The sequence below is a fragment of the Schistocerca americana genome, chromosome 8 (genome assembly GCF_021461395.2).
Source record: "Schistocerca americana isolate TAMUIC-IGC-003095 chromosome 8, iqSchAmer2.1, whole genome shotgun sequence".
Taxonomy (NCBI): Eukaryota; Metazoa; Arthropoda; class Insecta; order Orthoptera; family Acrididae; genus Schistocerca; species Schistocerca americana.
In genome coordinates this window covers 74961519-75031398 of record NC_060126.1, presented here as the reverse complement: position 1 = coordinate 75031398, position 69880 = coordinate 74961519, and the positions used below count along the sequence as shown (strand labels likewise).

General features: G+C 57.1%; 1 protein-coding gene across 1 annotated transcript; it reads left to right on the top strand.

The window, feature by feature from the left end:
* Positions 1-36686: 36686 nt before the first annotated feature.
* Positions 36687-38168, top strand: LOC124545547 (activating signal cointegrator 1 complex subunit 2 homolog). The gene is made up of 2 exons (XM_047124493.1): positions 36687-37103; positions 37749-38168. The coding sequence occupies exons 1-2, from the start codon at positions 36687-36689 to the stop codon at positions 38166-38168; spliced, it is 837 nt and encodes a 278-aa protein (XP_046980449.1).
* Positions 38169-69880: the final 31712 nt, after the last annotated feature.

Sequence of the window (69880 nt, the reverse complement as noted above, 5' to 3'; positions counted from 1 at the left end):
TTGCCGCGCACTACAAGCTGGACGCGGAGAAGCTGGCGCCGTTTATCAAGAAGTACCTCAAGTCGGCCGTCGTGGCGGGCGAGCTGGTGCAGACGAAGGGGAAGGGCGCGTCCGGCTCGTTCAAGCTTGCCGGCGCCGGCGGCGGGGGGGCGGCCGAGGGCGGCAAGGCTCGTGCTGGCGGTGCCAAGAAGAAGCGCGCCGCTCCGGCCAGCAAGGAGAAGAAGGGCGCCCGTGCGGCCGGCGCAAAGAAGGCTGGTGGCGTGAAGGCGGCGACCGGTCGGAAGGCGGGCGCCGCCAAGAAGGCGTCTGCGGCGTCGGCCGCTCCCGCGGGTGCGAAGAAGGCGGCTGCGGCCAAGCCGGCCAAGGCCAAGTCGCCGTCGAAGGCGAAGAAGGCCGCCAAGGTTCCGACGAAGAAGCCGAAGGCGCCGCGCCCGAAGAAGGCGACGACGCCGTCTAAGGCGAAGGCTTCGCCCAAGAAGAAGAAGTAGAGTAGAGGAGAAAGAGATGGGAAAGGAAGGGTTTGGCGCTTGGCTCCGTCGTCCCCACCCCCCGTCGTCGTCTAGTGGCGCGCAAGAGACGCGCGGCCCAAAACGGCCCTTCTCAGGGCCATCAAAGCACGTCGGGGAAGGTTTTGATTGTCGTGTTGCGTTTGGTGTGGGTGTCTGTCTGTATGCCCGTGGGGATGCTGTTTGCGTGCCGTGGTGGTTGGATTGCGGGGGTCGGTGGCGGGTGTGGGCGGCGGTAGCGGTAGCGGTAGCGGTGGTGTTGTTGTCGTGGTTGAGTGTCGCCGTGCTTTTTGGCGGCGGCCGACGGTTGGTTTTCTGTCACGTTGTTTTTGAATACGTTGGTTGGCTTGCCTGCGTTCAGTTCTTCTCGGATGTCTTGTCTCGTCGTGTCCGGTCTTTGTTTGTTTCTTTGTGTGTGTTATGTTTTGCAACGGGGGGCACGTTGAGATGTGGAAGGAGTCGGCGGGGATTTCGGTGGCGTGTAGAGCGCGCGTGCCTGGCCGTTGGCCGTCGGTGCGGGTTTTGTTTTCGAAACGAAAGCGGCGGCCGGCCAGCCACCCGTGCGGTGTGACGTCGGCCGTTGGGTATTGTGCGCCTTGAGCGGCCGGGGAGGGATGATGTGCGATTGTTGCGCGCTGCTAGCAGGCAGGCAGAGTGAGCGGGTGTGGCGGACGGACGGGAAGTGGTGGTTTGTTTTTTGTTTGTTTGTGTGGTTGTGGGGCGAGAGGCAGGCGACCGACAAAGTTTGCTCGCGACGGAGAGATGTTAGTGGCCCTGAAAAGGGCCGTTTTTGTTTGTGCGGTGCGGTGCCGCGGCGCGGTTTAGGCGCGCTCGCCGCGGATGCGGCGCGCGAGCTGGATGTCCTTGGGCATGATGGTGACGCGCTTGGCGTGGATTGCGCACAGATTGGTGTCTTCGAAGAGGCCGACGAGGTAGGCCTCGCTGGCCTCCTGCAGGGCCATGACTGCGGAGCTCTGGAAGCGCAGGTCGGTCTTGAAGTCCTGGGCGATCTCGCGCACTAGGCGCTGGAATGGCAGCTTGCGGATGAGCAGCTCTGTGCTCTTCTGGTAGCGCCTGATTTCTCGCAGGGCGACGGTGCCCGGCCTGTAGCGGTGGGGCTTCTTGACGCCTCCGGTGGCGGGCGCGCTCTTCCTCGCCGCCTTGGTGGCGAGCTGTTTGCGCGGCGCCTTTCCGCCGGTGGACTTGCGGGCCGTTTGCTTTGTGCGGGCCATGGCGGTAGCGGTAGCGGAGCGGCGTGCGTGGAGGTTAGGTGCGGCGCGGCGTCCGGTGCTGCCTCCGTGCTGCGCTTATATGCCCTCGGTTGCGCGTGGTGGGGGGAGGGCGGGCCAGAGTCTATATAGGGGGGCGGCGGGCGCGCTGGGCGCAGACCGTAGCCGACTCGCCAGCCGCTGCAGCTGCTGTTTGTGCACGTTTTGCTTTGCCCGAGGAAGGAAGGATGACAGGCCGCGGCAAGGGAGGAAAGGGGCTCGGCAAGGGTGGCGCCAAGCGGCACCGCAAGGTGTTGCGCGACAACATCCAGGGCATCACGAAGCCCGCCATCCGCCGCCTGGCTCGCAGGGGCGGCGTGAAGCGCATCTCTGGTCTGATCTACGAGGAGACCCGCGGGGTGCTGAAGGTGTTCCTGGAGAACGTGATCCGCGACGCGGTGACGTACACTGAGCACGCCAAGCGCAAGACTGTGACGGCCATGGACGTGGTGTACGCCCTGAAGAGGCAGGGGCGCACCCTGTACGGTTTCGGCGGTTAGGCTGCGTCGCAGCGGGCGCTGGCCTTCCCGCGGCCGTGCTTGTGGGTGGGAGAGACTAGAAAACGGCCCTTTTCAGGGCCACCACACTGTTCGGAAGTTGAAAAGTGCGAAAGAGTCTGTGTTGTTGCTGCGTGTGTGCGCGCTGTGTTGTTTGTTTGTTTCTTTCTTTCCGTTTGAGCGACGTGATGTGACTGGGAGGGGAGAAGGAAAGGAAACGTGTCATGTGGCTGGCTGTGTGTGGAGCTGCTTCGTTTGTGTTTGTTATTGTGTGTCTTTGTATCGATCGCGATGGAGATGGCGGGCTGTGTGTTGTTGTGCGAGAGGCGGTGATTATTTGCTTGCGTGGTTTGGCTCTGTGTGTTTGCGGCGGCGTTGGGGTTTCCGAGGCAAGGCGTGTGGGCATAGGCGGCCGGATCAGCTGTTTGTTTCGTTCGTGTCGACGGCCGTTGCGCGCGGGAGTGGAGGGCGGTGTGTCGACACGCCTCCCTTTAACAATGGTCATTATTGCTGCCGTTGTCGTTTGGAAGGCGACTGCGACCGTGCAAAATGTGTGTGTGTGTGTGTGTGTGTGTGTGTGTGTGTGTGTGTGTGTTGGGCCACACGGGCTGTGTGGACGACAAGATGGCGGACGTGCGCCGGCGGCGGCTGTGCTGTGAAAGTGCAAAGTTAAAAAACAAAGCAAGGTGCGGCGAGGACGACTGAAATTTTGCTTTGGACGTAGGTTTGTGTGGTGGCCCTGAAAAGGGCCGATTGTTGTGGGCCGAGCCGGCAAAGCGCGTTGCGTGCAGGGGAGCACGCGGCGCTGCGACTGCCTGGCCTCCTTTAGGCCTTCTTCTCGGTCTTCTTTGGCAGCAGGACGGCCTGGATGTTGGGCAGGACACCACCCTGTGCGATGGTGACGCCCGACAGGAGCTTGTTGAGCTCCTCGTCGTTGCGGATGGCAAGCTGCAGGTGGCGCGGGATGATGCGCGTCTTCTTGTTGTCGCGGGCCGCGTTTCCGGCCAGCTCGAGCACCTCAGCCGCGAGGTACTCCATGACGGCGGCGAGGTAGACGGGCGCCGACGCGCTCTGCGTAGTTTCCCTTGCGCAGGAGGCGGTGGATTCTGCCGACCGGGAACTGGAGCCCAGCCCTGCTTGAGCGGGACTTTGACTTGCCCTTGACTTTGCCTCCCTTTCCGCGTCCGGACATGGCGATGGGCTAGCGACGGTGCACACGAAACGGAAACGAAAACGACCGGTGCGAGCGGCAGCGAGTCGAGCAGCGGACTGCGTGCCGGCGCGCGGCCTCCTTTCGTCTGGACTGGGTGTGGAACATCCCAGGCTATCGTGAACGTAGGGTTTACCTAGAGGCATTTCCTACCAAGGCTGCAGGGTGTGGTTGGCGGTGGTCAGCGCGTATGATATCTGGAAGTCGCTGAGAGGAAGAAGTGGTGGTGAGTCTTCTGGGCTGACCTGATTATTCGATCAGGGCAACGGGCCGCCTGTAGTGGTCGTGATGGTCATTATGCCGTCCTAACCTCCGGACGAGGGGATTGTCTGAAGTGCGGGTGGCATTATAAAACCGGCGCGCTGCGTCTTTAAATCTCTCCCGGACGAGGGGTTCCTCAGCCGCCTGATGGAGGGGGCGATGAGGGAAATCACGCGGCACATGGTAAACTCGGCGCAAGAGCTTGTTTTGTAGTTGCTGGAGCCTCTGAATATGGGAGGGGGCAGCATTGCCCCAGACTTCACAGGCATAGTCCATAACCGGACGAACGCACGTGCGATAGATATGCAGTCCGTTGGCGACAGGGAGCGAGGAAGTTTCGTTGAGCATGGGGTACAATGCCCCAGCCCTCTGAGATGTATTCCGGTGTACAGCGGTGACGTGAGGCTTCCATGTCAGGGTGCGATCGAGAATGACCCCGAGGTAGGTAGCAGTCGTGGTCCAGGTGATGGCCTGATTACAAAGCACCAGGGGCGGCACGTCAGGTGGGAGACGGCGAGTGAGGAGCATCGCCTGAGATTTGGTGGCGTTGAAGCCTATCCGCCAGTCGGCGGCCCAGCGCTCGAGGTCCTGCAGAGCAGCTTGCAGACGTCGGAGGACGGCGTCGATGTTGCGATGGCGCGAGAAAAGGGCCGTGTCATCAGCATAGATGGCACGACCAACCCTCGGGGAAATCGGCAGGTCAGAGGTGTAGACAGCATACAATATCGGGCCCAGAACACTCCCTTGTGGCACTCCAGCAAGTACCGGGCGAACAGAGGAAGTCGTGCTGCCAACTCGGACGACAAATGTACGGCCCTCAAGGTAGGTGCCAAGTAGGCGGACGAAGCACGAAGGGATGCCGAGATGGAACAACTTGAAGAGCAGGCCGTGGTGCCAGACGGTGTCGAAGGCCTTGGACACATCAAGCAAGACAAGGCCGCAAAACTCCCGATTGTTGAACGCCAGTGTCGCCTCCTCGACGACGCGGAGCAACTGTTGGGTGGTGGAGTGGTGCTGGCGGAAGCCAAACTGTTCCCGAGGAATGATGTTGTCCTGGTGAAGCAGCCGGCCGAACCTAGAGAGGAGGATCCTCTCGAAAACTTTACTCAGCGTCGGGAGGAGACTGATGGGGCGATAATGCTCCGGTACTGTCCTGTTTTTGCCCGGCTTCGGGACCGCCACGACGACAGCCTTCTTCCAAGCTTCTGGGTACTGCAGTTGGTGAAAGATGGCGTGAAAGAGAGCGACCACATACAGGATGGCAATCCTGGGCAGCATGCGGAGGACTCTCCCGTCAACGTTGTCGTGCCCCGGGGCCTTCGTCTGGGGAAGTCGGCGAAGATGGTCAGTGACCTCCCTTTCCGATGTTGGGACAATGGTGACGTCACCGTGATCGCCGTGGAGGAAGGCAGCAAGTCTGGTTTCAACTGTGCGGACGTTCTCGTTGTCGACCGGCGCAGCAAGGGGCCGGAAGTTGGCCTCAAAAGTCGTCGCCAGGGCCTCGGCTTTAGCGGCGGGCGTGTAAGCAGGTCCATCGGTAGTTGTGAGCGGCGGCATGTGTGGGCGGTGCCGTGTGAGGGAACGGACCAACTCCCACGTGTCGGCCCCAGGATCAACTGAGGCAAGCTTCTCCTCCCACCGGCGGATACGGTGAGCAGCAAGGGCAGCCTTGATGACGCGGCGGAGATGATTGATACGCCGCTTCAGCACGGGCTGGCGTGTTTCATGCCAAACTCTGTTGAGACGGTTTCGTTCTCGGATAAGGTCCCGTAAGTCTGCAGGGAGTGCTGGAGCTGCCACTGAAGAAACCCGTGGAGGCGTAGTGGAGTCAGCAACAGCCGTGGTGAGAGCCGCAGTCAGCGTGTTAAGAGCAGCATTGACATCCGTGTCCAGTGGAGGTGGCTCATCCGGGAGGCGTTGCAGAACAAGCTGCCTGAAGCGCGGCCAGTCGGTCTTCCGGGTGTCGAGCTTCGCCGCCGGTGGAAGCGGAGTGACATGTAGTCGAAAGAGCACCGGCAAGTGGTCGGAGCTCAAGGCGTGCAGAACGTCGGGGGTGACAAACCAGTCGACACCCTTGACGAGACAAATGTCCAAAACGTCGGGAGCAGAGCCGTTCGAAGGGTAGTGCGTCGGCTCAGCAGGTCCATACACAGAAGCTCGTGCCCTCTCAGCGGCGTGATAGAGCCGCCTCCCACTGACGTTCAGCGTCCGAGAATTCCAGAGCTGGTGCTTGGCATTCAGGTCTCCGGCAAGGAAGAGCTTGACCCCAGCACGAAGGAGAGTGTCAGCATCATGGACGGTGAGGTGGCCTCGTGGCGGCCGGTACACGGAGAGAAAGATGACCGTTCCAAGGGACGTCTCCACTGCAACGGCCGTGGCTTCACAGGAGTCCAACCTCGGCAGAGGGACACGATAGTGTCGGAGTGTCCGCTTGACATAGATGGCTGTCCCACCGCCAGCCGTCAGCCTGTCGTCGCGATAGCAGACGTAATTCGGTGCGTTCGCTCGAAGTCCAGGCTTGAGATGGGTCTCGGTGAGGAGACACACATCCACGCTGTAATCCTGGAGGAACTGCCGGAATTCGAGAAGCGCAGGAAAGAGGCCATTCGCGTTCCACGTTACAGCCGTGAAGGTCTGGTGGCGCCTAAGGTTGTGAGCCATGGCCAGCGGATGCGATCGCTGTGGCAGTGGGGAAACTTCGGAGGGCTGCATGGACTGCAGCAGTGATGGCGGTCGGCAGCTGGGCCAGAGCGGCAGAAACAGCCACGAGGGTGGCCTGGACTTCTTGCAAGACCGCGATGAAATCAGCAGCTGCAGCAGGTGGAGCAGGCCCGTCTTCAGAGCGTCGCAGAGGCTGGACAGCAGGGGCAGGAGGAGGCGTCGTCCGGCCCTGGAGGACGTCGGCGTAACCAAGGTCCGCCCGAGCAGCAAGCAGGCGCCGCTGGGCGGGTTGCCGCGGAGGAGTAGCAGGTGGAGCAGGCGGTGGCGCAGCTCGGCGCCGCTGCTGTTGGCCATCGGAGCGGGACGTCGGCCGCAAGGGAGGTAGTCCACGCTGGCGGCGGCTGGCTGCCTTGTGGACAGCGCAACCGCGGTAACTCGCAGGATGAGCCCGCTTGCACAGGGCACAGGTGGCTGGTTCGTCCCGGGACCGGGTACACTGCTGGCTGAGGTGACCCTCGCCACACTTGACACATCGGGGCCTCATGCGACAGAGGCGGGAAGTGTGGCCCGGCTCCTGGCAATTATAGCATTGGACGAGGCCCTTCCGTGCGCGTAACTTCTCGACAGTCACCGAGAGGTCATAAAACCAGGTGACTTGGTAGATTTGCCTGTTATCAGGCGTATCAAGCAACACGATCTCCATCAAAGGGATGGGGCGCTGGGTACCAGGCATCTTCATCCGGGTGACTGCAGTAGGCGCGAATCCCATGGTGATGAGGCCGTCTTTAAAGGCGTCCGCCTTCATCTTCAGCGGTATGCCTCGCATGGCAACCTTGAGAACTTTGGGTCGTACGGTGGGGAAGGTGTAGTTTGGGATCCCACGTGCACCAACCATATCCATAACAGCCACGTAATCTACAGTAGTGGCGACTGTCAGCTTCAGACGGTCTTCGCCGCAGTGTTTGGCGGTAAAAGCGTTCTTGAGGTTGGCTTGGAGCCAGTCCCGAAGCGTCAGATAATCGTCAGGGTAGTCGATAACAATCGGCGGCAGCTTAGGGCCGGAGCGATGCGTAGCATCGTCGGCGGTCGCCGGTGGAGGCTCGTCGGGATCTTCAGAGTCGGCGCCATCCTGTAGGGCGTCGTACTGATTGGCAGTAGGCACAGGGACAACGGGCGTGCGCTGTCGTGGAGCCGCCCTCTTCTTAGGTGGTGGTTTCTTGAATCCAGCGTCACTCGTACCAGAAGTGTGTGGGTCGTCACTGGCGGACGTGACAGCCGATCGCTTGCGCTGAAGCACCCTCTGCGGGGCGCCGGCAGCGCAGTCCTCACGGGGAGGGTCGGTAGAGTAGTCCATCTCATCGTCCTGGTCGCGCGTAGTCGTCATATACTCTTGGTCCTCCTGGGGTTGCCGGGTCGTCATAAGTGGAGCGTCCGATGGGGCCGCCGACGGCGCAGGCGCCGCCGGACGGCGATCAGACAGCTCCGGCGCGGCGGCGGCAGCTGCCGCGACCGCGCGCGCGTCACAAACGTCTTGCTCGCTCGCCATCTCGAACACGAGTCCTGCGGCGTGCGTGCGTGCGTGCGTGCCGGCGCAGCCGGGGTGGGGGTGCTTTATGGGCTCGGGTGCGGCGGCCGGTTGCGCGCGCGCCCCATTGGTCGGCGGCCGCAACAGGGCGAGCTGGTAAAGGTGCGGCGGCGGCTGGCGGCGGGTGCCACTGTGTGGGGAGACGCTGACTAGAGCGGAGCGCTTGCTACTGGTGTTGCTGCTGCCGTACGTTGGTTCGAGATGCCGCCCAAGACTAGCGGGAAGGCCGCCAAGAAGGCTGGCAAGGCGCAGAAGAACATTTCGAAGGGCGACAAGAAGAAGAAGCGCAAGAGGAAGGAGAGCTATGCCATCTACATCTACAAGGTGCTGAAGCAGGTGCACCCTGACACGGGCATCTCGTCGAAGGCGATGAGCATCATGAACAGCTTCGTGAACGACATTTTCGAGCGCATTGCGGCCGAGGCTTCTCGCCTGGCGCACTACAACAAGCGCTCGACCATCACGTCCCGCGAGATCCAGACCGCTGTGCGGCTGTTGCTGCCTGGCGAGCTGGCCAAGCACGCCGTGAGCGAGGGCACGAAGGCGGTGACCAAGTACACGAGCTCCAAGTAAGGAGGTGGCTCTGGAATGGAAGGAAGGATGGAGAAGGCTCCTCCGTTGCGAGAGCGGCAAAACGGCCCTTTTCAGGGCCACCAACTTGCCTTTTGCGGGAAGGGCGGAATTGTTGTTGTTGTTTTGTGGACGGCTGTGATGTGTGCGTTTTGATTGTGGGTGGGTGGGGGTCCGCGTCAAAGCGTTGTTGCGGGGTACGGCCACGAGGTTGGTCGCCGTGGCGTGGAATGGTGGCACGCCTCGTTGGCGTTGTGTGTCACCGTAACGACGGCCGTCTGCGGGTTTGGTTTGCACATCACACATGGCGAGGGTGAAATGTGCAATGTTTTGCCGCCCACTATTCCCATTGCAGTACGCCGAGTTGACAATGGTGCGACGTAACTGCAGCGTGGAGGTGTGTGGAGTGACGTTGAAATGAACGTGCCATTAAGAGACGCATTGTTGTTTTGTATTGTACTGTACGTGTACGGCGACACGCACGATGATGTACCATTCGACTCTGATTTTTGATAGCCGTGTCTGACTGATTGCGTAGGACGCACGCACACCGATGTCGTCATTCGAGATGCACGCGTGTCCAGTGCAGTACAGTAAGCGCGACGCTAGACGACGACGACGGCGGCGGCGGCGGCGGCGGCGGCGGCGGCGGCGGCGGTCGTTTTTGGCGAATGTCTGTACACGTGTTTGTCTGTGTCCATCCGGTATGTATTTGTTTGTTTGACATAGTTTTGTGTAACTGTCGATCGGCGCGATAGACCGGCGTCACGCAACTGAACCGAAGTCTTTGGGCACACCCGTCATACTGTTGTACACCGTCGCGCTGAGAACGGTAACGAAAGGTTGACTTTGATCGGTCGAATGTCTGGGCAGAACGTGAGGAATGAGGCAAGAGTGCAGGAGGAAAGGACAGCGGGGGGGGGGGGGGGGGGGGGCAAAAGAGAGAGGAAGGGAGAAACGCATTCGTAGAGCAACGGAACGTTCCCGTGTCGGAGGCGTATTGGAGCCGCACTGAAATGCGTTTAACGGCGGCGCGGCTGCAAGTGTCTGCCGTGGTGAACGTTACCTTACCTTTGACGGCTGCATTGGGCTTTGCCTTTGCTTGTGCTTTTTGCTTTCGCTTTCCCGGATGTACGTAACGTTTGTTGATATGGTTCTGAGGAAGAGTGTATGACAGTGCCGTGCCGTCCATGTTCGTGTGCCCTCCCATTGTTGTGTATGCTATTGTCTGTGTACTTGAATGATGTATGTAGGTGTTTAGTGGACATGTTTTACCAGTGGGGGGAAATGGATCGTCGATAGTTGGCGTCACTCTGTCACGGTCGAGATGACGCACCCTCCCTACAGAAAGGTGTCGAGAAAGTGTGTGTGTGTGTTTAGCGAATTGCGTCCGTGAATTGGCAGTGTTTGGAGGTGGGCGTGCCCTGCATGTGGCCCGGAAGGCTGTTCGTTTGGCGGTAGTGTTGTGTGGACAGGGGAGGGGCATGCGTAACGCTGCTGGCATGGCATTCGGGAGATGGGAGGGGGCAAACGAGGAGCGGCGGCCAGAGACGGGACGGGGAGGGGCGCGGTGTGGGTGGCTTGCGCCTGTGCTCGGCGTTGTGGTTTGTGCAAAAGAGGAGGAGAAAAACAATGAGGTGCCAGGGAGGGGAGCGTTGTTGTGTTGTGGTTGTCGTGGTGTAGCCGCAGACGCGGCTGTCAGTGAACGTGGCGAGACGGACGGATGCGCGGAGGGGCGGGGGCGGCGCATTTCGCCGGTGCCGTGCCATGCCTGAAAGCCGCGTGGTCGCTGTGTTGTTGGTGGCGTGGGGGCGAGGAGAGTACCGTACGGGTGTGCTTGTGCGCCGGAAATGGCACACTGCGCCTGCCCGTCTTGGAGGCTGATGGCTGTGGTGTGGAAATGGGGCGCGGTGATGGTGAAGCAGTTGAAGAACAGAAAAAGAAACCAAAAACGTAAGGGGGAGGCCATGGCGTGATGCGGCGGTGGTGGTGAGAGCGGGAAAAACAAAACAAAAAAAAACAACAAAAAAAAGAAGGGAAAACAACAAGAAACAAAAAAGAAAACAAAAAGTCTATCAAGATTAAAATGTAAATGGAAATGGACCCAGGTATAACCTCCCCGCACAAATAGCAGAGAGTCCGATGATAATAAAAATGTGCCAGAATGTTAACGTCCCTACAAAACAAACCCAACGATAAGTAACAGTGCAACAGACATAATGAAACCTGATACATTGTATGAGGGCAGCAGCGTTGACCTTTGGCCCTGTATTCAGAATAAAAAGAGCCAAAGATCGTTACCCCAATGAAAAAGAGACACACACACACACACACAAAAAAAAAACAAAAAAAAAAGTGCATTTATATCTGCTCCTCAATTGTAGATACCCCTTACACAGCTGTGTGCAATGAATGAGTGCTGGCTGGTAATTAATTTGCACTCCTTGGAGGGAAATGCCATAGGAAGTAGTCTTTAAAAAGTGAATGTTTTTCTTTAAAAAAAAAAAAGTTACTTTAGAAAAAAAGTAATATTGGGGCATTTGTTGTTGAACAAAATAAGTACAATTAACATACGTTATCAGATTTGCGCAATGCAGCTTCACACTACCTTGTTATTGTAACACAATATACTGTACATCGTCCCGAACCGTGACCAGAGTCGCGAGACGAGCAGAGCACGCCGCCGACGCCCGCTCAGTACAACCGTCCACCCGCTACGACTGTCGACTGTCGACTGACGACTACTACCTCTCCCGACTCGCGCTACAATATATATAACAACTGTTCCTGGCGACTCGCTGCGTGCCACTACTGTCGTCTGGCGCGGTCCAAGCGCCGACTAGCAACGATAAATAACTCTCTGGTCAGACAGAGATGCTGTCATGCCTCGCCATCGCTCTGGTAATGAGTACATACGTGTTGCAGCGTGCGTACCACCGGAACACGCAGTGGCGGAGCCAAAGACTGTGTTGTCGAGGTCGAGTGCGTGCGGGAAGAGAGGCAGCGTCGGCACGGAGATGCATGCGAGCGAGACGAACGGGGGCTGCGGCGTGGCGCGTTTGCGGTTGGCGCCTTTGGTGGCAACGGCCGGGACAAGCAGCGGTGTATGGTGTGGTGCGGGGCGGACAGGGGCGGCGGTGGACGGGGAGGAGGAGGCGGCGCGACGACGGCATGGGGGCGAAAACGGGACGGGGGACGGCGGATGTTGAGAGGCGTCACGCGCGGACAGGACACAGACACAGAGACACACAGATTGGAAAGGGAGGGTGCGCGGTAGTAGTTGGGAATGTGCGTGCGTACCGTGCGGGATGGGAGTGGGCGAGGAACACGGTCGTGGCCCCTGTTTTGGGTGCGTGTGATGACGTCGGTGTGTTGTGGGAAGGGAAGGTGCTGTGGCGGCGGCGCGTAATGGGCGTAGGCCGAAAAGAGAAAGGAACGTGGGCAGTGTGTTGTTGGCAAGCGTCGGTTCGACCGCGACGTTGATGGGCAGGGCAGGGCAGGGCAAGGTTAATGGTGGTAGGAGTAGGCGTGTGGGCGCAAAAAATCTGCCGCTGCAGGCGGTGCCGTAACCGCCATGGCGGGAAGGAGAGAGGGCCAAAGAAAGAAAGAAAGAAAGAAAGAAAGAAAGAAAGAAAGAAAGAAAGAAAGAAAGAAGAAGAAAAAAAAAGGAGGAGGGGGGGGGGCGGGCGAAAGTGGAGAGGCGGTGGTGTGAGAAGGGCGGGGGCGGAAGGAAGGCAGGAAGGACAAGAGGCGAGGCGACGGCTGGCTTTGTGTATCGGTCGGTCTCTGGCTATGCTTCGTTTTCTGCAGCAGGGTCGGTGCGCGGCGTGGCTCGCGGCAGTGGGAACGCCTGGCGGCTGGACGGCCAGCAATGCGGTTGGATGGGCGGCCACAGCACCGCACCTGTGCCCGAGGAGGAGACGCTGGCGGCGGGCCCTGAGGTGAGGCCGGCTCGGCTGGGGCTGGGGCTGTGGATGTGTAGGTGTGCGCCGCTGCTGCAACAACGAGTAAAACGCGAGAAGAAGGGATGGCGGCAGAGAGAGAGAAAAAAAAAAAGGGTCGTGTTGTGTTGATGCGCAGGCAGACGAGTACAGAGAGACGAGCCCGGTCTGCAGCAGGGTGTGGCCGTGCCGAGTGCAGAGCAGCGGCGGCGGCGGCGGCTCGGTTCGGTTCGGCCCGGCCCGGCGGGCCGCGCTGTTGTCGCGGACGTGAGCGCCCCCTGGCGGGTGGCCGGAGGCGGCGCGGCGTGTTGGACGTGTGGCTGGTGGCAGTGCACAATTTGCGAGTGGCTGGCGGTGTGGTGTGGCGGTTGGCGCGTCGGGCGGCGGAGAGAGAGAGAGGAGAGGTATGTGTTGCGGGCGCCCTTTGCTGCGCTGCGTCGTTGCGTGTGCCGTACAGGGCGGGCGCTTGTCGACTGTGTGGGCGGTGTGGTGAATTGGCGGCGTTGTGCCGCGTGTGCCCGGCCGAAGGCGTCGGGAAAAACAGAAGGAAAGGAGAGAGTGTGAGTGGGTCCGGTGTGCGTAGGCCCGTGATGTCGCGTCACGCCGTGTCATGTTTGTGAAACGGCTGCCGGGAGGTGTGGTAGCGAGCCGGTCGGTGTCAGTGCGAAGGGGAATGTGCGTGCGTTTGGCGGTTTCGGTGTGCTTTTTGCGGCGTGAGAGTGGGAATTAGTGGGGCCGGCTGTTGTGTTGGTTCCTTGTGTCTTGTGTCGTGTAGCTTGATGGCAACGTGGAAGGACGCCGGTTTCGTTTCGAGCCTTGCGTGTGGTTGTCGACGTTGACTGGTTGGCGTGTGCCGATGCACGTGCATGTGTGGGTCGCGAGTGCGTTTTTGGCTGGCTGTGTGTGTGTTGGGGGGGAAGGGGGAGGCGGTGGTGAAAGTGCAGTCGTTGCCACGGGCGTCGTCGGGTGGGGCTGGGGCTGTGCGTCGTGGTGGCGGAAAGGTGGTAGGTTGCGGGAAGCGAGCCCGTCGTTGACGGTGTCGCGTGAGTTGTGAATCGAGTGGGGCGCGGGGCGCGGGACAGGAGCAGCGTGCCGCTGCGTCGTGGTCGCCAGCAGAGGCTGTGCCTGTGCGTGTGCTTGTTCGTTTTGTGGGCGGCGGTTCGTGCGAGGCGTTTTTTGTTTTGATTTGTGTTGCCCTAGTTGTTAGTTTATTTTGTTTGTTTTTTGGTTTTTGTTTGTTATTTTGAGACGACGACTGGTTGGTGGCGTGCGCCTCCCGTGTCGTTTGTGTGTGTGTGTTTTTTTTTTTTTTTGTGTGTTTTTTTTGCACTGGGCCCTGGGGGTGGGTGGGTGCGTGTCGATTGCCGGCTGGCGAAAGGTGCGCCATCGGCGGGGTGGGTCGCCGGCACAAGTAGAGGCTGCGGCGGCGGCGGCGGCGGCGTTGTTGTTGTTGTTGTTGTTGTTGTGTGGTGTTTGTTTTGTTCGGCTGTGTCGGCGAGCTGTGTTGCGGTGCGTGTGAATGGTGGTGCAAAAGTGCTGGCGTTGGGGGTGCGACTGCGACGGCGGCGAGCCGCGGGCGCGCATGATAGTGATGTTGTGAACAGCGGCTGTGTACGGTAGTGGTGTAGTTGTAGCACGACGTGCATCCGGGCCGGCGCGGAAAGCGCAGTTGCGGGCGGTTGCCCTTCGGTGCCAGCCATGTCGCGTGAGCGGCGGGTTGCTCTGGTGTCGACACGTGGTGCTCTGGGTTGTTGTGTGGTGCCCTTTGGCCGGTGGGGGTGGTTCGCGTGTGTCTCGTTCGCGCTCGGTATCTGGTCGTGGTCGTGCTGCTCCCCGTCTGTCGGCGGTTTTTCGACGTCGTCTGTACGTTTTGTTTGTTTGTTTGTTTGCGGCGTGCCTGCCGACGTCGTCCCGTCGCGACCTTTCAACCGAAAGTGTGGCGCCCGAAGGTGAACGAACGTAGCCTGACCTCGGCGCTTTACGCTGAGCTGAGGTGAGCTGAGCGAACCGAACCGAACCTAACCTGTGGTGAGGTGAGCTCAGCCTGAGCCCCTAACGTCTACGTAAGGTAAGCTGTCCGGCTCACGCCTCACGTTTTTGAACGCTTTTTAACCTACGTTTGACGCTTCTTAACCTAGCACTGACCCCTTAACCTAACCTAACGTGTAACCTAACCTAACCTAACCTAACCTAACCTAACCTAACATAAGCTCTGACGCCTGACGTGTTTGAATGCTTAACCTAAGTTTGACGCTTAACCTAACCCAAGTCCCCTTAACGTAACCCACGTCCACCTAACCTAACCTAGACGTGTAAACGTAATGTGTAACGCGTAACGTGTAAGGTCGGCTGTCGTGTGTGCTGACGGCAGATTGGGTTGGTCTGTAGATTCGGATTGCGGTTTGCCTCGGTCGAGGGGTTGGGTCGGAAGCGGCGAGGGGCGGCGGCGCCTGTTGCGCAGGCGGCGTCCGTTTGCGGCGGGCAATTGTTGAGAAACGGCTGTGAATGTTGGCGGGCGAGAGGAGGAGGACGGCGCGCGATGTGGCCCGACGGCTGCGGGCCGATCGGGAAACGGCGGGAGGGCGACGGAAGGCGATGGGGCGGCGGAGGCGCGTTTGCACGGCCGTCATCGCCGCACGCCTCGGCTTGTGTGGCTGTGGCGCCGGCCGCGCTGGCCGGGCTGCCGCGGCGACGGTGTGGGAGTTTTGCCGAAGGTTTGGCCATTGTGGCGGGTCGTCGGCTGGGGCTGTGGGGGCGGCATTTGGGCGGGGGCGGCGATTCTCGGCGGGCCGACCCAGGCTGTAGCGCGCGGTAGCTGCAGTTTGGCCGTGGTTTGCGGCGCTGCCGTGGCGACTGGTTGGCGACTGTGGTGTGGCTGTGTGTAGCCCCATCCTCGGTGGTTTGAAAGGCGCGGGCGGTTGTGGCGCAGGTTTGGGGCTGCTCCGCACAGGCTGTCGGACGTTGGGCGGTAGCAAGCGCGGGAGGCGCGGCGCGGCGGCGCGCAGAGTGGCGGCCGCTCTCTCGGCCGTCCGCGCCCGCCCGCGACACTGGCTGGGCCCTTGTGATTCTCTGCTCATTCGGAGTTAGTCTTCCGACGAGAGCGGACGTGTCGCGCGAGAGCTCGTTATGTCTACGGACGCTACTCCGGCTGAGAATACTTCGTCGGCGGCCTCATCCGGCCCCCCACCTATGATGACCAGGCAACGCCTCCGTGAAAACGATCTGTTGACGACCTGTGCAAGGACTTTGGATCTCGGTATGGATTGCACTCATGACTCTTCGGGTGAAGATGACGACGGCCACCAGCAGCATAGTCGTAAGCGTACCGGCGACGCCGCCACCGGGGCAGATGACGGTTTCCGGAAGCCACCAAAGAAGAAGGTCTCGAAGCAGCCGCAGCGGCGGCCTGACACGGACGCGGTGCCAACGTCTAACCGCTACGACGTCATCCAAGACGGCGCGGACGACGTTCCACCGCCGCAGCAGCAACAGCAACAGCAGGGGGCGCAGCAGCAACCGTCCCAGCCTCAGCTGCAGCGGAAGGTGCCGCCCATTGTGTTGCAGTTTAAGAACTCCTACAAGCAACTGCACACGTGGTTAAAGGAACATTGTAAGCAGTCGTTTACTGCCAAGCAGACAGGGGGTGATACCCTCAAACTGAACCTCTCCTGTACTGAGGATTATGTGACTGTAATGGATATGGTTGGGCGAGAGGGTATCCCCATGTATACCTATCCAGCGGTCCGTCCGCCGACTCTGAAGGCGCTGTTGAAGCACATTCCGGCGTCTCTCACCCATGACGAACTGAAGGAAGAACTGGAGGACCTCGGCTTCGTCGCGACGGTGGTGGATTACCATCGTATGCCCGGGACCAATCAGCTTACTGGCCACCGCGTCGTCGTCCTGCAGGACACTCCTCGGCATCGGGAAATATTCCAGCTAACCAGGATTTACGACCTCTCCGTCACCGTGGAACGTCTGCGGAAGTCCCGTGGCCCGGTCCAATGCTTCCGGTGCCAAGGGTTCAACCACGTGGCCCGTCACTGCACTATGCCGCCTATGTGCGTCAAGTGTGGTGCTGGCCACGACAGCCGCCTTTGTCCACGAAGCAAGGATGAGCCGCCCGTCTGTGGCCTGTGTGGAGGCAGTCATCCTGCCAATTTTCGTTCCTGCGCGAAGCATAAGGAGGCTAGCCGTCGGCAGCGGGGTCTTCCTCCCGTCCCGCCTCCCCGACGTGCTGATACCCGCCGGAGGCGACAACCGCCGCCCACACGGCCGGCCAATGACAACCGTACGTGGCCCTCCCTCATGGAACGCCGGTCCGCGAGGATCCAGCCCGGTGTCACAGTGGCCGATGCACTGAAGGGCATCTCCCACCCACGGGCTACTGCAGCTGCCGAGGTGCCAAGCGTCCCGCCGCCTCTTCCGCGCCAGGACCGCCAGCCAGCTACTCCTTCACCCACTGCGGTGCCTACTGTTGGGCTCCACGACGTTTTCCAGCTGCTGCAGCATCTGACCACGATGGTGACCGAGTTGACCCACGCCATCGTCAACCTGCCTGCAACCATCGCCGCCACGGTGGAGGCGACGATCTCACGCAGCCTTCAGGCTCCTACTGCAGACACTTCAGTAGCCCAGCATGCCTAGACGCCGCCGCTTGGATGATTTCCGCATCGTGGCTTATAACGCCGCCAACCTCACCTACGACCTTGAGGAGCTCCGGCAGTTCTTGTTTGAACATGACGTGGACATATGCCTGGTGAATGAGACGTTTCTCAAACCAGGCATCCGCTCCAACATCGCAAATTACCGCTGCTTTCGGACTGACAGACCGACGCAAGGGGGTGGCACGGCGATCTTCATCCGCTCCTCCATCCCGCATTGTGAAATTCAACCGCCTGCCATCGGGTCTATAGAAGTCACTGCTGTCCAGGTTGAAACAGCCACTGGACCGGTCACGTTTATGGCTGTCTACCGGAGCCCTCGCCGCCAGCTCCTCATCGATGATGCCCGTCTCCTTCTACGGACTCCAGGCAAATATTTCATCGCAGGTGACCTTAATTGCAAACATGCGGCCTGGAATTCATTGGTCACCAATCGTAATGGGCGCCTTCTCCTCCAGGCCACTGAAGAGGTGAACGCGTATGTCTGCGGTCCCGTGGATCCAACGTGTTATCCAAGCAGAGGGAGGCCTGACGTACTTGACATCGCCATTACTCGGGGACTTAATCAGTTCCTGACTGCTGAAGTCCTTCACGAACTGAACTCCGACCATCTGCCCGTTCTCTTTCAACTGGACGTCGCCCCGGCGCAGAGTCCGGGCCACCTCAATTTCAACCACACGGATTGGCCCTGCTTCCAGCGACGAGTTACTGCCGCCCTGCAGCAACAAGTGGATGGCGTCGGCGTTCACGAGGCCTCTGTCGACCAGTTCGCTGATACTCTCACCGCCGCTCTGGAGGGAGCGACACCCCGCCCGCGCCCCAGCACATTCGCATCTTCCGCTCTCCCGGCGGAAATCCTCCAGGACATCCGTACTCGTAACCGCCTCTGCAAGGATTGGCGTGTGACCCGGGACCCACAGCTGAAGCGCCAAATCAACAGCCTGCGCCGTGACATCAAGGCGGCGATTGTCCAGCATAAGAATCGACGCTGGGCTGCGAAATTGCAGGCGTTCACCCCCGACCCCATGCACTGGAATGCGGTCCGATTTTTTACGAAACGCAGGACACGGATACCCCCTCTTGCAACACCGACTGGGACGGCCTATCTACATGCGGATAAGGCGAATCTCCTTGCGGACATCTTTCAGGAGAATTTTACCCCCCTTCAAGATGGTGTGGACCAGTTGCACGTCGCCCAGGTTGACGCCGAGGTGCAGACCATCCTCCATGGGGACGAGGAGGTGGACCACGACGACATCCCGCCTATTTCCGTGGATGAAGTCCGTGCGGGCATCAGGGCTCTCCCGGCGTCCAAGGCTCCAGGTGTTGATAACATTACTGGCCGGGTCCTTAAGAACCTGCCGCTCCTGGCAGTTGTTCGTCTCACTGCCATCTTCAATTGGGTTCTGCGGACTCGCACCTACCCTGCAGCGTGGAAGCACTCCATCGTTATTGCTGTTCCCAAGCCGGGCAAGGATCGGAAAGACCCAAAATCCTACCGGCCTATCAGTTTGCTTCCCCACATCAGCAAGTTGTTTGAGCGCCTACTTCTTCAGCGACTCCGGGCCATCCTGGATCTTCGGGAAATCCTCCCCCCGGAACAGTTCGGCTTCCGCCGCGGCCACTCCACGACCCAGCAGATTGTACGTGTTGTGGAGTACATCACTCGCGCCTTCAATAACCGGGAATACTGTGGAGCGGTTCTTCTTGATGTCACCAAGGCATTTGACAGTGTTTGGCACACTGGCCTTCTTTGGAAGATGGCCCACCTTGGGTTTCCCCGGGCATACGTGCGCCTCATTGCATCGTACCTGTGGCACCGTACTTTCGCTGTCCGCGTTGAAGCAGCCCTCTCCACTGCCAGGCCCATCGTCGCTGGGGTGCCGCAGGGCTCTGTCCTGGGCCCCGTCCTTTACACTATCTTTACATCGGACCTTCCGACGTCGCCCCGTGTGGAGAGAGCCGTCTATGCCGATGATACGATGCTCTACACCAGGAGCCGGTGGCATGCAGCCATGCATTCCCGGTTGCAGCGGGCGTGCGACGATCTGGAGATCTAGGCAGCTCGCTGGCGCATCCGGTTCAACCCCCTGAAGACACAGGCCATCGTCTTTACGAGGAAGACAACGATGCCGGCCCCGCCACTTCACCTTTACGGGACCGCTCTCCCCTGGCAGAAGACTGTCCGGTACCTGGGCGTCATCATGGACGATCGCCTACTCTGGAAGCCGCATATCGACGCCGTCCGTGCCAAAGTCCACCAGCGGATGGGCGCACTGTACCCGTTCCTTAATGAGGGGTCTGACCTCTCCATCCGGAATGGCCTCCTCATCTTCCGATTATTTATTCGGCCGATTGTTGACTATGCATGTGAGGCTTGGGGCAATGCAGCCCCCACGCATATCCAGCGTCTCCAGGCGCAACAGAATAAGATTCTTCGGCGGGTCTTCCATGTCCACCCGCAGTTCCCTCATCGCTACCTACACCAAGCAGCTGATGAATTGGACGTGATGCTCCGCATCCAGCAGACTGCCGACCGTTTTTACCGACGGTCGCATGCCTCTGCCAATCCCCTCATTCGAGACATTGGTGCTCCTCAAGATGTTCGCGACCGCTATCAGCGGCCTGTCGCACTCCTCGACAGATGAGAAACCGGGAGTGCACTAAGCGGACGCTGCTTGCAGCTCCGTCCCTATGATTCACTTTTTATAATCCCGCATACCCTGCTGCCATACCACAAATAAAGAAGTTCAACCCAATCTCTCTCCTCTGACGAATGCAGGCAATGCCGTCAGGTAAATCCTGTGTTATTCTCCTCTTCTTGGGACATACGACTGGCGGATGGGGATTCTCTGCTCTGCTGTGCTGTGCTTGCGTGCCTGCCGTCCCGCTCGCTCTCGCTCTCGCTCTCGCTGTGTGTTACGCGCGTCGTCGAAATGGCAGATCAGGCGGCTACGAACGAGACTGCTGCGGCACCCGCCGCCACCGGCACTACGAAGAAGGCCAAGTCTGCGTCGTCTGCGAAGAAGCCGCGCGCCAAGCCTGCGCACCCGCGCACCTCTGAGATGGTGACGGCGGCCATCAAGAGTCTGAAGGAGCGCGGCGGGTCGTCGCTGCAGGCGATCAAGAAGTACATTGCCGCGCACTACAAGCTGGACGCGGAGAAGCTGGCGCCGTTTATCAAGAAGTACCTCAAGTCGGCCGTCGTGGCGGGCGAGCTGGTGCAGACGAAGGGGAAGGGCGCGTCCGGCTCGTTCAAGCTTGCCGGCGCCGGCGGCGGGGGGGCGGCCGAGGGCGGCAAGGCTCGTGCTGGCGGTGCCAAGAAGAAGCGCGCCGCTCCGGCCAGCAAGGAGAAGAAGGGCGCCCGTGCGGCCGGCGCAAAGAAGGCTGGTGGCGTGAAGGCGGCGACCGGTCGGAAGGCGGGCGCCGCCAAGAAGGCGTCTGCGGCGTCGGCCGCTCCCGCGGGTGCGAAGAAGGCGGCTGCGGCCAAGCCGGCCAAGGCCAAGTCGCCGTCGAAGGCGAAGAAGGCCGCCAAGGTTCCGACGAAGAAGCCGAAGGCGCCGCGCCCGAAGAAGGCGACGACGCCGTCTAAGGCGAAGGCTTCGCCCAAGAAGAAGAAGTAGAGTAGAGGAGAAAGAGATGGGAAAGGAAGGGTTTGGCGCTTGGCTCCGTCGTCCCCACCCCCCGTCGTCGTCTAGTGGCGCGCAAGAGACGCGCGGCCCAAAACGGCCCTTCTCAGGGCCATCAAAGCACGTCGGGGAAGGTTTTGATTGTCGTGTTGCGTTTGGTGTGGGTGTCTGTCTGTATGCCCGTGGGGATGCTGTTTGCGTGCCGTGGTGGTTGGATTGCGGGGGTCGGTGGCGGGTGTGGGCGGCGGTAGCGGTAGCGGTAGCGGTGGTGTTGTTGTCGTGGTTGAGTGTCGCCGTGCTTTTTGGCGGCGGCCGACGGTTGGTTTTCTGTCACGTTGTTTTTGAATACGTTGGTTGGCTTGCCTGCGTTCAGTTCTTCTCGGATGTCTTGTCTCGTCGTGTCCGGTCTTTGTTTGTTTCTTTGTGTGTGTTATGTTTTGCAACGGGGGGCACGTTGAGATGTGGAAGGAGTCGGCGGGGATTTCGGTGGCGTGTAGAGCGCGCGTGCCTGGCCGTTGGCCGTCGGTGCGGGTTTTGTTTTCGAAACGAAAGCGGCGGCCGGCCAGCCACCCGTGCGGTGTGACGTCGGCCGTTGGGTATTGTGCGCCTTGAGCGGCCGGGGAGGGATGATGCGCGATTGTTGCGCGCTGCTAGCAGGCAGGCAGAGTGAGCGGGTGTGGCGGACGGACGGGAAGTGGTGGTTTGTTTTTTGTTTGTTTGTGTGGTTGTGGGGCGAGAGGCAGGCGACCGACAAAGTTTGCTCGCGACGGAGAGATGTTAGTGGCCCTGAAAAGGGCCGTTTTTGTTTGTGCGGTGCGGTGCCGCGGCGCGGTTTAGGCGCGCTCGCCGCGGATGCGGCGCGCGAGCTGGATGTCCTTGGGCATGATGGTGACGCGCTTGGCGTGGATTGCGCACAGGTTGGTGTCTTCGAAGAGGCCGACGAGGTAGGCCTCGCTGGCCTCCTGCAGGGCCATGACTGCGGAGCTCTGGAAGCGCAGGTCGGTCTTGAAGTCCTGGGCGATCTCGCGCACTAGGCGCTGGAATGGCAGCTTGCGGATGAGCAGCTCTGTGCTCTTCTGGTAGCGCCTGATTTCTCGCAGGGCGACGGTGCCCGGCCTGTAGCGGTGGGGCTTCTTGACGCCTCCGGTGGCGGGCGCGCTCTTCCTCGCCGCCTTGGTGGCGAGCTGTTTGCGCGGCGCCTTTCCGCCGGTGGACTTGCGGGCCGTTTGCTTTGTGCGGGCCATGGCGGTAGCGGTAGCGGAGCGGCGTGCGTGGAGGTTAGGTGCGGCGCGGCGTCCGGTGCTGCCTCCGTGCTGCGCTTATATGCCCTCGGTTGCGCGTGGTGGGGGGAGGGCGGGCCAGAGTCTATATAGGGGGGCGGCGGGCGCGCTGGGCGCAGACCGTAGCCGACTCGCCAGCCGCTGCAGCTGCTGTTTGTGCACGTTTTGCTTTGCCCGAGGAAGGAAGGATGACAGGCCGCGGCAAGGGAGGAAAGGGGCTCGGCAAGGGTGGCGCCAAGCGGCACCGCAAGGTGTTGCGCGACAACATCCAGGGCATCACGAAGCCCGCCATCCGCCGCCTGGCTCGCAGGGGCGGCGTGAAGCGCATCTCTGGTCTGATCTACGAGGAGACCCGCGGGGTGCTGAAGGTGTTCCTGGAGAACGTGATCCGCGACGCGGTGACGTACACTGAGCACGCCAAGCGCAAGACTGTGACGGCCATGGACGTGGTGTACGCCCTGAAGAGGCAGGGGCGCACCCTGTACGGTTTCGGCGGTTAGGCTGCGTCGCAGCGGGCGCTGGCCTTCCCGCGGCCGTGCTTGTGGGTGGGAGAGACTAGAAAACGGCCCTTTTCAGGGCCACCACACTGTTCGGAAGTTGAAAAGTGCGAAAGAGTCTGTGTTGTTGTTGCTGCGTGTGTGCGCTGTGTTGTTTGTTTCTTTCCGTTTGAGCGACGTGATGTGGCTGGGAGGGGAGAAGGAAAGGAAACGTGTCATGTGGCTGGCTGGCTGTGTGTGTGTGTGTGTGAGAGTGGAGCTGCTTCGTTTGTGTGTTTGTTATTGTGTGTCTTTGTATCGATCGCGATGGAGATGGCGGGCTGTGTGTTGTTGTGCGAGAGGCGGTGATTATTTGCTTGCGTGGTTTGGCTCTGTGTGTTAGGCGTGTGGGCATAGGCGGCCGGATCAGCTGTTTCGTTCGTGTCGACGGCCGTTGCGGCGCGCGGGAGTGGAGGGCGGTGTGTCGACACGCCTCCCTTTAACAATGGTCATTATTGCTGCCGTTGTCGTTTGGAAGGCGACTGCGACCGTGCAAAATGTGTGTGTGTGTGTGTGTGTGTGTGTGTGTGTTGGGCCACACGGGCTGTGTGGACGACAAGATGGCGGACGTGCGCCGGCGGCGGCTGTGCTGTGAAAGTGCAAAGTTAAAAACAAAACAAGGTGCGGCGAGGACGACTGAAATTTTGCTTTGGACGTAGGTTTGTGTGGTGGCCCTGAAAAGGGCCGATTGTTGTGGGCCGAGCCGAGCCGGCAAAGCGCGTTGCGTGCAGGGGAGCACGCGGCGCTGCGATTGCCTGGCCTCCTTTAGGCCTTCTTCTCGGTCTTCTTTGGCAGCAGGACGGCCTGGATGTTGGGCAGGACACCACCCTGTGCGATGGTGACGCCCGACAGGAGCTTGTTGAGCTCCTCGTCGTTGCGGATGGCAAGCTGCAGGTGGCGCGGGATGATGCGCGTCTTCTTGTTGTCGCGGGCCGCGTTTCCGGCCAGCTCGAGCACCTCAGCCGCGAGGTACTCCATGACGGCGGCGAGGTAGACGGGCGCCCCGGCGCCGACGCGCTCTGCGTAGTTTCCCTTGCGCAGGAGGCGGTGGATTCTGCCGACCGGGAACTGGAGCCCAGCCCTGCTTGAGCGGGACTTTGACTTGCCCTTGACTTTGCCTCCCTTTCCGCGTCCGGACATGGCGATTGGGCTAGCGACGGTGCACACGAAACGGAAACGAAAACGACCGGTGCGAGCGGCAGCGAGTCGAGCAGCGGAGTGCGTGCCGGCGCAGCACTCTCTCTCGCACCTTTTGTACCCTGGCCTTCAGGGTGACTAGTGGTGAAGTGTTTGTCTTTGGACATTTACTTCAATTGGGAATGTGTGGTTGTTGTGTTGTGTCTTTACTTTTGCGGTATGTCTTGTGTGTTTATGTGCGTTTTTGCTACTTAAACTTGTACTGCCTGATCTAAGGCGGTTTTAGGGTGATGATGTTGGCGAGTTGATGGGGGCTGAGAGAGGGTGATGTGATGGTGGGCGAGTGAGTGTTCAGTCAAAGAATATTGACCTGGGAGTTTTGTGACGCATGATGGTGGGGTCATATTGACCCAGTGAATTGATGAGGGGGTTTGTTGACCTGCTGGCTGTTTCGTAGAACGCTTTAGCCAGGTCAGCAAAGCGCTGTTGTAGTCGAATTACGTCCGCAGACGCGTGTAGGTCGTCTGTGGGGAATCGGGAGGGGAGGTGTAAGGCTCGTTTGAAGGCCCTATTTTGAACCCTTTGGAGTTTGAGTACGTGCGTCTTGGCCGCATAGCCCCATACTGGGCACGCGTATTCCATTATGGGGCGTATGAGGGTGCAGTAGACGCGTACTCCTAGGTCTGCTGTTAGCGCACTACTGGTATTAAGGACTGGGTATAGTACGCTCAAACGAGCGCTGGCTCGGCGGCGCAGGTCATCGATGTGCGCCTGCCATGTCAGCCTCTTATCTAAGGTCACCCCTAGATACTTTGCGGTGTTTCGCCAAGGGAGTTCTTGGCCGTTTAATCTTAGATTTAAGGGTGGTCGCCTGCGTGGTCCTCGCGGTCCTAATCGGCGCGTAATCACAATTGCCTGCGTTTTCCCGCTGTTAATTGTGATGCGCCACCTTTTGGACCATTCCTCTGTGGCGTTGAGGACTCTTTGGAGGCGTCTTGTGACCAGATCCCTGTTTGGGTTGCGGGTGAAAAATGCTGTATCATCTGCATATTGTGCAGTGTGCACCAGGGGTGAGGTGGGTGTGTCTGCCGTGTACAGGCTGTACAGGACAGGCCCTAGCACCGATCCCTGGGGCACCCCTGCACGTATGCGTCTTTTTGTTGACAGGGAGTTGTCAACCCTGACGGAAAATGTCCTATTCGAGAGATAGCTTTTCAGCAGCTTTACTATCGTCCCGGGGAAGCCTTGTGTGTATAGTTTGTACAATAACCCATTGTGCCATACGGAATCGAAGGCCTTGGCTACATCAAGTAGCACTATCCCACAGTAGCTTCTGCGGTTGAAGGCCTCGGTGGCTGCTTCAACAACTCTCATGATCTGTTGGGGGGCGGAGTGTTTCTGCCTGAATCCAAACTGGAAATCAGGCAGAACTTGCTCTCTGGAGATGTGTTGCTCAATAGGTGTGATTAGGAGGCGCTCGTAGATTTTACTGAGAGTGGGCAGAAGACTAATCGGTCTGTAGTGCTGTGGGAATAATGGGTCCTTACCGGGTTTAGCTATCGCGACCACCTCCGCGTGTTTCCAGCACGCTGGAAACTCGCGGGATCGAGTAATCTCGTTGAAGACGTTCGCGATGTGTGTGATTGCCAGTGGCGGGAGGTTCTTAACTAACTGGTTTGTGAGCCGGTCGTGGCCTGGGGCCTTTTTGTTGGGCAGGGACCTAATGACTTTTGCCACGTCTTCTGGGGCGAAAAGTGGAGTGTGTTCATTCTCGTCGTCTTCAGCTGCAAGGAATACTGCAAGCTGCTGACGGACTATGATTTCGTGGTCCTCGTCCTGCGCCTCTGCTGGTTGAAACTGTTGTTCGAACGAGTCGGCGAGCGCGTTGGCCTTGTCGACAGGGCTGAAGACAAGGCTTCCACGCTCGCCGTGCAGAGGTGGCATACGCGCGCGTGTACGTGTGAATTGCTTGGTAGCTTGCCATAGGCTGTTGTCGTCTACTTTGAGGGCTGATAGGCGGGCAGACCATTGCTGGTTGCGGTGCTCATTGAGTGCTACTTTCAACTCTCTCTGTAGACGGTTGAGCAGCCTCCTAGTTGCCGGATTTCTTGTTATTTTCCATTCTTTTGCGACCCTGTTTTTGTGCCTAATTTGCGCAAGCAGGTGCTCCGGGAGTTGTATTTGAGGAGGAGGGCCTTCCCGCTGCCGGGGTGTGGCCTCCTCAGCAGCCTGCAGGATCGTGTTGGTGAGGTCTTTAAGCGCCTGTTCTGCAGTATCTGCAGTTGGAGGCGGGGCGCGAGCTATTTCAGAAGCGACATTTACCTGAAAGTGCTCCCAGTTCGTGTGCTTATACGACACCTGGTGTTGTGGGAGAGCTACCCTTTCTCCCACGTCGACCTCGATTATAACTGGGTTGTGATCGGAGGACATTCTATTTATTGTTCTCGCAGTCACGAAGCCTGTTATTCTCCTTGTGAGAGCTATGTCAAGGACGTCTGGCCGGCCTCCGTTTTTAGGGAAGTGTGTCGGCTCTTCTGGGCCCCAGACGTCGAACTGGTGGTCTCGCGCGAGTCGCTGCAGTTGACGACCGGCTCTGGTCGTGAGTCTAGAATGCCAGTCTGCGTGTTTTGCATTGAGGTCTCCTCCTATTAGGAGCTTGCCTCTGATTTGTGCTAGTGCGGGAATGTCGTCCTCATCTAAGGTTGGGGTCGGTTGGCGGTAAGCTGCAACGACTGTGAGGGGGCCTGTAACTGTGGCTATTTCCACGGCTACCGTTTCTAACGAGCGGGTAGCTGGGGGGAATATCTGGTGATGGGGGATCCCTCTCTTTACGTATATGGCCACCCCGCCTCCTGCGGTTGGCCTGTCTCGTCTGTAACTGTTATAGTTTGGGACTGCCGCTTTTACTCCCGGTTTTAGGTGTGTTTCTGACATCATGCAAACGTCGATATTAAGCTCCTTCATGAGCTCTCGGAACTCCATGACTTGGTTGAAGATGCCGTCTGCGTTAAAGACGCACATTTTCAGACCTTGGATATGGGGGCGTCTATCCATGTTTGGCTGTTGTTGTTGCTTGGGAAGTCGCTGAGGGATGCGACTGCTTAACTGCTGCTTGTAGGGCGGCGAGGATCTGTGCATTTTGCTGCTGAATCTCCCGCATCATCTGCGCGAGAAGATTCAGAGTTTGGGACATGACTCCCAGCACAGGATCGTCTGTGGAGGGCGAGGGCGCAGCTTCGCTCAGACTTTGAGTGACAGGATGTCTGCCAGCGGTCTGACGGTCCGCGCCCCCTGCCCGCCGCAGACTGGTCTTTGGGGCAGGGGTTAGGACTTCCCTAGGGCATTCTCCGTCGTCAGGGATCTGGTCAAGGAGAGGAGTGTCCTGGGTTGTTTCCGGGGAACGTCGGCCGCAAGATTCCGGTCCCATCTCGGCCGGCAGAGGGGCGCTACTGCGCGCCTCAGTGTCGGCCGCGATGTTTGCGAACGTCGCGGCGGTCGTCACCTCCCGGGATTTGCCTCTGTAGGGCGGCCTATCTCGTCTTGTGGTTTCAGGTCGGTTTGGGGGTTTAGCTTGGGGTTTGTTTGGGGGTGCATTCGTGCCTCGATAGCGTTGGGCGTAGTTCTTATGAACCCTGCATCCCAGGTAGCTGGCGGTGTGCCCTTCGCCGCATAGCGCACACTTTATTCTTGGGTCTTCTATTTTAATTTGACAGGTCCTGGAGTCGTGTCCCTCCGCACACTTCCTGCATCGTACAGGCATGTCGCAGTGTGAGGCCACATGTCCCAGTCCCTGGCACCTAAAGCATTGTTGAGACCGATTTTTCTTTTTTAACAATTCGGTGGTTATGGGTATCTGCAGGACACTCCTCATAGGCTTTTTGTTTATCGGTATGTCTGGCATTACGGCGAGGTAGAGGGGCCACTTGTTATTTGAACCGGGTGGTTTCATTTGTGTGACTGTCTTAACATCGAAATTTTGGCGGATCAGGTCTTCCTTTATCGCTGAGGGCGATAGTTTGCGCGGTAGGTCGCGGATAACTATATTTAGGTTCCTGATCCTTTCGGTCGGGAAAGTGTAGTGCGGAACTTTCTTATCACTCAAAAGTTGTTTTACCGCCATGTATTCGTCCATGGAGTGGAGGGTGAGCTTTATTTTGTCACCCCCTGCCGGTTTGGCGCAGCAGGGGTGGGGGTGCTTTATGGGCTCGGGTGCGGCGGCCGGTTGCGCGCGCGCCCCATTGGTCGGCGGCCGCAACAGGGCGAGCTGGTAAAGGTGCGGCGGCGGCTGGCGGCGGGTGCCACTGTGTGGGGAGACGCTGACTAGAGCGGAGCGCTTGCTACTGGTGTTGCTGCTGCCGTACGTTCGTTCGAGATGCCGCCCAAGACTAGCGGGAAGGCCGCCAAGAAGGCTGGCAAGGCGCAGAAGAACATTTCGAAGGGCGACAAGAAGAAGAAGCGCAAGAGGAAGGAGAGCTATGCCATCTACATCTACAAGGTGCTGAAGCAGGTGCACCCTGACACGGGCATCTCGTCGAAGGCGATGAGCATCATGAACAGCTTCGTGAACGACATTTTCGAGCGCATTGCGGCCGAGGCTTCTCGCCTGGCGCACTACAACAAGCGCTCGACCATCACGTCCCGCGAGATCCAGACCGCTGTGCGGCTGTTGCTGCCTGGCGAGCTGGCCAAGCACGCCGTGAGCGAGGGCACGAAGGCGGTGACCAAGTACACGAGCTCCAAGTAAGGAGGTGGCTCTGGAATGGAAGGATGGAGAAGGCTCCTCCGTTGCGAGAGCGGCAAAACGGCCCTTTTCAGGGCCACCAACTTGCCTTTTGCGGGAAGGGCGGAATTGTTGTTGTTGTTTGTGTGGACGGCTGTGATGTATGTGTGCATTTTGATTGTGGGTGGGGGGGGGGGGGGGCGCGTCAAAGCGTGTTGCGGGGTACGGCCACGAGGTTGGTCGCCGTGGCGTGGAATGGTGGCACGCCTCGTTGGAGTGGTTTTTGACCCATTGGTGTTGGGGTGTGTGTGTGTGTTACCTGTCTGCGAGGGGGGACAGTGCGATCGGCGACTTTTGTGTCGCCGTAACGACGGCCGTTTGCGGGTTTGTTTTTTGCACATCATACATGGCGAGGGTGAAATGTGAAATGTTTTTGTTTGGTTGTTTTTGCCGCCCACTATTCCCTTTGCTGTACGCCGAGTTTGACAATGGTGCGACGCAACTGCAGCGTGGAGGTGTGTGAGTGACGTTGAAATGAACGTGCCATTAAGACGCATTGTTGTTGTATTGTACTGTACGTGTACGGCGACACGCACGATGATGTACCATTCGACTCTGATTTTTGATAGCCGTGTCTGACTGATTGCGTACGACGCACGCACACCGATGTCGTCATTCAAGATGCACGCGTGTCCAGTGCAGTACAGTAAGCGCGACGCTAGACGACGACGACGGCGGCGGCGGTCGTCGTTTGTTTGGCGAATGTCTGTACACGTGTTTGTCTGTGTCCATCCGGTATGTATGTATTTGTTTGTTTGAAAGTGTTTTGTGTGTCGGTGACGTGGTCCGATCCGTCGCCCCCTGAGTAACTGTCGATCGGCGCGATAGACCGGCGTCACGCAACTGAACCGAAGTCTTGGGCACACCCGTCATACTGTTGTACACCGTCGCGCTGAGAACGGTAACGAAAGGTTGACTTTGATCGGTCGAATGTCTGGGCAGAACGTGAGGAATGAGGCAAGAGTGCAAGGAGGAAAGGACAGAGGGGGGGCAAAAGAGAGAGGAAGGGAAAAAGGGGAGAAACGCATTCGTAGAGCAACGGAACGTTCCCGCGTCGGAGGCGTATTGGAGCCGCACTGAAATGCGTTTAACGGCGGCGCGGCTGCAAGTGTCTGCCGTGGTGAACGTTACCTTTGACGGCTGCATAGGGCTTTGCCTTTGCTTTCGCTTTCGCTTTCGCTTTCGCTTTCGCTTTCCCGGATGTACGTAACGTTTGTTGATATGGTTCTGAGGAAGAGTGTATGACAGTGCCGTGCCGTCCATGTTCGTGTGCCCTCCCATTGTGTGTATGCTATTGTCTGTGTACTTGAATGATGTATGTAGGTGTTGGTGGACATGTTGTACCAGTGGGGGGAAATGGATCGTCGATAGTTGCCGTCACTCTGTCACGGTCGAGATGACGCACCCTCCGTACAGAAAGGTGTCGAGAAAGTGTGTGTGTGTGTGTGTGTGTGCGTCCGTGAATTGGCAGTGTTTGGAGGTGGGCGTGCCCTGCATGTGGCCCGGAAGGCTGTTCGTTTGGCGGTAGTGTTGTGTGGACAGGGGAGGGGCATGCGTAACGCTGCTGGCATGGCATTTCGGGAGATGGGAGGGGGCAAACGAGGAAACGAGGAGCGGCGGCCAAAGACGGGACGGGGAGGGGCGCGGTGTGGGTGGCTTGCGCCTGTGCTCGGCGTTGTGGTTTGTGCAAAAGAGGAGGAGAAAAACAATGAGTTGCCAGGGAGGGGAGCGGTGTTGTGGTGTAGCCGCAGACGCGGCTGTCAGTGAACGTGGCGAGACGGACGGATATGCGCGGAGGGGCGGGGGCGGCGCATTTCGCCGGTGCCGTGCCGTGCCTGAAAGCCGCGTGGTCGCTGTGTTGTTGGTGGCGTGGGGGCGAGGAGAGTACCGTACGGGTGTGCTTGTGCGCCGGAAATGGCACACTGCGCCTGCCCGTCTTGGAGGCTGATGGCTGTGGTGTGGAAATGGGGCGCGGTGATGTTGAAGCAGTTGAAGAACAGAAAAGAAACCAAGAAAACGGAAGGCGTGATGCGGCGGTGGTGGTGAGAGCGGGAAAAACAAAACAAAAAAAAAAACAACAAAAAAAAAGAAGGAAAAACAACAAGAAACAAAAAAGAACACAAAACGTCTATCAATATTAAAATGTAAATGGAAATGGAAATGGACCCAGGTATAACCTCCCTGCACAAATAGCAGAGAGTCCGATTATAATAAAAATGTGCCAGAAGAATGTTAACGTCCCTACAAAACAAACCCAACGATAAGATTAATGAAAGAATGAACCGTATGTAACATTGCAACAGACATAATGAAACGTGATAAATTGTGTAAGGGCAGCAGCGTTGACCTTTGGCCCTGTATTCAGAATAAAAAGAGCCAAAGATCGTTACCCCAATGAAAAAGACACTGAAACACGTATGTAATGTAACATAGCAGCGATGGCGAGACATTGTAGCATCTGTGACCAGAGAGTTTGCGCTGGACCGCGCGAGTGTTGCGAGCGGTTCTCAGTCAGTCAGTCAGTCAGTCAGTCGTTGCGAGTCTGTAGCTCTGTCTAGTTGAGGGCTGTACTCTGTCAGTAGTCGTCGCGTGCAGTACGCTGATAGTCGTCATGCAGAGCGGTCGGTCAGTAGTAGCAGCCGAGTGCGGTTGTGTGATGTAGGCGGTCGGCAACACTGGTCAAGATGGTGAATAAGGTATACTGTTAATTAATATAATCATTAGATAATGAAGAATTTTATTTATTGTAATTATTCTCCAACAAGTTCCCCAATAATAATTTCTATTTCAAAAGCATTTTTCAAACATTTAATTTTTTTATTGAACTAAAGAGTTCGTTGCACTTCACATTTCATTCCACTTCTTTGAAGAAAAATTTCACTAGAATCACAAAAAAAAGAGAATATTATTATTTGCAATGCAGTTCCTCCAAGCGCTGCGCAACAACAAGAGCAGAAATGTGACATCCATTTATTCTGAGGTAAGACTTTAATTCTGATTGTTTTGCACAGGGCCAAAGACCGATATTTCGGTTTAATTGAAGTTTCCTGTCGCTGAACGGACTTTAAATGTTGTGAAGAATTTATATTTGAGTCAGATTGCGAATGTCACATTTTTGTTGCCATTTTCAATACCTCTCATTGTGGGCGAGGTTACAATTAGCGCAATGTCCATTAGCGTCCGTAAATAACATTGTCCATTAGTTTAAATTTTGCGGGGAGGTTACAACACACACAAAAAAAAAAAAAAAAAAAAAAAAAAAAAAAAAAATTGCATTTATATCCGCCCCTCAATTGTAGATACCCCTTACACAGCTGTGTGCAATGAATGAGTGCTGGCTGGTAATTAATTGCACTCCTTGGAGGGAAATGCCATAGGAAGTAGTCTTTAAAAAGTGAATGTTTTTCGTTAAAAGACAAGAGTTACTTTAGAAAAAAGTAATAGTGGGGCTTTTGTTGTTGAACAAAATAAGTACAATGAACATACGTTATCAGATTTGCGCAATGCAGCTTCACACTACCTTTTGATTATAACACAATATACTATACATCGTCCCGAACCGTGACCAGAGTCGCGAGACGAGCAGAGCACGCCGCCGACGCCCGCTCAGTACAACCGTCCACCCGCTACTACTGTCGACCGACTACTACCTCTCCCGACTCGCGCTACAATATATATAACAACTGTTCCTGGCGACCCGGTGCGTGCCACTACTGTCGTCTGGCGCGGTCCAAGCGCCGACTAGCAACGATAAATAACTCTCTGGTCAGACAGAGATGCTGTCATGCCTCGCCATCGCTCTGGTAATGAATACGTACGTGTTGCAGCGTGCGTACCACCGGAACACGCAGTGGCGGAGCCAAAGACTGTGTTGTCGAGGTCGAGTGCGAGCGGGAAGAGAGGCAGCGCCGGCACGGAGATGCAAGCGAGCGCGAGACGCACGGGGGCTGCGGCGTGGCGCGTTTGCGGTCAGCGCCTTTGGTGGCAACGGCCGGGACAAGCAGCGGTGTATGGTGTGGTGCGGGGCGGACAGGGGCGGCGGTGGACGGGGAGGAGGCGGCGCGACGACGGCATGGGGGCGAAAACGGGACGGGGGACGGCGGATGTTGAGAGGCGTCACGCGCGGACAGGACACAGAGACACACAGATTGGAAAGGGAGGGTGCGCGGTAGTAGTTGGGAATGTGCGTACCGTGCGGGATGGGAGTGGGCGAGGAACACGGTCGTGGCCCCTGTTTTGGGTGCGTGTGGTGACGTCGGTGTGTTGTGGGAAGGGAAGGTGCTGTGGCGGCGGCGCGTAATGGGCGTAGGCCGAAAAGAGAAAGGAACGTGGGCAGTGTGTTGGCAAGCGTCGGTTCGACTGCGACGTTGATGGGCAGGGCAGGGCAAGGTTAATGGTGGTAGGAGTAGGCTTGTGGGCGCAAAAAATCTGCCGCTGCAGGCGGTGCCGTAACCGCCATGGCGGGAAGGAGAGAGGGCCAAAGAAAGAAAGAAAGAAAGAAAGAAAGAAAGGAAGAAAGAAGAAAACAAAAAAAACAAAAAAAAGGAGGGGGGGGCGAAAGTGGAGAGGCGGTGGTGTGAGAAGGGCGGGGGCGGAAGGAAGGCAGGAAGGACAAGAGGCGAGGCGACGGCTTGCTTTGTGTACCGGTCGGTCTCTGGCTATGCTTCGTTTTCTGCAGCAGGGTCGGTGCGCGGCGTGGCTCGCGGCAGTGGGAACGCCTGGCGGCTGGACGGCCAGCAATGCGGTTGGATGGGCGGCCACAGCACCGCACCTGTGCCCGAGGAGGAGACGCTGGCGGCGGGCCCTGAGGTGAGGCCGGCTCGGCTGGGGCTGTGGATGTGTAGGTGTGCGCCGCTGCTGCAACAACGAGTAAAAACGCGAGAAGAAGGGGTGGCGGTAGAGAGGAAAAAAAAAAAAAAAGGTCGTGTTGTGTTGATGCGCAGGCAGACGCGTACAGAGAGACGAGCCCGGTCTGCAGCAGGGTGTGGCCGTGCCGAGTGCAGAGCAGCGGCGGCCCGGTTCGGTTCGGTTCGGCCCGGCCCGGCGGGCCGCGCTGTTGTCGCGGACGTGAGCGCCCCCTGGCGGGTGGCCGGAGGCGGCGCGGCGTGTTGGACGTGTGGCTGGTGGCAGTGCACAATTTGCGAGTGGCTGGCGGTGTGGTGTGGCGGTTGGCGCGTCGGGCGGCGGAGAGAGAGAGGGAGGAGAGGTATGTGTTGCGGGCGCCCTTTGCTGCGCTGCGTCGTTGCGTGTGCCGTACAGGGCGGGCGCTTGTCGACTGTGTGGGCGGTGTGGCGAATTGGCGTGAAACGGCTGCCGAGAGGTGTGTGGTAGCGAGCCGGTCGGTGTCAGTGCGAAGGGGAATGTGCGTGCGTTTGGCGGTTTCGGTGTGCTTTTTGCGGCGTGAGAGTGGGAATTAGTGGGGCCGGCTGTTGTGTTGGTTCCTTGTGTCTTGTGTCGCGTAGCTTGATGGCAACGTGGAAGGACGCCGGTTTCGTTTCGAGCCGTGCGTGTGGTTGTCGACGTTGACTGGTTGGCGTGTGCCGATGCACGTGCATGTGTGGGTCGCGAGTGCGTTTTTGGCTGGCTGTGTGTGTGTGTGTGTTTTGGGGGGGAAGGGGAAGGGGGAGGCGGTGGTGGAAGTGCAGTCGTTGCCACGGGCGTCGTCGGGTGGGGCTGGGGCTGTGCGTCGTGGCGGAAAGGTGGTAGGTTGCGGGAAGCGAGCCCGTCGTTGACGGTGTCGCGTGAGTTGTGAATCGAGTGGGGCGCGGGGCGCGGGACAGGAGCAGCGTGCCGCTGCGTCGTGGTCGTCAGCAGAGGCTGTGCGTGTGCTTGTCCTTTTTGTTCGCGGTTCGTGCGAGGCGTTTTTGTTTTGTGTTGCCCTAGTTGTTAGTTTATTTTGTTTGTGTTTGTTATTTTGAGACGACGACTGGTTGGTGGCGTGCGCGCGAAGTGGCGGTGTGCGCTTCCCGTGTCGTTTGTGTTGTTTTGTTTTTGTTGTGTTTTTTTGTTTTTGTGTGTTTTTTTTTTTTTTTTGCACTGGGCCCCGGGGGGGTGGGTGGGTGGGTGCGTGTGTGTCGATTGCCGGCTGGCGAAAGGTGCGCCATCGGCGGGGTGGGTCGCCGGCACAAGTAGAGGCGGCGGCGTTGTTGCTGTTGTTGTGTGGTGTTTGTTTTGTTCGGCTGTGTCGGCGAGCTGTGTTGCGGTGCGTGTGAATGGTGGTGCACAAGTGCTGGCGTTGGGGCTGCGGCTGCGACGGCGGCGAGCCGCGGGCGCGCATGATAGTGATGTTGTGAACAGCGGCTGTGTACGGTAGTGGTGTTGTTGTAGCACGACGTGCATCCGGGCCGGCGCGGAAAGCGCAGTTGCGGGCGGTTGCCCTTCGGTGCCAGCCATGTCGCGTGAGCGGCGGGTTGCTCTGGTGTCGACACGTGGTGCTCTGGGTTGTTGTGTGGTGCCCTTTGGCCGGTGGGGGTGGTTCGCGTGTGTCTCGTTCGCGCTCGGTATCTGGTCGTGGTCGTGGTCGTGCTGCTCCCCCGTCTGTCGGCGGTTTTCGACGTCGTCTGTACGTTTTTGTTCGTTTGCGGCGTGCCTGCCGACGTCGTCCCGTCGCGACCTTTCAACCGAAAGTGTGGCGCCCGAAGGTGAACGAACGTAACCCTGACCTCGGCGCTTTACGCTGAGCCGAGCGAACCGAACCTAACCCGTGGTGTGGCGAGGTGAGCTCAGCCTGTGAGCCCCTAACGTCTACGTAAGGTAAGCTGTCCGGCTCACGCCTCACGTTTGAACGCTTTTTTTTTTTTTTTTTTAACCTACGTTTGACGCTTCTTAACCTAGCACTGACCCCTTAACCCAACGTGTAACCTAACCTAACCTAACCTAACCTAACCTAACCTAACCTAACCTAACCTAGCCTGTGACGCCTGACGTGTTTGAATGCTTAACCTAAGTTTGACGCTTAACCTAACCCAAGTCCCCTTAACCTAACCCACGTCCACCTAACCTAACCTAACCTAACCTAACCTAACCTAACCTAGACGTGTAAACGTAATGTGTAACGCGTAACGTGTAAGGTCGGCTGTCGTGTGTGCTGACGGCAGATTGGGTTGGTCTGTAGATTCGGATTGCGGTTTGCCTCGGTCGAGGGGTTGGGTCGGAAGCGGCGAGGGGCGGCGGCGCCTGTTGCGCAGGCGGCGTCCGTTTGCGGCGGGCAATTGTTGAGAAACGGCTGTGAATGTTGGCGGGCGAGAGGAGGAGGACGGCGCGCGATGTGGCCCGACGGCTGCGGGCCGATCGGGAAACGGCGGGAGGGCGACGGAAGGCGATGGGGCGGCGGAGGCGCGTTTGCACGGCCGTCATCGCCGCACGCCTCGGCTTGTGTGGCTGTGGCGCCGGCCGCGCTGGCCGGGCTGCCGCGGCGACGGTGTGGGAGTTTTGCCGAAGGTTTGGCCATTGTGGCGGGTCGTCGGCTGGGGCTGTGGGGGCGGCATTTGGGCGGGGGCGGCGATTCTCGGCGGGCCGACCCAGGCTGTAGCGCGCGGTAGCTGCAGTTTGGCCGTGGTTTGCGGCGCTGCCGTGGCGACTGGTTGGCGACTGTGGTGTGGCTGTGTGTAGCCCCATCCTCGGTGGTTTGAAAGGCGCGGGCGGTTGTGGCGCAGGTTTGGGGCTGCTCCGCACAGGCTGTCGGACGTTGGGCGGTAGCAGGCGCGGGAGGCGCGGCGCGGCGGCGCGCAGAGTGGCGGCCGCTCTCTCGGCCGTCCGCGCCCGCCCGCGACACTGGCTGGGCCCTTGTGATTCTCTGCAAGAAAGGGTTGGAGTCCCTTAGCGATCGTAGTGCGTGTGGAAGCCTTGTGCGACTCGCCGCTATCGAGAGCTACAAAACTCTGCGATTCACTTGCTTCTTAGCGAGTACTAAGCAATTTGTCGTGTTATAGGACCGACATAGAGTGTAGGCAAGATAGTGCGGACTAGCCGCACTTGTAGGATGAATAGAGTAGGGGACGACGAGGAGCCAGGGCCCCACCCGCGGGTGGCAAGCCCGCGTTCCTCTAGGCCAGAACAGACACACAGGGCTGAGGTAGAACTCGCGAGCAGGACCACTCAGGGCGCTCGACCGCGACACCCCGCCCCACCGGCCCCCACGCCTGAAGACTTATGCACTGCGATGATTCAAGAGAAACTGGAACAACTCCGCCGCGACCGCGACGCACGAGCAAAGGAACTCGCAAGACGGCGGGAGCAGGACGGCCCAACCACCAGTGCCAACTCATCTTCTGACGACTGCCGAACGAAGAGTCACAATCCGACGGAACAACACAATGCCATGGACTATCAGGACGAATCCAGCGACTCTGATGCACCATTCCAGGAAGTCAGACGCCGCCGGAAAGGCACCAAACGCAGGAAAGCCGAAGAAAATACCCCCATGCAGACGGAACAACGAGCTGTACCCACCACCAACTACTACGCACCACTACAGCAACAGGACCCAGCAATGGAAGACCAACACCAGCCTCAGCCTAACGACACAAATACTCAGGACGCCACAGCTCCGCCGCCGCCGAAACCGAGAATACCACCTGTGACAATCAACTACACTGGAAAATACCTGGAACTAAACGCTCAATTAAAGCAGAAGATCAGCGGACCACTCAAGGCGATCTACAAAAATAATCAGATCAAATACCACTTTGAAACGCTGGCAGACCAACGAGCAGCACTGGACTACCTCCATTCCATCAACATGCCCTATTTCACCCACCAAGCAGCAGAAGACAGAGAACTCCAAGTGGTCCTCAAGAATATCCCAGAGGAAATTACCGAAGACGAACTCGCCGCCGAACTTCGCCACATGCAATTCACAGTCACGAACGTACACCAGTTCAAGAAACGAGACCTGACCTCCAAGAAACTGATTCCACAGTCGGCTTACTGTGTATCTCTGCCACATGGACAGAAAAGCCGCACCATCTACGACGTACAATACCTCTTCCATACCAGAATTAAGGTGGAAGACTACAAGCCACTTGATGGGCCTGCCCAGTGCAAGAAATGCCTCAAATTCAACCACACTGGCCGGTACTGTCAGATGCCGGTCAGGTGTGTACGCTGTGGCGGCCACCACCACGCAAAGGATTGTACCAAGCCACGAACAGAACCACCCATCTGCGCAAACTGTCGCCAAGAAGGCCACCCTGGGACTTGGCGTGGTTGCCCTGAATTTCAGAAGGCGATACACGCCTACCAACTGCGACCTCCACCATCCAAGGAGCCCCAACAACCACCACAGCCGTCGTTTGCGGCGACTCCGAAGGACTTCCCATCTCTCCGAACACCCTGGACGGCTGCATCGTCGTTATTTCAAACACCAACCCAGCAACAACCAACTCGACCGAAAAACACGGCGCGCCAACGACTGCACGATCTTCGCCAGCAACAACAGCAGCAACGATCCACGGACAACGCCCTCGGACTGTCCGATATCATCGCCGCGCTATCTAACATGGGCTCCATCATCAACTTACTAAAAACGAAGAACGTCTTTGCCATCTTAGCAGATACAGCTCGCAAATTCAACGACGCACCGGATCTGTTATCCAAACTACTCACTCTACTGGAAGGAATCATGGCCTTTTTCACCGACTAACATGGATCAAGAGAGGCATCACCACAGAAACCTTACATTCTGCTTTTTTAACGCCAACGGCGTCGCTCCCAAGAAAGTAGAACTCACCGACTTCGTCGAACACCACAAAATTGATGTGCTACTATTGTCCGAAACGCATCTGCGACCCACCCAAACCTTCAACATTCGCAACATGGTGGGATACCGCACTGACCGCCACAATCGGCGCGGTGGAGGTACAGCAATCTACCTGCGATCTTCCCTCACTCACTCTCTCGAAACCTTGCCTGACATGACGAGTCTGGAAGCCACAGCAGTCACGATCGCCACCATACACGGGAAGCTCACGTTCGTCGCAGCCTACTTGAGCCCTGGCGCAGCCTTCACAGATGAAGACTTTATCTCCATCTTTGATCGATACGACAGAGTCCTCCTTTGTGGGGATCTTAATGCGAAGCATGTAGCATGGAACTCGCGGCAGACGAACGCCAAAGGCACCCGTCTCTACGAACTTGAAATTCGGCTCCAAGCATTCACACAAGGTCCTGAAGAACCGACTTACCTGCCTACTGTTGCACGCCATCAGCCGGATGTCCTAGATGTGGCCATAATCAAAAACATGAATCCTGATCTGTCACTCCAGACGATCAATGACTTGACTTCTGACCACCAACCTGTTCTCGGAACACTGTCTGGAGCTCTTCCAATATTGCCACCGAAAACGAAAGTCTCCACAGACTGGATATCCTACGCCAGGTGGCTAAACAACAATGTGCGCCCCACGGAGCCATTAGCAACACCGGAGCAACTCGACGACGCCATCACTCGTCTGACTTCGAAAATCAAGAAGGCCGCTCACCAGGCCTCCACGAAGTTACTCTTCTCGACACCATATCGCGACCCACTGCCGCCGGCACTGCAAGACTTGAAATATTTGAAGAATCGAGCCCGTAAAAAATGGCAACAAACTCGCAACCCAGCATATAGACGAGAAATGCACCAGCTCTCCAGAGAACTCACGTGGCGTTGCAAGGAATGGCGCGCCGAACTATGGGAGGACCGGATGGCACAAATCCAACACCTATCGCGCGATGAATGGGCACTCATCCGTAATATCAAGAAACCCAAGCCACCAAAAACGGCGCTCACGGATGGCACCAACCTAATCTTTGACAACCTCCAAAAGGCCGAACTTTTCGCGGAAACTTACGAAACGCAATCACGCCTGAATTTTGCAGACTTTGAGAACGATGAGGAAGAGGACGCGCGCACTCGGGCAGAGGCACACCACATAAGACAACACCCCAGCGGAGACCGGCCAGAACTGACGTCGCCAAGGGAAATTCGTCGCATTCTCAGGCACTTACACTCCACATCAGCTCCTGGGCCTGACGGAATATCGAACGACCACCTAAAACACCTCCCACGGAAACCGCTAGTGCTACTTACGAGAATATTCAACGAATGCCTGCTGAAGGAGCATTTCCCACCACAATGGAAACTGGCCAAGATTATACCCATCCCGAAACCGGGTAAGGACCTACTCCAGCCTGAGCACCACCGACCAATCAGTCTCCTCTCCACGATGGGCAAAACGTTTGAACGTGTCATCTTGGCCCGCATCAAGCCGCCCCTCTTGGAAAACGACGTCATTCGACCTGACCAATTTGCCTTTCAACCCAAACTTTCCGCTGAAATCCAGCTGCTCCGGATCTCGGAACACCTTACAAACCAAATCAACCTCAAACACTATACAGCAGCCATTTTCCTGGATGTCCAACAAGCTTTTGACAAGGTGTGGCGAGAGAAGCTCTTAAGTAAACTCCGGAACACCACCGACATCCCAAACTGCTACATCAAGATCATCGACAGCTTCCTGACCAACCGCCGTTTTTACGTCCAACAGGCCGAACAACACTCTGACACCAAACCTCTCTCAGACGGCATACCGCAAGGATCGGTACTCTCGCCCATCCTGTTCACCATTTACGTGAATGACATGCCCAAACTGCCGAACATCATGCTCGCACAATTCGCTGATGATACGGCTCTTCTTACCAGTAGCCGTTCATTAGATACAGCCATCACCCGCTTGCAGCACCAGATCGATATCCTCCTCTTGTGGGCAACTGACAACAAAATCACGATCAACGCACTCAAGACGAAGGCCATACTCTTCACTCGCCGGAGACCGATTCTTCACCGCCGCCTCCAGATCAATAACCACGCCATCGATTGGTCCACCACAATGAAGTATTTAGGGGTCACCCTGGACCATAAACTTACATTTTCAGCCCACGTTACCGACAAACGCCTCAAACTCATTCGCGCCATCCATGGACTCTACCCCTTCCTAGCAAGCACTGAGATGAACGTAGCAACGAAGCTCCGCATCTACCGCGCGACAATACTCCCGATGATGTTATATGGTTGCGCTACGTGGGGAATCACATCCACCACCAACATCCGCAAACTACAACGCTTACAAAACCGGTGTCTACGGATCATACTCAAAGCGCCCAGGTGGTCCCGAATTATTTCCTTACATGATGAACTGCAGGTCTCACCGATAGATCAAGTAATCCAACTACATGTCCAGCGACTCATCAACAAAATAGACGACTTAAGGTTATCGACAAGGCAACTCGAAGGAGTCGCAACCATCCAACCTGAACCCTGGCATAAAGTCAAGGTTCCTAGGGCCCTCACAACACAATAAAAAAGTGAAGCTAAGGCATGTAGGGCACAAAGGACCCCTGTGAGCCCAAAGTCCTACAAAAGATGACAATAAAGATATCCAAAACCTACCTTTCAAACCCGGAAGTCCAGCCGCCAAAGGCGGTAGCACTTCGGCAACGACACCACACAGGTAAAAAAAAAAAAAAAAAAATAAAAAAAAAAAAAAAAAAAAAAAAAAAAAAAAAAAAATGATTCTCTGCTCTGCTGCTGTGCTGTGCTTGCGTGCCTGCCTGCCGTCCCGCTCGCTCTCGCTCTCGCTGTGTGTTACGCGCGTCGTCGAAATGGCAGATCAGGCGGCTACGAACGAGACTGCTGCGGCACCCGCCGCCACCGGCACTACGAAGAAGGCCAAGTCTGCGTCGTCTGCGAAGAAGCCGCGCGCCAAGCCTGCGCACCCGCGCACCTCTGAGATGGTGACGGCCGCCATCAAGAGTCTGAAGGAGCGCGGCGGGTCGTCGCTGCAGGCGATCAAGAAGTACATAGCCGCGCACTACAAGCTGGACGCGGAGAAGCTGGCGCCGTTTATCAAGAAGTACCTCAAGTCGGCCGTCGTGGCGGGCGAGCTGGTGCAGACGAAGGGGAAGGGCGCGTCCGGCTCGTTCAAGCTTGCCGGCGCCGGCGGCGGGGGGGCGGCCGAGGGCGGCAAGGCTCGTGCTGGCGGTGCCAAGAAGAAGCGCGCCGCTCCGGCCAGCAAGGAGAAGAAGGGCGCCCGTGCGGCCGGCGCAAAGAAGGCTGGTGGCGTGAAGGCGGCGACCGGTCGGAAGGCGGGCGCCGCCAAGAAGGCGTCTGCGGCGTCGGCCGCTCCCGCGGGTGCGAAGAAGGCGGCTGCGGCCAAGCCGGCCAAGGCCAAGTCGCCGTCGAAGGCGAAGAAGGCCGCCAAGGTTCCGACGAAGAAGCCGAAGGCGCCGCGCCCGAAGAAGGCGACGACGCCGTCTAAGGCGAAGGCTTCGCCCAAGAAGAAGAAGTAGAGTAGAGGAGAAAGTGATGGGAGAAAGGAAGGGTTTGGCGCTTGACTCCGTCGTCCCCACCCCCCGTCGTCGTCTAGTGGCGCGCAAGAGACGCGCGGCCCAAAACGGCCCTTCTCAGGGCCATCAAAGCACGTCGGGGAAGGTTTTGATTGTCGTGTTGCGTCTGGTGTGGGTGTCTGTCTGTCTGGCGTTTCTGTATGCCCGTGGGGATGCTGTTTGCGTGCCGTGGTGGTTGGATTGCGGGGGTCGGTGGCGGGTGTGGGCGGCGGTAGCGGTAAGCGGTGTTGTTGTTGTTGTTGTCGTGGTTGATTGTCGCCGTGTTTGTGGCGGCGGCCGACGGTTGGTTTTCTGTCACGTTGTTTTGTTTGAATACGTTGGTTGGCTTGCCTGCGTTCGTTCTTCTCGGATGTCTGTCTTGTCGAGTCGTGTCTGGTCTTTGTTTTGTTTCTTTGTGTGTGTGTGTGTGTGTTATGTTTTGCAACGGGGGGCACGTTGAGATGTGGAAGGAGTCGGCGGGGGATTTCGGTGGCGTGTAGAGCGAGCGAGCGCGCCTGCCTGGCCGTTGGCCGTCGGAGTTGGAGTGCGGGTTTTTTTGTTTTCGAAACGAAAGCGGCGGCCGGCCAGCCACCCACCCGTGCGGTGTGACGTCGGCCGTTGGGTATTGTGCGCTTTGAGCGCCGGGGAGGGATGATGTGTGATTGTTGCGCGCTGCTAGCAGGCAGGCAGAGTGAGCGGGTGTGGCGGACGGACGGGAAGTGGTGGTTTTTGTTTTTGGGTTGCGGGGCGAGAGGCAGGCGACCGACAAAGTTTGCTCGCGACGGAGAGATGTTAGTGGCCCTGAAAAGGGCCGTTTTTGTTTGTGCGGTGCGGTGCCGCGGCGCGGTTTAGGCGCGCTCGCCGCGGATGCGGCGCGCGAGCTGGATGTCCTTGGGCATGATGGTGACGCGCTTGGCGTGGATTGCGCACAGGTTGGTGTCTTCGAAGAGGCCGACGAGGTAGGCCTCGCTGGCCTCCTGCAGGGCCATGACTGCGGAGCTCTGGAAGCGCAGGTCGGTCTTGAAGTCCTGGGCGATCTCGCGCACTAGGCGCTGGAATGGCAGCTTGCGGATGAGCAGCTCTGTGCTCTTCTGGTAGCGCCTGATTTCTCGCAGGGCGACGGTGCCCGGCCTGTAGCGGTGGGGCTTCTTGACGCCTCCGGTGGCGGGCGCGCTCTTCCTCGCCGCCTTGGTGGCGAGCTGTTTGCGTGGCGCCTTTCCGCCGGTGGACTTGCGGGCCGTTTGCTTTGTGCGGGCCATAGCGGTAGCGGTAGCGGAGCGGCGTGCGTGGAGGTTAGGTGCGGCGCGGCGTCCGGTGCTGCCTTGACAACGGGCCCGCGCGCCTCCGTGCTGCGCTTATATGCCCTCGGTTGCGCGTGGTGGGGGGAGGGCGGGCCAGAGTCTATATAGGGGGGCGGCGGGCGCGCTGGGCGCAGACCGTAGCCGACTCGCCAGCCGCTGCAGCTGCTGTTTGTGCACGTTTTGCTTTGCCCGAGGAAGGAAGGATGACAGGCCGCGGCAAGGGAGGAAAGGGGCTCGGCAAGGGTGGCGCCAAGCGGCACCGCAAGGTGTTGCGCGACAACATCCAGGGCATCACGAAGCCCGCCATCCGCCGCCTGGCTCGCAGGGGCGGCGTGAAGCGCATCTCTGGTCTGATCTACGAGGAGACCCGCGGGGTGCTGAAGGTGTTCCTGGAGAACGTGATCCGCGACGCGGTGACGTACACTGAGCACGCCAAGCGCAAGACTGTGACGGCCATGGACGTGGTGTACGCCCTGAAGAGGCAGGGGCGCACCCTGTACGGTTTCGGCGGTTAGGCTGCGTCGCAGCGGGCGCTGGCCTTCCCGCGGCCGTGCTTGTGGGTGGGAGAGACTAGAAAACGGCCCTTTTCAGGGCCACCACACTGTTCGGAAGTTGAAAAGTGCGAAAGAGTCTGTGTTGTTGTTGCTGCGTGTGTGCGCTGTGTTGTTTGTTTCTTTCCGTTTGAGCGACGTGATGTGGCTGGGAGGGGAGAAGGAAAGGAAACGTGTCATGTGGCTGGCTGGCTGTGTGTGTGTGTGTGAGAGTGGAGCTGCTTCGTTTGTGTGTTTGTTATTGTGTGTCTTTGTATCGATCGCGATGGAGATGGCGGGCTGTGTGTTGTTGTGCGAGAGGCGGTGATTATTTGCTTGCGTGGTTTGGCTCTGTGTGTTAGGCGTGTGGGCATAGGCGGCCGGATCAGCTGTTTCGTTCGTGTCGACGGCCGTTGCGGCGCGCGGGAGTGGAGGGCGGTGTGTCGACACGCCTCCCTTTAACAATGGTCATTATTGCTGCCGTTGTCGTTTGGAAGGCGACTGCGACCGTGCAAAATGTGTGTGTGTGTGTGTGTGTGTGTGTGTTGGGCCACACGGGCTGTGTGGACGACAAGATGGCGGACGTGCGCCGGCGGCGGCTGTGCTGTGAAAGTGCAAAGTTAAAAACAAAACAAGGTGCGGCGAGGACGACTGAAATTTTGCTTTGGACGTAGGTTTGTGTGGTGGCCCTGAAAAGGGCCGATTGTTGTGGGCCGAGCCGAACCGGCAAAGCGCGTTGCGTGCAGGGGAGCACGCGGCGCTGCGATTGCCTGGCCTCCTTTAGGCCTTCTTCTCGGTCTTCTTTGGCAGCAGGACGGCCTGGATGTTGGGCAGGACACCACCCTGTGCGATGGTGACGCCCGACGGGAGCTTGTTGAGCTCCTCGTCGTTGCGGATGGCAAGCTGCAGGTGGCGCGGGATGATGCGCGTCTTCTTGTTGTCGCGGGCCGCGTTTCCGGCCAGCTCGAGCACCTCAGCCGCGAGGTACTCCATGACGGCGGCGAGGTAGACGGGCGCCCCGGCGCCGACGCGCTCTGCGTAGTTTCCCTTGCGCAGGAGGCGGTGGATTCTGCCGACCGGGAACTGGAGCCCAGCCCTGCTTGAGCGGGACTTTGACTTGCCCTTGACTTTGCCTCCCTTTCCGCGTCCGGACATGGCGATTGGGCTAGCGACGGTGCACACGAAACGGAAACGAAAACGACCGGTGCGAGCGGCAGCGAGTCGAGCAGCGGAGGTTTTTTTTTTTTTTTTTTTTTTTTTTTTTTTTTTTTTTTTTTTTTTTTTTTTAAACTTTCATTCCTCCACCGGAAGGGTGGGGCGGGCTCATGGAGGGCTTATTGCCGCTTTGGAGCCTTAGCATATTCTTACGTTTTTCTGTGGTGGTACCATTTATTTTGCTTCATAGGGTATAGGATCTTTCTTTGTTTTTGGTTTGGTTTCTGAATTTTTTGTTCTTTTCTTTTTTATATTATTGTCATTTTGCACTTTTTGTGCAGGGGGATATACGCAACTCCGGTATTTACCTTACGGCTGAGGGAAACCCCCCTAAAACCTCAGCTGGAGTTGGGTTGGGTTCCTTGTTCTTGTGTCTTTTTTTTTTTTTTTTTTTTGTATTTTATTGAGTTTGTAGGTGATGTGGTAATTCTTTGTCTTCTGTGATGGTCTTGATGTCTGGGTGTTTCCCTGGATGGATTTTTTCTGTCGCTATTGCTATTATGAGTGGCAGATACGGGTATTTAAATCTAGGTATGTTTAGGTGATACGGAGTTCTCTGTATGAGCTGTTTTATATTTTCATTTGTTTGTAACCTATTGTTTCCGTATGTGGCAATTTGTTTTAGGAGTCGGTTTTCCATTGGGTCAATCCCAAGAGTGGTGTGTAGCGTGGCTGTCCGTTCATATGGGATTTTGCCGATTGTCCTCAGCATTCTTCTATCTGCGGACATTACCTTGTTGCACTGGGTTGTTGTTCCGCACCAGGCTATCGCACCATATTCTATGATTGGTCGTACGTACATTTTGTATATGTGTAGTGCCACAGGTGTAGAGGCTCCTCCATTTCGGTGTTGAAGTAGTCGGATCCTAGTTAGTTTTGCGTTTGCCATTCCTATTTTTTGCGTGGTGTTCCTCTCCCAGTTAAGCAGATTGTCAATTTCAAGTCCAAGGTATTTCGCTGTCTTTGTTGGTTCAAGTTTCTGTCCCCATAGTGCTATTTGGGCGTTCTTTGGGTCTTGTTTATTATCTTGTGTTAGATTTCTATGCCTTATTATCAGTAGTTGTGATTTAGTAGGGTTGGGGCGGATTCTCCAGACCGACATCCATTCTTCTAGCGCCTCGATGTATCTATTTGTTTTTGAGGCTATTAATTCTGTAGTAGCCGCCTGACACCAGAAAGCTGTATCATCGGCGTAGAGGGCTATTTCCTCGTTTAGTCCTACTGGAATTGGGATGTCAGCTGTGTATAAGTTATAGAGCAGTGGCGATATTATGGCTCCTTGGGGTACGCCTGCCTTTGGTTGGAATCTCTCGGACAGTTCGCTCCCTACTTTGATTCGGATGTACCGCTCCGTTATTATGTTTTGTATGAGCTTTATTGTCTCGATTGGGATTCTGTATCTGATGAGCTTGTTAATCAGACCCATATGCCATACTTTATCAAAGGCCCTTTCAATGTCCAGTAGGAGCGTTGCTGCCGCGTTTCCGCTGTTTATTGCCTCAACGCTACTACTGATCATTCTTAAGATCGGGTCTATTGTGCTTCTGTTTTTTCGGAAGCCTGCTTGTTCGTCAGGTAGTATATTTTTGTTGTCTGCGAATTTTTGTAGTCTTTCTGTTAGAATAGTTTCGAATGTTTTGGCGATAACCGGTAGTAGGGCAATGGGTCTGTATGACCTGGCGTCGTGTTTTGGTTTGTTGGGTTTCGGTAGCATCCTAATCTCAGCATTTTTCCACTGCTGTGGTGTTTTATGTAGATTTAGTGCTGCGTTGTAGAGTTTCTGTAGTGCTGGTGTTATTATGTCTGCTGGTATTAGTCTCAGGTGCCTGCGAGTGATGCCGTCCGCGCCTGGTGCCGTGACTTTTCCGCTGGCTATTGCCTGTCTGATTTCTGTTGTCGTGATATCTGTTAGAAGTGCCATTTGGTCTTCGTCGTATATGTTGTGATGCGTTTCTTCCAGGTGTTTGGTGGTTTCCATCTCTATTGTTCTTTGTTGTTTGTCGTCGAACCTGGCGTCTAGCGGGTGTGTGTAAACTTCTTTTAGTGTTTCCATGAATGCTTGGGCTTTGTCTCTTTCAGATGTCGTTATTTCACCGTTAACGATTAGTGGTGTTTCTTCGCCTTGTTTTTGTTCTGTAATTCTTTTGAATTTACGCCAAAAGTCTGCTGGATCTTTTGGATCAAGTTTTTGTATTTTTTCATTCAGAGTTTTGGCTCTGTACTCCCTGAGTAGGTGCCTGACTTGTCCATTTAACCTGTTCCACTGATTTTTTACAGTTGGGTCCCCAGTCCTCTTGTATTGGGCATAGACTTGCCTTTTTTGTTTAATTAGTGTCAGGATGGTTGCCGGAATCTTAGGTCTCCCCTCTATTATGGTCCTTGTTGGTGCACTAATTTCTATGGCTTCATTGATTGTGCTTGTTATGTGTTCGTTAAGTGTTTCCATGTCGTTCTCCGTCGTTATGTCCGCGTCGGTTATTGTAAGGTTTTGCGTTATGTGTTGGACGTATTTTTCTGCATCTATATTTTTTCTGTCTTTAAATGTCTTTTTCTCTGGTTTCGTTGTTTCGGGGTAAAGTAGCGTTGTTTTCATGAGTAGTGGTAGATGGTCGCTGCCGATGCTTTCTCCTATTGTTATATCCCCTATGTGCCGCGCTATGTTGGTTGTGATGAGTACATGGTCTGGTATTGAGGTTCCCGTGTGGTTTATGAATGTTGGCTCTTCATTGGGTAACTTTATGATGTGTTCGTTCTCCTGTAGTAGTTCCTCCAGTATTGTTCCATTTCTGTTAGTCCTATGGTCTCCAAAGTTGACGGATCTGGCGTTGAAGTCTCCGAATATGATGCTTGGCCCCAATGTGGTTATGTGTTGTATTAAGTTTTTCGATAGTTCCTCGGTTGGCGGCACGTAAAGTATGGCTACGTGTACTGTTTTTATATGTCTGGTCGCTACTTTAATTACAATGATTTGTTGGTCGTCGTAGCATTGTGGGAGCTGTATCTGTACTGCTGGTATTTTTTTGTGATGTAACAGTGCTACTCCCCCGTGGGCCCATCCCCTGTGTCTGGCTTCTGTTATGGAATCCTTGCGGTAGCATGTGTGGTTTGCGTGCCGGCGCAGCAGGGGTGGGGGTGCTTTATGGGCTCGGGTGCGGCGGCCGGTTGCGCGCGCGCCCCATTGGTCGGCGGCCGCAACAGGGCGAGCTGGTAAAGGTGCGGCGGCGGCTGGCGGCGGGTGCCGCCATTTCCGTGCTGAGACGCCGACTCGCTTGGACGCTCGTGTGCTTGCCGCCGTCTTTGTGCGATACGCCGAGATTGGACGTGGGTAATTCTTCGAGGTTGCCACTGCTCATTGAGTATGTAGCCAGCAAAATTGTCGTGTTATTCCCACTGCCACGACATCACGCGGCGGGGCACCCTCCCCGCATCCTCCGAGGATAGGGATTTTTCCGATCCAGGGCCCGTGGCGCTGCCCGGTAACCCGCGGTCGTGTAGCATAGGGTCAGCACTGCACTGGACACCCTGCGGTGTTAACGAAGGTGCAACTGGCAGTCATTGCGTGGTGCCTGGTGGTTTTTCCTTGTGCCAGAAGTCTCAGCTTACTGCCCCTGGGCAGTTAAGTACCCCAGACCGCTGTGGCGGCCCTTATGAGGGCTACCACAGCCTAATCATGCCACAACACAGACAGACACGAAAACACAAACAACACGAGGAAGCAGGCGAACCAGGGTCCACGTCTGCATGCAGTAGCAAAAGACAGGCCATGCAGGACGTGGCTGCAGCACTTGCTGCCCCCCTTCCACCCGATGACGCTGAGGAAATGGATGTGGTGACTGTCCCCACAGCAAACAGGTTTGAAGCACTCCCACAGGATGCTTCTGACGCTCCCCGTCCAGGGACGTCTAAACCTCAGGTTAAAAAGATACGTATCCCCCCTATTATAAGTTACCGCACGAAGGATTACATAGACTTCGTGAAGGAAGTAGAGCCCGGACTCAAAAGCAAAATCCAGTGCGCCTATAGGGGCGACACAGTGAAGTATCAACTCGACAATGCCGAGGACTACCAGCATATCTTAACCAACTTAGCCATTCGCGGTATTCAGTACCACACCTACGACCTGGAGCCGTCAAAGCTCCAGAAAGTCGTAATAAAGAGACTACCCAGCTTTATTGAGCCGATTCAAATTCATGACGCGCTCAAGGACCTCAACTTCAACGTCCAGAGCGTCATCCAGATGAAAGAATGGAAGGACGTAAACGGTGTGCCAACACTGGTAAAAAAGCCTAACTATATCGCCACCATTGTCAAGGGACAAAATGCAGGTGAAATCTATAAAGTAAACAGGCTTCTCTACACCACATGCACAATAGAGTCCTACAGGAGGAAGGAAGGGCCACAACAGTGCTATCGGTGCCAGAGGTTTCACCATGGCAGCCGAAACTGCAGGTTGGACCCACGCTGTGTCAAGTGCGCAGGCCCACACCTTACCTCCCTGTGCAAAAAGCCTAGGGAAGCAGACCCAACATGTGTTCACTGCGAGGGTAAACACCCTGCTAGCTACAAGAAATGCCCCACATGGATCGCTGTCACGCAATCCATGCAGAACAAACCAAAAGCGGAAGCTGGAAAGCCAAACCCAGCCCCTGCTAACAATCCCAGGAACTTCCCCATATTAAACTCGCGCGGACGCGCTCAGCAACAAGGTCAGGCGGCGACTGCCGCGAGGCAGCCTGCTGCTACCCCCTCCACCTCAGCCGCCCCCCCCACTCCCTCGCCGCTGCGGCGAGGCACACACTGCCGGCCGCCGGCCGCGCGCAGTCGGCCTGGAGCCTCCCGCCAGGCAACTCAGCTGCAGCTGACGATACACTGACCCAACTGCACGGGCTAGCCAGCGTGTTGGGTTCCTTCAACATACCCAAAGTAATCAGCACCATCAAATCAACGGTGGAGCAAGTTCAAGCAGTCCCAGACAAGCTGTCAAAGCTGTTAATAATAGCATCATCAATTTTGTCTTTCTTTGATGGACCGTAATCAAAGAAGATCACTCTTCATAATAAACTGGAATGCCAATGGCATTTCGAACCAAAAGCAAACGCTGGAGCACTTTCTCGATGACAATGGTGTCGATATAGCGCTCATATCAGAGACGCACCTGCGCCCACAACAGACCTTAGCTATAAGAAATTTCAGTATGTATAGGAATGATAGAGTAAACCGCCCTGGAGGAGGCACACTAGTACTAGTTAAAAATAGGTTAGCCCATAGGTTAGTAGACTTGCCCCAACTCGAGAGAGTCGAGGCAAGTGCAGTTGAAATCAAAACAGAACAAGGCCTTGTAATACTAGTTGCAGTCTATCACCCACCTGGTAGGAACATCCCCACTAACGACATAGATTTACTATTAAACTTAGGCCCCAAAGTCATACTCGGTGGAGACTTGAATGCCAAAAACCGTGCCTGGGGTTGTAGGGTCAGCAACGCCTGCGGTAGGGCACTGCACAACTATATCCTAAACCATAATGAGGTCAGTATCGTCGCCCCCGACGAACCGACCCATTTCCACACAAACGAAACTGTCCGTCCGGACATTTTGGATATATTTGTGACTAAAAACTTCCAATGGGCACTCAACCCAGTAGTGTTCAACGACCTCGACTCTGACCACAACCCAGTAGGCATAGAGCTAGCCGGTGCCAGACACAAAGGAGCAGACAAGGCCTTCTACACGTACGAAACCGACTGGAACGAATACAGGACTCTCGTTGACCTTCACACCACAGAATCCCCTACGCTCAACAACCGAAGGGACATAGAAAACGCCGTGGAGCACTTTACCGACATTATAAAAGTCTGCAGCAGGCAAACAACCACTAGGACTAGACACCTGAACAGGCGCCAAGACCTGCCAGAGGAAATACAAGAGCTGCTACGCACCAAACGCCGCTTCAGGAAACGATGGCAGGCCTACAGAGACCCCATCGACAGGCGCATAGCGAGCAGCCTTGCTCAGGAAGTGAGGGTCCACCTGCAAGAGTACAGAAGTGCGCGCTGGGAGCAGACACTTCAGGAAACACAAGACAACCCACAGAAATTTTGGCGAATTGTAAAGTCGCGTAAAGAGACGACAAATTCCATCAAACCGCTCCACGGCGAAAATGGACTTGTCTACGATCCCCCTGAAAAAGCAGAAGCTATGGCCAACTCGCTAGAGCTACAGTTTCGCGAGAACATAATTGACGACGAAGACGCCGACGAGCAGGAAGAGACAGTCATTCGTACAGTCCCAGGAATCCTGAGAAGACGCTCCGACACCGTATTTGAACCTGTGTCCTACCAAACAGTCTGCTCAACCATAAACGGGATCGGCAACTCCAAATCCCCAGGCCCCGACGGCATAAAGCCACTACAGCTTAAACACCTCCCCAACTCAGCTTTCCTTTTCCTAACCAACATCCTCAACGCCTGTCTGAAACACAACCACTTCCCATCGGCATGGAAGATAGCCAAAGTCATCACACTTCCCAAACCTGATAAAAATCCCCTCTTTCCCCAGAACTACAGACCCATATCCCTCCTATGCATACTAGGCAAAGTCCTGGAACAACTAATCCTAAAACCACTCCAAAACTTCCTCACCGAAAGGAACATCACCATCCCTGAGCAGTTTGGTTTTCGTGCCGGACACAGCACCATCTCCCAAGCCACCCGTGTGGTGGAGCAGATCTGCAAGGCTAGGGCAAACAGGCAAAGCACAGGGGCAGTCTTCTTAGACATTGAAAAGGCCTTTGACCGCGTCTGGCACGAAGGCCTAATCTACAAGCTCCACCAGTATGACTGTCCCCAGCATCTGCTGAAGATCCTCCATTCGTTCTTAAGCAATAGGAAATTCTTTGTCAATATGGATAGATTTAAGAGTAGTATTAAGTCAATCGAAGCAGGAGTGCCCCAAGGTTCTGTTTTGGGGCCTATCCTGTATAGCGTGTACACAAACGACATACCGAAGCGGGACAGCACCCATCTAGCCCTCTTTGCAGACGACACAGCTATTTACGCCAGCCACCCGAACCCCAATTATATCGTCCTGAACATACAAAGGCACCTTGACCAGATAACGCAATGGTGCAATTTCTGGAAAATCAAATTAAATCCAAGTAAGTGCAATGCAATTATGTTCACAACCAGGAGAAGGCCACCCAACCGTCAACTCTCCATCGATGGAAGGGACCTCCCCTGGTGTGACACAGTAAAGTACCTTGGACTAAAAATTGACAGCAAGCTGTTATGGAATGCACACATAGCCGACGCATGTAATCGGGGTTCGGCTAGGCTGTACCAGCTATACCCATTGCTCAAGGGCAATGGACTGACCACCGAAGTTAAGCTAAAAATTTGGAAGATGGTGGTCCTTCCTGCAATTCTTTATGGCTGTGAGGTCTGGGGCATGGCCGCAGACACTCACCTGAGAAAAGTACAAATAGTACAAAACAAGGCCCTTAGGATAATCACAGACGCTCCCTGGTTCGTACCAAACACACTCATACACATAGACACAAACACACCCACAATCACCACAGTCATCCAACAAAGAACACAATCTTTCTACTCAAAAGCAGAACACTCACCATACGAGACCATCACTAGCTTGGGCGCTGACCCACTACACGTTAACTACAAACATCCAAAGAATACACTAACCAGACACTTCAGGTACTAAGTCACACTATAACACTAAACAAAGAAAACAATAATACTCTACAAAACATGATAAAATTCCAACAAAGCCATGCATCAGGAAACCCAAGCAGAGACAGAAGGCATTAAGGCAAAAGCCACAGGACCTTTGAAAATACATGGGCAGATGCCCAGACATGAGCAACGAACGGCGGGTGCCACTGTGTGGGGAGACGCTGACTAGAGCGGAGCGCTTGCTACTGGTGTTGCTGCTGCCGTACGTTGGTTCGAGATGCCGCCCAAGACTAGCGGGAAGGCCGCCAAGAAGGCTGGCAAGGCGCAGAAGAACATTTCGAAGGGCGACAAGAAGAAGAAGCGCAAGAGGAAGGAGAGCTATGCCATCTACATCTACAAGGTGCTGAAGCAGGTGCACCCTGACACGGGCATCTCGTCGAAGGCGATGAGCATCATGAACAGCTTCGTGAACGACATTTTCGAGCGCATTGCGGCCGAGGCTTCTCGCCTGGCGCACTACAACAAGCGCTCGACCATCACGTCCCGCGAGATCCAGACCGCTGTGCGGCTGTTGCTGCCTGGCGAGCTGGCCAAGCACGCCGTGAGCGAGGGCACGAAGGCGGTGACCAAGTACACGAGCTCCAAGTAAGGAGGTGGCTCTGGAATGGAAGGAAGGATGGAGAAGGCTCCTCCGTTGCGAGAGCGGCAAAACGGCCCTTTTCAGGGCCACCAACTTGCCTTTTGCGGGAAGGGCGGAATTGTTGTTGTTGTTTTGTGGACGGCTGTGATGTGTGCGTTTTGATTGTGGGTGGGTGGGGGTCCGCGTCAAAGCGTTGTTGCGGGGTACGGCCACGAGGTTGGTCGCCGTGGCGTGGAATGGTGGCACGCCTCGTTGGCGTTGTGTGTCACCGTAACGACGGCCGTCTGCGGGTTTGGTTTGCACATCACACATGGCGAGGGTGAAATGTGCAATGTTTTGCCGCCCACTATTCCCTTTGCAGTACGCCGAGTTGACAATGGTGCGACGTAACTGCAGCGTGGAGGTGTGTGGAGTGACGTTGAAATGAACGTGCCATTAAGAGACGCATTGTTGTTTTGTATTGTACTGTACGTGTACGGCGACACGCACGATGATGTACCATTCGACTCTGATTTTTGATAGCCGTGTCTGACTGATTGCGTAGGACGCACGCACACCGATGTCGTCATTCGAGATGCACGCGTGTCCAGTGCAGTACAGTAAGCGCGACGCTAGACGACGACGACGGCGGCGGCGGCGGCGGCGGCGGCGGCGGCGGCGGCGGTCGTTTTTGGCGAATGTCTGTACACGTGTTTGTCTGTGTCCATCCGGTATGTATTTGTTTGTTTGACATAGTTTTGTGTAACTGTCGATCGGCGCGATAGACCGGCGTCACGCAACTGAACCGAAGTCTTTGGGCACACCCGTCATACTGTTGTACACCGTCGCGCTGAGAACGGTAACGAAAGGTTGACTTTGATCGGTCGAATGTCTGGGCAGAACGTGAGGAATGAGGCAAGAGTGCAGGAGGAAAGGACAGAGGGGGGGGGGGCAAAAGAGAGAGGAAGGGAGAAACGCATTCGTAGAGCAACGGAACGTTCCCGTGTCGGAGGCGTATTGGAGCCGCACTGAAATGCGTTTAACGGCGGCGCGGCTGCAAGTGTCTGCCGTGGTGAACGTTACCTTACCTTTGACGGCTGCATTGGGCTTTGCCTTTGCTTGTGCTTTTTGCTTTCGCTTTCCCGGATGTACGTAACGTTTGTTGATATGGTTCTGAGGAAGAGTGTATGACAGTGCCGTGCCGTCCATGTTCGTGTGCCCTCCCATTGTTGTGTATGCTATTGTCTGTGTACTTGAATGATGTATGTAGGTGTTTAGTGGACATGTTTTACCAGTGGGGGGAAATGGATCGTCGATAGTTGGCGTCACTCTGTCACGGTCGAGATGACGCACCCTCCCTACAGAAAGGTGTCGAGAAAGTGTGTGTGTGTGTTTAGCGAATTGCGTCCGTGAATTGGCAGTGTTTGGAGGTGGGCGTGCCCTGCATGTGGCCCGGAAGGCTGTTCGTTTGGCGGTAGTGTTGTGTGGACAGGGGAGGGGCATGCGTAACGCTGCTGGCATGGCATTCGGGAGATGGGAGGGGGCAAACGAGGAGCGGCGGCCAGAGACGGGACGGGGAGGGGCGCGGTGTGGGTGGCTTGCGCCTGTGCTCGGCGTTGTGGTTTGTGCAAAAGAGGAGGAGAAAAACAATGAGGTGCCAGGGAGGGGAGCGTTGTTGTGTTGTGGTTGTCGTGGTGTAGCCGCAGACGCGGCTGTCAGTGAACGTGGCGAGACGGACGGATGCGCGGAGGGGCGGGGGCGGCGCATTTCGCCGGTGCCGTGCCATGCCTGAAAGCCGCGTGGTCGCTGTGTTGTTGGTGGCGTGGGGGCGAGGAGAGTACCGTACGGGTGTGCTTGTGCGCCGGAAATGGCACACTGCGCCTGCCCGTCTTGGAGGCTGATGGCTGTGGTGTGGAAATGGGGCGCGGTGATGGTGAAGCAGTTGAAGAACAGAAAAAGAAACCAAAAACGTAAGGGGGAGGCCATGGCGTGATGCGGCGGTGGTGGTGAGAGCGGGAAAAACAAAACAAAAAAAAACAACAAAAAAAAGAAGGGAAAACAACAAGAAACAAAAAAGAAAACAAAAAGTCTATCAAGATTAAAATGTAAATGGAAATGGACCCAGGTATAACCTCCCCGCACAAATAGCAGAGAGTCCGATGATAATAAAAATGTGCCAGAATGTTAACGTCCCTACAAAACAAACCCAACGATAAGTAACAGTGCAACAGACATAATGAAACCTGATACATTGTATGAGGGCAGCAGCGTTGACCTTTGGCCCTGTATTCAGAATAAAAAGAGCCAAAGATCGTTACCCCAATGAAAAAGAGACACACACACACACACACACAAAAAAAACAAAAAAAAAAAGTGCATTTATATCTGCTCCTCAATTGTAGATACCCCTTACACAGCTGTGTGCAATGAATGAGTGCTGGCTGGTAATTAATTTGCACTCCTTGGAGGGAAATGCCATAGGAAGTAGTCTTCAAAAAGTGAATGTTTTTCTTTAAAAAAAAAAAAGTTACTTTAGAAAAAAAGTAATATTGGGGCATTTGTTGTTGAACAAAATAAGTACAATTAACATACGTTATCAGATTTGCGCAATGCAGCTTCACACTACCTTGTTATTGTAACACAATATACTGTACATCGTCCCGAACCGTGACCAGAGTCGCGAGACGAGCAGAGCACGCCGCCGACGCCCGCTCAGTACAACCGTCCACCCGCTACGACTGTCGACTGTCGACTGACGACTACTACCTCTCCCGACTCGCGCTACAATATATATAACAACTGTTCCTGGCGACTCGCTGCGTGCCACTACTGTCGTCTGGCGCGGTCCAAGCGCCGACTAGCAACGATAAATAACTCTCTGGTCAGACAGAGATGCTGTCATGCCTCGCCATCGCTCTGGTAATGAGTACATACGTGTTGCAGCGTGCGTACCACCGGAACACGCAGTGGCGGAGCCAAAGACTGTGTTGTCGAGGTCGAGTGCGTGCGGGAAGAGAGGCAGCGTCGGCACGGAGATGCAAGCGAGCGAGACGCACGGGGGCTGCGGCGTGGCGCGTTTGCGGTTGGCGCCTTTGGTGGCAACGGCCGGGACAAGCAGCGGTGTATGGTGTGGTGCGGGGCGGACAGGGGCGGCGGTGGACGGGGAGGAGGAGGCGGCGCGACGACGGCATGGGGGCGAAAACGGGACGGGGGACGGCGGATGTTGAGAGGCGTCACGCGCGGACAGGACACAGACACAGAGACACACAGATTGGAAAGGGAGGGTGCGCGGTAGTAGTTGGGAATGTGCGTGCGTACCGTGCGGGATGGGAGTGGGCGAGGAACACGGTCGTGGCCCCTGTTTTGGGTGCGTGTGATGACGTCGGTGTGTTGTGGGAAGGGAAGGTGCTGTGGCGGCGGCGCGTAATGGGCGTAGGCCGAAAAGAGAAAGGAACGTGGGCAGTGCGTTGTTGGCAAGCGTCGGTTCGACCGCGACGTTGATGGGCAGGGCAGGGCAGGGCAAGGTTAATGGTGGTAGGAGTAGGCGTGTGGGCGCAAAAAATCTGCCGCTGCAGGCGGTGCCGTAACCGCCATGGCGGGAAGGAGAGAGGGCCAAAGAAAGAAAGAAAGAAAGAAAGAAAGAAAGAAAGAAAGAAAGAAGAAAAAAAAAAAGGAGGAGGGGGGGGGGGCGGGCGAAAGTGGAGAGGCGGTGGTGTGAGAAGGGCGGGGGCGGAAGGAAGGCAGGAAGGACAAGAGGCGAGGCGACGGCTGGCTTTGTGTATCGGTCGGTCTCTGGCTATGCTTCGTTTTCTGCAGCAGGGTCGGTGCGCGGCGTGGCTCGCGGCAGTGGGAACGCCTGGCGGCTGGACGGCCAGCAATGCGGTTGGATGGGCGGCCACAGCACCGCACCTGTGCCCGAGGAGGAGACGCTGGCGGCGGGCCCTGAGGTGAGGCCGGCTCGGCTGGGGCTGGGGCTGTGGATGTGTAGGTGTGCGCCGCTGCTGCAACAACGAGTAAAACGCGAGAAGAAGGGATGGCGGTAGAGAGAGAAAAAAAAAAAAAGGGTCGTGTTGTGTTGATGCGCAGGCAGACGCGTACAGAGAGACGAGCCCGGTCTGCAGCAGGGTGTGGCCGTGCCGAGTGCAGAGCAGCGGCGGCGGCGGCGGCTCGGTTCGGTTCGGCCCGGCCCGGCGGGCCGCGCTGTTGTCGCGGACGTGAGCGCCCCCTGGCGGGTGGCCGGAGGCGGCGCGGCGTGTTGGACGTGTGGCTGGTGGCAGTGCACAATTTGCGAGTGGCTGGCGGTGTGGTGTGGCGGTTGGCGCGTCGGGCGGCGGAGAGAGAGAGAGGAGAGGTATGTGTTGCGGGCGCCCTTTGCTGCGCTGCGTCGTTGCGTGTGCCGTACAGGGCGGGCGCTTGTCGACTGTGTGGGCGGTGTGGTGAATTGGCGGCGTTGTGCCGCGTGTGCCCGGCCGAAGGCGTCGGGAAAAACAGAAGGAAAGGAGAGAGTGTGAGTGGGTCCGGTGTGCGTAGGCCCGTGATGTCGCGTCACGCCGTGTCATGTTTGTGAAACGGCTGCCGGGAGGTGTGGTAGCGAGCCGGTCGGTGTCAGTGCGAAGGGGAATGTGCGTGCGTTTGGCGGTTTCGGTGTGCTTTTTGCGGCGTGAGAGTGGGAATTAGTGGGGCCGGCTGTTGTGTTGGTTCCTTGTGTCTTGTGTCGTGTAGCTTGATGGCAACGTGGAAGGACGCCGGTTTCGTTTCGAGCCTTGCGTGTGGTTGTCGACGTTGACTGGTTGGCGTGTGCCGATGCACGTGCATGTGTGGGTCGCGAGTGCGTTTTTGGCTGGCTGTGTGTGTGTTGGGGGGGAAGGGGGAGGCGGTGGTGAAAGTGCAGTCGTTGCCACGGGCGTCGTCGGGTGGGGCTGGGGCTGTGCGTCGTGGTTTCGGAAAGGTGGTAGGTTGCGGGAAGCGAGCCCGTCGTTGACGGTGTCGTGTGAGTTGTGAATCGAGTGGGGCGCGGGGCGCGGGACAGGAGCAGCGTGCCGCTGCGTCGTGGTCGCCAGCAGAGGCTGTGCCTGTGCGTGTGCTTGTTCGTTTTGTGGGCGGCGGTTCGTGCGAGGCGTTTTTTGTTTTGATTTGTGTTGCCCTAGTTGTTAGTTTATTTTGTTTGTTTTTTGGTTTTTGTTTGTTATTTTGAGACGACGACTGGTTGGTGGCGTGCGCCTCCCGTGTCGTTTGTGTGTGTGTGTTTTTTTTTTTTTTGTGTGTTTTTTTTGCACTGGGCCCTGGGGGTGGGTGGGTGCGTGTCGATTGCCGGCTGGCGAAAGGTGCGCCATCGGCGGGGTGGGTCGCCGGCACAAGTAGAGGCGGCGGCGGCGGCGGCGGCGGCGTTGTTGTTGTTGTTGTTGTTGTGTGGTGTTTGTTTTGTTCGGCTGTGTCGGCGAGCTGTGTTGCGGTGCGTGTGAATGGTGGTGCAAAAGTGCTGGCGTTGGGGGTGCGACTGCGACGGCGGCGAGCCGCGGGCGCGCATGATAGTGATGTTGTGAACAGCGGCTGTGTACGGTAGTGGTGTAGTTGTAGCACGACGTGCATCCGGGCCGGCGCGGAAAGCGCAGTTGCGGGCGGTTGCCCTTCGGTGCCAGCCATGTCGCGTGAGCGGCGGGTTGCTCTGGTGTCGACACGTGGTGCTCTGGGTTGTTGTGTGGTGCCCTTTGGCCGGTGGGGGTGGTTCGCGTGTGTCTCGTTCGCGCTCGGTATCTGGTCGTGGTCGTGCTGCTCCCCGTCTGTCGGCGGTTTTTCGACGTCGTCTGTACGTTTTGTTTGTTTGTTTGTTTGCGGCGTGCCTGCCGACGTCGTCCCGTCGCGACCTTTCAACCGAAAGTGTGGCGCCCGAAGGTGAACGAACGTAGCCTGACCTCGGCGCTTTACGCTGAGCTGAGGTGAGCTGAGCGAACCGAACCGAACCTAACCTGTGGTGAGGTGAGCTCAGCCTGAGCCCCTAACGTCTACGTAAGGTAAGCTGTCCGGCTCACGCCTCACGTTTTTGAACGCTTTTTAACCTACGTTTGACGCTTCTTAACCTAGCACTGACCCCTTAACCTAACCTAACGTGTAACCTAACCTAACCTAACCTAACCTAACCTAACCTAACCTAAGCTCTGACGCCTGACGTGTTTGAATGCTTAACCTAAGTTTGACGCTTAACCTAACCCAAGTCCCCTTAACGTAACCCACGTCCACCTAACCTAACCTAACCTAACCTAGACGTGTAAACGTAATGTGTAACGCGTAACGTGTAAGGTCGGCTGTCGTGTGTGCTGACGGCAGATTGGGTTGGTCTGTAGATTCGGATTGCGGTTTGCCTCGGTCGAGGGGTTGGGTCGGAAGCGGCGAGGGGCGGCGGCGCCTGTTGCGCAGGCGGCGTCCGTTTGCGGCGGGCAATTGTTGAGAAACGGCTGTGAATGTTGGCGGGCGAGAGGAGGAGGACGGCGCGCGATGTGGCCCGACGGCTGCGGGCCGATCGGGAAACGGCGGGAGGGCGACGGAAGGCGATGGGGCGGCGGAGGCGCGTTTGCACGGCCGTCATCGCCGCACGCCTCGGCTTGTGTGGCTGTGGCGCCGGCCGCGCTGGCTGGGCTGCCGCGGCGACGGTGTGGGAGTTTTGCCGAAGGTTTGGCCATTGTGGCGGGTCGTCGGCTGGGGCTGTGGGGGCGGCATTTGGGCGGGGGCGGCGATTCTCGGCGGGCCGACCCAGGCTGTAGCGCGCGGTAGCTGCAGTTTGGCCGTGGTTTGCGGCGCTGCCGTGGCGACTGGTTGGCGACTGTGGTGTGGCTGTGTGTAGCCCCATCCTCGGTGGTTTGAAAGGCGCGGGCGGTTGTGGCGCAGGTTTGGGGCTGCTCCGCACAGGCTGTCGGACGTTGGGCGGTAGCAAGCGCGGGAGGCGCGGCGCGGCGGCGCGCAGAGTGGCGGCCGCTCTCTCGGCCGTCCGCGCCCGCCCGCGACACTGGCTGGGCCCTTGTGATTCTCTGCATTCGAGGGGGACGACCGGTCGAGTGCGGACGCGTTGCTGCCGCACGCTGCCGGACGATACTTCGAGCGCGCTACGCTTGCCGTAGCGGGGCAAAATTGTTGTGTGCGTTGCGCATGCGTAACGCAAGCAAAATTGTCGTGTGTGTGGGTGCGCACGCTTAGCGATTGCGCCGCATTATTGTCGTGTGGTGACGCGGGCCTGGTCCCTTTGTCGTGCAGCTGCCGCCGGTCTACTGGCGGCGCGGTGGCGGCGAGGGCCGTGGATTTCTTGTTCAATCGTCGTCTGATCTGCCTCCGTAGTGATTCGTTCAGACACTGCCGCAGGGCATCCTCCCTGCTCCCCCGAGAGTAGGGAAATTCCTACGTCAGGGCCCGTGGTGCTACCCGGTAACCCGCGCGTAGTCAATGTTAGGGCTGGCACTGCTCAGGGAAACCTAACGGTGCCAACGAGCGAGCAACCAGTGCCCCTTGGCAGTGCATGTCAGGCTTCTAGGACCGCTAGATCAGACATATTGGGTAAGCCCAAAGTCCCAGTCCGCTGCGGCACCCAGGCCCTGGGTACCCGCGGCCAATCCTCCACAAGCATAACCAAGGCAAAAACACGATTACAAGATACGGACGTAATGCCAGCACCTAAGCGTCCGGCCCCAAGCCGGCTCGCTGAGGAAAACGAGACCCCAAACAGCGATGACATGGAAGTAGGGGGGGAAACCGTTGTAGCCAACATCCCCACCTCAAACAGCTTCGCGCCGATCGCTTCCGACGGCGTGGAAGCGGTCGAAGCGACGCCAGCCCGTCCCTCGACCTCTGGCGCGCAAGCGCAACAAAAACAGAGACGGGAGAAAGTGCCTCCCATTATTGCCACTATCCAAAATGGGACCATGAAACTGATAAAAGAGGTCGCCCCACAATTAAAAGGGGGACTCAACACGTCATGCAAAGGGTCGTCGGTGAAATTTCAGCCGTCGACACCTCCTGACTTCAGATTTCTTGTGGAGTATTTCACACAAAAGAAAATCCCCTTCCACACATTTCCGGTAACGGAAAAAAACGCATATAAGGCGGTGATTAAGGGGCTCCCGCGAGACACCGATCCCGCCGAAATAAAAGAACTGCTCATTGAGCGCAAGTACAAAGTTATTGAGGTAAAGCAGGAAACGCGCGCCTCTGACCCCAACAACCCCGGTGAGGGACGTAGAAAGCGTGCGCAATTCAAGGTGATCCTTCACCCAGACGAGAAGAATAGAGAGCTCTTAAGGACCGAGCTCTTCATGAATTGTAAAGTCACCATTGAAAAATACCAACAGCCTGAAGGCCCTGTACAGTGCCACCAATGCCAACAGCTGTTCCACACTGCGGAACAATGCCACCACCCCCCAAAATGCGTCAAGTGCGCCGGGCCGCACTTGACAAACGCGTGCAAAAAGAGCCGAAAGACCCCAGCAAAATGCGCGCTGTGCGAGGGCGATCACCCGGCGAACTACAGCCGCTGCCCCGCACGCATACAGCTAATGGCTACCCGTCCACCCCGGTCGGCAAACGGCGTGGCGCTGACGCGGGGCGCTTCTGCGGGGTCGGCGCAGCCTGCCTCTGCGGCCAAGGCGCCGACAGCTAGCTCTGCCGCCACCAGCAGTCGCGGAGCGACTGCGCCGGGGCGAGAGGCCTTTCCCTCGCTACCCCCACCACGCGCCCCGACGGCTGCCGCCGCCTGGCCACCCCCTCCACGCCACCAGCGCACTCAGGCGCCCGCGGCTGCCGCGCCGCCTCAGTGGGCTGCTGGCCAGCAACCAGGGACGCCGCTCGGCGTCTTTGACGAGCTGCGCCAACTGTTTGCGGGTTTCAGCCTAGCAAACTTAATGCACACAATTAGGGACACCATGGCGCGCGTGCGGGCGGCGCCTGATGGCCTCAGCAAATTCATGGCCCTCGCTGAGGGTGCTATGACATTATTTGAATCTTTTAATGGATCCCCCTAGATCCAGAAAAGTCACAATATTAAACTTTAACGCCAATGGCGTAAAACCTCAAAAACAGCTGCTAGAAGAATTTCTCGACCGGCATGACATCGATGTTGTGTGCCTGACAGAGACCCACCTTAAGCCCGAGGACCGCTTCTCCGTCCGTAACTATGTCATACATAGAGCCGACCGCGTAGGCCGCGCACGTGGCGGAGTGGCGATCCTCGTGAAAGGCAGGCGGTGCTTTCGCACCGTGGACTTACCTCAGACACCCAGCATCGAGGCGGCCGGTATAGAAATAAAAATCAGAAACTCAACATACATTGTAATTTCCGCGTACCACCCCCCAGCCACCACTATACTGCAACAGGACCTTCAGGCACTGCTCGGTACTGGCGATCGTGTAATTGTGGGGGGGGACCTCAACTCGAAGCATAGGGCCTTTGGCTGCCGCGCCGAGAACAGTAGTGGCGTGAGGTTGCATAGACTCGTCGAGAGGCGTGCCGCCCTCAGCGTCATCGCACCCGACGAGCCTACGCATATCCCTGCGGACCCGACAAAAAACCCGGATATCCTGGATATTTTTGTCGTTAAAAACTTTGCTCTCGATGCGACGGTCACTGTGCACCACGAGCTGAACTCCGATCATAATCCGGTCGTTCTGGACATAGCCAGTGTCGAAGACGATGCCGGGAGGATGGCAAGAACAGAAGTTATAACAAACTGGGACCGATATAAATACCTGGTGGGTGAGCACGTGGAGGAAATCCCGCAGATGGAGACAACAGGAGAAATTGACGACGCAATAGCGAACTTCACAGACGTCCTCCACGCCTGTGCTCGTGCTACTAGCGTCAGACTCACTACAGAGCCGGGCGCCAGGGACCTGCCCCCTGACATCTGGGACCTCATAGTCGCCAAACGCAGGCTGCGTAAGCAGTGGCAGCGTCACCGCGACCCCACTGACCGCCGCCTGCTGCGGAGGCTTGAGGACCAGGTGAAACTCCGACTGCAGGAGCACAGGAGCCGCTGCTGGGAGGAGATGTTACAAACCGCCGAAACAGAGAACAGTAAACGCAAGATCTGGCAAATAGCCCGGCAGCGGAAAGCCCCCACCAGAGAGAACAGGCCACTCCACGGCGAGAACGGACTAGCTTATGAAGACCAAGAAAAGGCGGAAATAATGGCAAAATCACTAGAGTCACAATTCCGAACTCACGTCATCGATGATGACGAGAGTAAGAGGCAGGAAAGAATAGTCATCGGACGAGTGACTCAGATAAGAAATTCGCGCCCAAACACAGAATTCGTGCCCGTTAACGAACCGACAATAAGTGCACTCATCAAGCGACAGGGAAACCACAAGGCTCCTGGCCCTGACCGCATCCGCACCCCACTCCTAAAGCACCTTCCGCCTCCCGCCATAACATTTCTGGTAAGCGTCTTCAACGCTTGCCTAAAACTCACCTACTTCCCCTCAGCGTGGAAAACTGCTAAGGTAATCACCCTCCCCAAACCTAACAAAAACCTTCTCCTACCTGAAAGTTACAGACCAATTTCCTTACTCACTGGCATGAGTAAAATCCTTGAGCTGCTTATACTCACAACCCTCCAGAAATTCCTTACTGACAACAACATCCTGTTGCCTGAGCAGTTTGGATTCCGCGCTGAGCACTCCACAGTCCAACAATGCCTGCGCTTGGTTGAACACGCTTGTCTGGCCAGGGCAAAGAGAGAATCCACAGGAGCAGTATTCCTGGACATAGAGAAAGCATTCGACCGCGTCTGGCACGATGGCCTAATATTTAAACTAGATCACATAGGGTGCCCAGAACATATAATAAAGATCATTGACTCATTTCTTGCGGAGCGTCACTTCTTCGTAAGAAATGGGACGGGATTGAGTCAGATGCGACCGATTGCGGCCGGAGTTCCCCAGGGTTTGGTTTTAGGTCCAGTCCTATACTCCATTTACACGAACGACATACCGAAGCAGGTCGGCGGGGAGATCGCTCTCTACGCCGACGACACAGCCATCTACAGGAGTAGCCGCAACCTTGAATTCATACGACGAAAGCTGCAAGCCCACCTCGACTCCATAACGCAGTGGTGCAATTTATGGAAAATTAAAATCAATCCAAACAAAACCCAGGCCATATACTTCACAACCAGGCTAAAACTCCCTGACCAGCAACTAACAATTGGGGGTCGGGACCTAGCCTGGCGAAATTGCATCACATATCTCGGGATGGAGATCGACAGCCGCCTCACATGGAGGCAACACATTAAGAAAGCGGCAAACAAAGGGTGCGCGCTCCTGTCCCAACTATACCCTCTTCTGAAGGGTGAAGGACTCACCTTGAAATGCAAAATGCTTCTCTGGCGCCAACTCATGCTTCCGGTCATCTTGTATGGTTCGGAAGTGTGGTCAATGGCGTCAGACACCTCACTCTTAAGGCTACAACGGCTACAAAATAAAACCTTCCGGGTAATCTCAGGTGCTGACAGATACGTCCGGAACACACATATCAGAGAATTCCTAGAACAGCCCACCATCTATTCCCTCATAAAGGAAAAATCTGCCAAACTTTATGAGAGAACACAAGCATCGCCCCATCACCTCATTCAAAATTTAGGCTGCGAACACCCAAACCTTCAACATAAGAGACCTAAATTAACCCTCACGCGCCACTTTAGGGACATTTAAAACACACAAACACACACCCAGAACAAACATTTACTCAAAAAAACACGCACACAAACCAAACGACCAACTTCATGAACCCTCTAGCGCATTCCTAGAAGTCAGACGGGCACAGCCCAGTGGTACTTCATTACAAAAGTGCAAACAGAAGGCATTCATTCTCTGCTCTGCTGTGCTGTGCTTGCGTGCCTGCCGTCCCGCTCGCTCTCGCTCTCGCTCTCGCTGTGTGTTACGCGCGTCGTCGAAATGGCAGATCAGGCGGCTACGAACGAGACTGCTGCGGCACCCGCCGCCACCGGCACTACGAAGAAGGCCAAGTCTGCGTCGTCTGCGAAGAAGCCGCGCGCCAAGCCTGCGCACCCGCGCACCTCTGAGATGGTGACGGCGGCCATCAAGAGTCTGAAGGAGCGCGGCGGGTCGTCGCTGCAGGCGATCAAGAAGTACATTGCCGCGCACTACAAGCTGGACGCGGAGAAGCTGGCGCCGTTTATCAAGAAGTACCTCAAGTCGGCCGTCGTGGCGGGCGAGCTGGTGCAGACGAAGGGGAAGGGCGCGTCCGGCTCGTTCAAGCTTGCCGGCGCCGGCGGCGGGGGGGCGGCCGAGGGCGGCAAGGCTCGTGCTGGCGGTGCCAAGAAGAAGCGCGCCGCTCCGGCCAGCAAGGAGAAGAAGGGCGCCCGTGCGGCCGGCGCAAAGAAGGCTGGTGGCGTGAAGGCGGCGACCGGTCGGAAGGCGGGCGCCGCCAAGAAGGCGTCTGCGGCGTCGGCCGCTCCCGCGGGTGCGAAGAAGGCGGCTGCGGCCAAGCCGGCCAAGGCCAAGTCGCCGTCGAAGGCGAAGAAGGCCGCCAAGGTTCCGACGAAGAAGCCGAAGGCGCCGCGCCCGAAGAAGGCGACGACGCCGTCTAAGGCGAAGGCTTCGCCCAAGAAGAAGAAGTAGAGTAGAGGAGAAAGAGATGGGAAAGGAAGGGTTTGGCGCTTGGCTCCGTCATCCCCACCCCCCGTCGTCGTCTAGTGGCGCGCAAGAGACGCGCGGCCCAAAACGGCCCTTCTCAGGGCCATCAAAGCACGTCGGGGAAGGTTTTGATTGTCGTGTTGCGTTTGGTGTGGGTGTCTGTCTGTATGCCCGTGGGGATGCTGTTTGCGTGCCGTGGTGGTTGGATTGCGGGGGTCGGTGGCGGGTGTGGGCGGCGGTAGCGGTAGCGGTAGCGGTGGTGTTGTTGTCGTGGTTGAGTGTCGCCGTGCTTTTTGGCGGCGGCCGACGGTTGGTTTTCTGTCACGTTGTTTTTGAATACGTTGGTTGGCTTGCCTGCGTTCAGTTCTTCTCGGATGTCTTGTCTCGTCGTGTCCGGTCTTTGTTTGTTTCTTTGTGTGTGTTATGTTTTGCAACGGGGGGCACGTTGAGATGTGGAAGGAGTCGGCGGGGATTTCGGTGGCGTGTAGAGCGCGCGTGCCTGGCCGTTGGCCGTCGGTGCGGGTTTTGTTTTCGAAACGAAAGCGGCGGCCGGCCAGCCACCCGTGCGGTGTGACGTCGGCCGTTGGGTATTGTGCGCCTTGAGCGGCCGGGGAGGGATGATGTGCGATTGTTGCGCGCTGCTAGCAGGCAGGCAGAGTGAGCGGGTGTGGCGGACGGACGGGAAGTGGTGGTTTGTTTTTTGTTTGTTTGTGTGGTTGTGGGGCGAGAGACAGGCGACCGACAAAGTTTGCTCGCGACGGAGAGATGTTAGTGGCCCTGAAAAGGGCCGTTTTTGTTTGTGCGGTGCGGTGCCGCGGCGCGGTTTAGGCGCGCTCGCCGCGGATGCGGCGCGCGAGCTGGATGTCCTTGGGCATGATGGTGACGCGCTTGGCGTGGATTGCGCACAGGTTGGTGTCTTCGAAGAGGCCGACGAGGTAGGCCTCGCTGGCCTCCTGCAGGGCCATGACTGCGGAGCTCTGGAAGCGCAGGTCGGTCTTGAAGTCCTGGGCGATCTCGCGCACTAGGCGCTGGAATGGCAGCTTGCGGATGAGCAGCTCTGTGCTCTTCTGGTAGCGCCTGATTTCTCGCAGGGCGACGGTGCCCGGCCTGTAGCGGTGGGGCTTCTTGACGCCTCCGGTGGCGGGCGCGCTCTTCCTCGCCGCCTTGGTGGCGAGCTGTTTGCGCGGCGCCTTTCCGCCGGTGGACTTGCGGGCCGTTTGCTTTGTGCGGGCCATGGCGGTAGCGGTAGCGGAGCGGCGTGCGTGGAGGTTAGGTGCGGCGCGGCGTCCGGTGCTGCCTCCGTGCTGCGCTTATATGCCCTCGGTTGCGCGTGGTGGGGGGAGGGCGGGCCAGAGTCTATATAGGGGGGCGGCGGGCGCGCTGGGCGCAGACCGTAGCCGACTCGCCAGCCGCTGCAGCTGCTGTTTGTGCACGTTTTGCTTTGCCCGAGGAAGGAAGGATGACAGGCCGCGGCAAGGGAGGAAAGGGGCTCGGCAAGGGTGGCGCCAAGCGGCACCGCAAGGTGTTGCGCGACAACATCCAGGGCATCACGAAGCCCGCCATCCGCCGCCTGGCTCGCAGGGGCGGCGTGAAGCGCATCTCTGGTCTGATCTACGAGGAGACCCGCGGGGTGCTGAAGGTGTTCCTGGAGAACGTGATCCGCGACGCGGTGACGTACACTGAGCACGCCAAGCGCAAGACTGTGACGGCCATGGACGTGGTGTACGCCCTGAAGAGGCAGGGGCGCACCCTGTACGGTTTCGGCGGTTAGGCTGCGTCGCAGCGGGCGCTGGCCTTCCCGCGGCCGTGCTTGTGGGTGGGAGAGACTAGAAAACGGCCCTTTTCAGGGCCACCACACTGTTCGGAAGTTGAAAAGTGCGAAAGAGTCTGTGTTGTTGCTGCGTGTGTGCGCGCTGTGTTGTTTGTTTGTTTCTTTCTTTCCGTTTGAGCGACGTGATGTGACTGGGAGGGGAGAAGGAAAGGAAACGTGTCATGTGGCTGGCTGTGTGTGGAGCTGCTTCGTTTGTGTTTGTTATTGTGTGTCTTTGTATCGATCGCGATGGAGATGGCGGGCTGTGTGTTGTTGTGCGAGAGGCGGTGATTATTTGCTTGCGTGGTTTGGCTCTGTGTGTTTGCGGCGGCGTTGGGGTTTCCGAGGCAAGGCGTGTGGGCATAGGCGGCCGGATCAGCTGTTTGTTTCGTTCGTGTCGACGGCCGTTGCGCGCGGGAGTGGAGGGCGGTGTGTCGACACGCCTCCCTTTAACAATGGTCATTATTGCTGCCGTTGTCGTTTGGAAGGCGACTGCGACCGTGCAAAATGTGTGTGTGTGTGTGTGTGTGTGTGTGTGTGTGTGTGTGTGTGTGTTGGGCCACACGGGCTGTGTGGACGACAAGATGGCGGACGTGCGCCGGCGGCGGCTGTGCTGTGAAAGTGCAAAGTTAAAAAACAAAGCAAGGTGCGGCGAGGACGACTGAAATTTTGCTTTGGACGTAGGTTTGTGTGGTGGCCCTGAAAAGGGCCGATTGTTGTGGGCCGAGCCGGCAAAGCGCGTTGCGTGCAGGGGAGCACGCGGCGCTGCGACTGCCTGGCCTCCTTTAGGCCTTCTTCTCGGTCTTCTTTGGCAGCAGGACGGCCTGGATGTTGGGCAGGACACCACCCTGTGCGATGGTGACGCCCGACAGGAGCTTGTTGAGCTCCTCGTCGTTGCGGATGGCAAGCTGCAGGTGGCGCGGGATGATGCGCGTCTTCTTGTTGTCGCGGGCCGCGTTTCCGGCCAGCTCGAGCACCTCAGCCGCGAGGTACTCCATGACGGCGGCGAGGTAGACGGGCGCCCCGGCGCCGACGCGCTCTGCGTAGTTTCCCTTGCGCAGGAGGCGGTGGATTCTGCCGACCGGGAACTGGAGCCCAGCCCTGCTTGAGCGGGACTTTGACTTGCCCTTGACTTTGCCTCCCTTTCCGCGTCCGGACATGGCGATGGGCTAGCGACGGTGCACACGAAACGGAAACGAAAACGACCGGTGCGAGCGGCAGCGAGTCGAGCAGCGGAGTGCGTGCCGGCGCAGCCTGCCTGCACTCATCTTTTGCTTTCCCCTCTTTGGGGAAGTGTGAGGGGGAGTCTGTAGCCTTTCGGCTTTTACTCCCCTGTGAACGTGTGTGTGTGATTTTTCTATAGTTTTTGGTGTCTGTGATTTGTGATGATTGTTGTGAGTGTGTCTGGTACTTGCCTGAGGTAGGCGAGAGTTTGGTGTTATATGGGATGGAACAGGATGATGGATTGGGTGTTGGGATTTTCTCTTCGACTTAGTCGTCGAAGATCGTCATAGGGCGCTTGTGTTTATCGCGGGACATGTCATACCGACCTAGGGAGTGGATGAGTGCGTTTCCGGATCTGGAAGAACCCTCGTAGAAGGCCCTTGCCAGATCCTGGAAACGCTCTCTCAGGAGTGGGATTTCGGCTGCGGCGTGCAGGTCGTCTGTAGGGAACCCAAGAGGTAAGTGTAGTGCCCTTCTGAGGGCGCGGTTCTGCAGCCTCTGGAGTTTGTCCAGGTGCTGCTTTGCCGCGTATCCCCAGACAGGGCACGCATACTCCATTACTGGCCGGATCAGGGCCTGGTAGACATTTACTGCTACTGGGTAGGGAAGGGAGCTGGTTGTGTTCAGGATAGGATATAGGATGGACATTCTGGCGCAGGCCTTCCTGTGGACCTCGTCTATGTGGGGTTTCCACGTAAGACGAGAGTCCAAGGTTACGCCAAGGTACTTGGCGGTTCTGCGCCAGGGGAGTTGGGTTCCATTTAGGTGGAGGTGGAGGGGGGGACGTTGAGGAGGTTCGCGCCTTCCGAGCCTGCGGGTAATCAGCATTGCCTGCGTCTTCTCCGAATTGATGGTGATGCGCCAGCGACGGGCCCAGGTTTCTGTGTCATCTAAAACCCTTTGTAGCCTACGAATGACCAGGTCCTTGTTCGCATTTCTCGTGTAGAAGGCTGTGTCGTCTGCGTA

What these genes read in the sequence shown, in the direction of transcription:
- LOC124545547 (XM_047124493.1), top strand. Translation starts at nt 36,687, where the DNA reads ATGATTCAAGAGAAACTGGAACAACTCCGCCGCGACCGCGACGCACGA. An exon ending in CGAAACCGAGAATACCACCT is followed by an intron (nt 37,104 to 37,748) that starts GTGACAATCAAC and finishes CCTGAATTTCAG; the next exon opens with AAGGCGATACACGCCTACCA.